Below are 72,089 nucleotides of genomic sequence, written 5' to 3' on the forward strand. Positions count from 1 at the left end.
GATTGATAGGTCCTTGATTTGTGAAGGGTTTAAGGGTTACAGGGAGAAGACGGGAGAATGGGGTTGAGAAAAAATCTCAGCCATAAATGAATGGTGGAGCAGAATTGATAGGCCAAATGACCTAATTCTGCTCCTACGTCTTATGGTCTTATGGTCTTAAACAAAGTTGGAAAACTGCAGGTACAATTCAACATGTGGAATTACAAGGTTATAGCAATAACAGGGCCTTTGCTGCAAAAAAAAGGCAGGAATGGGTTCTAAACAAGGTGTTTAGGACAGATAGAAAATGTGGGAGTGGCAGTATTGATTAAATGACAGTATTGATCATTGCAATGCTTCAGAGAGAAGATGTCCTGAAATAATCAAGGGCAGAATCTATCTGTTCAGAGTTAAGAAACAATAAAGGCATGATTACACCACTCAGACTATTCTACAGGCTGCCAAATAGTGACCAGGATATGGAAGTGCAAATTTGCAGGAAATTTGCAGAGAGTAGCAAAAGCCATAGAGCAGTGATAATGGACTTCAACAGATCAAGTATATACAAGTATGAGAATAAGGGGCAAAGAGGGATAGGGGTTTCTGAAATGGGTTCAGGAAAACTTTCCTGATCAGGACATTTCTGATCCAATGAGGAAGGCAACATTGCTGGACTGAGCGATGCCAGGTGGAGCAATTTTGTGGGAGAACATATAGGAAACAGTTATCATAATGAGCTATGGGAAAGGTTATAGATCACTCTAAAGCAAAAACATTCCATTGGAGAAAAGCCACTTTTAATGGGATGAGATCAGTGCTGGTCAGGGTAACTTGAACTCAAAGCTTAGCGGATAAAACTGTAATTGAACAATGGAAGCTTTTAAGTGAATGTGGTTCAGTTGCCATCTAGATACATTCCAGGGATGGAGATGGGTAAAGGCCACATCCAAAAAGACAGTGAGCAACATAAAATGTGGTAGGCATTGTGGTGCAGCAGTTAATGTTTCAGGGACCTGGTTCAATCCTGACCTTGGGTGCTCTCTGTATGGAGTTTACATGTTCTCCCCATGACTGCATGGGTTTTTGCATAGTGCTGTACTTTCCTCCCACATCCCAAAGATTGGCAAACATAAATTACCCCTTGAGCAAAAAGGATCACAGGGAAGTCGATGGGCATGTGAGACAGGATAAGTTGCAGAGGTTGAGTAGAAAGCGAATAGGGCTGATGGGATTGTTCTGTGGGAGGTGGCATGGATCTGATGAGCTGGATGGTTTTCTTCTATGCCAGAGCAAGTAAATAAAGCAGACAGATGTAGCATATGGCAACCCAAGGTTGTTAAAATAAATGAGAACCAAGTTGATTGCTTGAGGTTTAGAGAGGAAATGAAAGAAGGAATAAGAGAGGCAAAAAGAGTATGAGGAAAGATTGGCAGCTGATATAAAAGTGAACCCAAAAAATTCCATTTGCACTTAAATAGGAAAAGGTTCAAAGAAGAGAATTTGGCCAATCAGAGACCAAGAAGGACAACATGGAGGTAGGTGGCATAACTGAAGTACCTAATGAGTGCTTTACATCAGCCTTTACTAAGGAAGAGTATCTGCAAAAGATGATGTGGTTTAGATCCTGGATGGGCTAAAACTGATAAAGACTACATTCAAAAAAAGGTACAGTGATAAATCCAGGTTAAAGCCAGTGATGGGGAAAGTTCCAAGTATAATAGAGGCAGAAGTGACCATCACCTGAACAAGGATGAATTGATCAAAGAAAGTCAACATAGATTTGTTAAAGGCAAATTATGTCTAACTAACTTAATAAAGTTCTTTGGAGTCCAGATGAAGGATCTGAATCCGAAACGTCAACTATCCATTTCCCTCCACAGATGCTGCCTGACCAGCTGAGTTCCTCCAGCAGTTTCTTTTTGCCAAGAGAGTTTTTTGATGAACTAACAGAGGAAGTTGATGAGAAAATATTGTTGATGTGGTATATATGGACTGTCAAAAGGTATTTGATAAGGTGCCACAAAATAAGTATCACAAAGGTTGAAGACCATGGTTGAAGTCCTGCAATGGAGGCCTATGTAACGTTTGCCTCCTTAATTGCTTGTTGCATTGGCATGCTTGCTTCAGAGACTGGTGTCCAATGACACCCATTTCCCTTTAAATATCAATATTTCCCAACCAATCCTCTGCCTTCTGGTTTTTCCTTCTGAAGTGGATAACTTGGCAGTTATCCATGTTATATCGCAACTGCCATGTATTTGCCCACTCAATTAATTTGTCTAAATTGCCTTGAAACTTCTTTGCCACCTCCTCACAACTCATAATCACATCAGTTTCATATTGTCAGTAAACTTAGAAATATTACATTTGGTTCCCTTATCCAAATCATTGATGGATACTGTGAATAGCACTGATCCTTGCAATGCCCCATTAATCCCCACCCACCACCTTGAGAGAGTCCCAATTATTCCTACTCTGCTTCCTGCCAATCAATGACAAAGGCAGCAATTGCAAGGGAACACCACCACCTGCAGCTTCCCCTTGAAGTCACACATTATCCTAATCTGGATATATGTTGTTGGTCCTTCACTGCTGCTGGGTCTACACAACAGCATGTGAGAATGCCTTCAGCAGATGGGCTGCAATGGTTCAGAATGGTGCCTCACCACCATCCTCTCAATGCAGTTAGGAAGGGTTTCACTAGTGATATGCAGATCCCAAATAAATTAATAAATCAAGGAAGGCACGATTATATTAAATAACGAAGCAGGCTAAAGGAGGTCAAGTAGCCTACTTCTGCTCCTATTTCACATTGTATGTTAGGATGCAGCCACAAGGGCTACAAAATAAGGATGAAAATTTTTGAATTGAGTCATTGCTTGATCTAAAGAGAAGGAACAGGAGTGATGGAAGAATGGGAAATGATGTTAGTTAGGATACAGGCAGCAGAATCCTGGAAATTAAATTAATTAAGTTAAATGAAATGGGAACTATTTGACATGTTTATGGAGAGCAGAATAAGACATACTAATAGGAAAAGTTTTCCATTGTTAATAATTTTTGTGAATTTATGAACCAATTTAGGAAGGATTGGGTTTACAAATCTGTTAAGATAGAGAGAAGACCCTTGTATTTCTCTAAATACAGTAGGTACAAGGGAAGAAATTGGACAGAGCTTTGAAATGGGCATGACACTCACAATGTGCAATAAACCCATGTCTGCATAACTGGGTGCTGGGTAAATCTGTGCTTGAATCTCACCACTGTGATTGAAGTAACCAGTCAGTATCTCTTGTGCCTTAGCACCAGTCAGAACTAGCAAGCAATAATTGGATCTTGGCCTAAAAGGGGAAGTGCTTTGTGGTCACATGTGGTGATGGAGTCATTTCAGAATTGGAGTGTGTGGCAGCAAACACTGTCAGTCACAGAGGGGAAGGAGATTTCTCTGGCATCACTCTAGATGTACTGGTGGGTGTGATGGGGAGGATGAGAGATGTCCTCTATTCACAAACAGCAGGAAGCCTACAAAGCTTACCATCAGGCACCAATGAGAGGAGGTCACATTGGAAGTCCTGGAACCAATACGAGAAGACGGTTAATGATCTCACCCATGTGGTGAAGGCTGAGTGAACAGACCTTAGACTCCCTTATCTTCAGATGCACTGTGAGCCTAACAGACTGGTTCTTGCAAAACACTCTCAATCTCAACAATCAAAGACCATTCATTGAGCAGAATCGTCTCAGTTGATGGAGATGTCAGGGTTCCAGTGAGGCACCCTCAAAGAAATGCAACTGTAATCAATAGCTCTCTGGACAACTGGTAAAGTTCGCAAGTTCTCTGCTTCGAAGGCAGAAGCAGAAGAAGTCAGCTGTCCTGATGAACAAAGTCTCAGTGATGCCCCTGACAGATGGTTGGGTTGGAACTTGTGAAAACCAACATATCAACAGTTGTGGTCTTAAAAATCTCTATGGTGAAGAAATTCAGGACCCCTGAAACCAGTTCTTCAATGCACAGGGCAACTGGTCTGGGTGTATGTGTCAAATCTCTTTGACCTCCTCCTTAATAAATCAATGCTCCTCATTCACACAATGTGGTCACAGAATACCCTTAACTGTTAGACACTCCAGTCAAGGGCTCTTCTGCTCCTTCTCCCTCTTGTTGTAGCTTGCCCTAGGAGTTAGCTGGGTCCTCTGTCCATTCTCCCAGTCAGGAGCTGCTCCAGGTTCTACAGACAACCACCCTCATCATTGACCAAGACTAAGAATAAATGGTCCAAAAATAAAAACAGATTCCAACCTCTCCACAAGTAGCACAACCCAATCCCCAATAAAAGTACAACCTTCAAATAGCGTGATAGTTGTGGATCTGGAGAGATGATGCCTCCTGCTGCTGATCTCTGTGTAAGCTGTGTGTTTACTTTTGGGGTTCAGTTTAGCAAGGTTGGTATTAATGCAGCATAACATCATCACCTACATCATCAACTGATTGCTTTAGATATGTCCCATTTGTGAATAGCATGTGCCCTATCGCACCACTCATTGTAATTAGTGCTGGAATGTACACTGCCGATTAGCACTTTCAACTGGGTCCTTCCACCACATGGAATTCCAGAATAAAGCTGTAAACAGTTTCATGTTTCCCTTAAACATTGACAACCCATCACTCATTTTGAAACTGTATTGGATGATCATTGGATTGAGCTCAAAGCTCCTAAAAATGACAGTCATTGAACAGTTTCAGGAAAACAAAAAGGACAATGGGTACACAAAGGGAAAGAATGAATGAAGTCTCAGCAAATTAATCACATTTAAACCTGTTTGCACCAATTAAATGTGACCACGGTAGTGTCTGCTCAAGGAATCACTTCTGACTAAAACTATCTCACCTGTTTATGTAGCTGTTAATCCCAGACATAAATAAAGGCTCCAAGAGAATGAGCAGTATTGAGTATATGTTTCATTTAACAATGCAACCTCACTCAGATCCTTCAGCTTGCCATTACTAGTTTCTCCTTCAAATTGTATTATTGTATTTGAAGTGCAGACCAACAAGGAAAGAATCCCAAGTTAAGAAGTGATCTTAGATCAGAAATCATATTCATTTATCATCTGATTACAAGGCAGCTCATGACATTAGTTGTATTTATTTCACCCTCATGTGCTCTGCTGCAGTGAGGTGATCCTTTTTATTTGATAAGCATCCTTCACTGATGTGTAGCAATCACGTATAATCTCACACCAGTTGCCCTGAAGTGCAAGCCATTAGCATCCTCACTAATGAAGTATCACCAGATAAGCAGGAGCTGCCAGGTCACCACGGCTCTGTGGTTTCTCTCAGCTCTGAAAGGTGTTGTGCCCTCTAAATGAAAATGCATTTGAACATTACTTCTGCAACAAATATCATTTATAGCAAGGTTAAATCAAAAAGTACAGTAACAGCTAGGTCACAGTGCCACTTCTGAGGTTGTGCTCCGCTGACTATAAGGCTACTCCCTTTCCCTTCAAAGTCCACACAGTTATCTTTGATGACTCATAAAATATCCCTCCCATGGATGGGCTAGCTTCAGACTCCGACAACCACAGCCACCTGCCTTCCTGTGAAGTATGACTCCCTCCTCTCTGGGCCCATTGAATTCAGTTTTAGCGTGAAACTTTGGTGCCACACTCAGTCAAATGCTGCCTTACCATCAAGGGCAATCATTCTGACCTGACCTCTGGAAATCAGCTCTTTGATCCATGTCTGGACCCAATCTGTGATGAGGTCTGCAGCTGAGTGGTCCTGGGGAAACCTGGACTGGTTATCAATGAGTCTCTATCTCTTGACAGCACTGACAGCTGATGTCACTTTGCTAATGATTCAGAGTAGACCGGAGGGGCAGTAATTAGCTGGATTGGATTTGTCCTGCTTTTAGTGAACAGGACTTTGTGAACAATTTTCCACATTATCTGATGTTATAAGTTCACTGGAACAGCATGGCTAGAGCTAGAGCTGGTTCTGGAGCACAGATCTTCAGTATCATAGTTGTCATGGGGGACCTTAACTTCCACATAGATTGGACAAATCAAGTTGGTTGAGGCAGTCTTGAGGAGGACTTCTTAGAATGCATCCGTGGTAGCTTTCTTGAACAACATGTTACTGAACCCACAAGGGAAAATGTTATCTTAGATCTGGTCCTGTGCAATGAGACTGGTAAAATTAACGATCTTGTAGTTAGGGATCCTCTTGGAAAGAGTGATCATAGTATGAGTGAATTTCTCATATAAGCGGTGCAATAGTTCGATCTAAAACCAGTGTATTATGTCTAAACAAGGGAGACTATAACGGAATGAGGGAGGAGTTGGCTAGCGTAGACTGGGAACACAAACTATATGGTGGGACAGTTGAGGAACAGTGGAAGACTTTCAAAGAGATTTTTCACGGTGCTCAACAAAAGTATATTTCAGTCAAAAGCAAGGACAGTAAGGGTGGGGAGAGCCAGCCTTGGATAATTAAGGAAATAAAATAAGGCATCAAGCTAAAAGCTCATGCGTGCAAAGTCCCCAGCAGTAGTGGGAAACTGGAAGATTGGGAAAACTTAAAAAAGCAACAAAGAACCACTAAGCAAGACATAAGAAAGGGGAGGATAGATTATGAAAGTAAACTAGCACAAAATATAAAAATAGATAGTAAAAGCTTTTATAATTATATAAAGCAGAAAAGGGTGGCTAAAGTGAATGTAGGTCCCTTGGAAGATGAGAATAGGGAATTAATATTGGGCAATGTCGAAATGGCTGAGGCCCTGAACAACTATTTTGTGTCGGTCTTCGTGGTGGAGGACACATCTAATATGCCTAAGAGAGATGTTATGGCTACGATGGGAGGTGAGGACCTTGACACAATCACTGTCACTAAAGAGGTAGTGATGAGCAAAATAGTGGGCCTAAAAGTAGACAAGTCCCCTGGTCCTGATGGAATGCATCCCAGGGTACTGAAAGAAATGGCAGAAGAGGCGGTTGTGATAATTTATCAAAATTCTCTGGACCCAGGCCAGGTTCCAGTGGAATGGAAGACAGCGACTGTCACGCCAATGTTTAAAAAAGGATGTAGGCAAAAGGCAGATAACTATAGGCCAGTTAGCTTAATGTCTGTAGTCGGGAAAATGCTTGAAGCTATCATTAAGGAAGAAATAGCAAGACATCTGGATAGAAGTGGTACCATCAGGTAGACACAGCATGGATTTAGGAAGGGCAGGTCCTGTTTGACAAACTTACTGGAGTTCTTTGAGGATCTAATGAGTGCAGTGGATAGAGGGGATCAGGTGGATGTTGTATACTTGGATTTCCAGAAGACGTTCGATAAGGTGCCGCATAAAAAACTTATCCATAAGATAAGGATGCATGGAGTTGGAGTAATGTATTAGCCTGGATAGAGGATTGGTTAAGCAATAGAAGGCAGAGAGTTGGGATAAATGGGTGTTTCTCTGGTTGGCAATCAGTGGTGAGCGGGGTGCCGCTGGGGTCGGTGCTGGGCCTGCAACTGTTCATGATATACATTAACAGTTTGGAAGAGGGGACAGATTGAAGCTTATCTAAGTTTGCTGATGACACTAAATTGAATGGAAAAGCAATTATGCAGAGAGGTACAGATAGGTTAAGTGAATGGGCAAGGGTCTGGCAGATGGAATACAATGTTGGTAAGTGCAAGGTCATCCACTTTGGAAGGAAAAATAGAAGATCAGATTATTATTTAAATGGTGAAAGATTGCAGCATGCTGTTGTGCGGAGGGACTTGGGAGTGCTTGTGCATGAATCACAAAAGGTTAGTTTGCAGATGCAACAGGTTATCAAGAAGGCAAATGGAATGTTGGCCTTCATTGCTGGAGGGATTAAATTTAAGAGCAGGGAGGTTATGCTGCAACTGTGCAGGGTACTGGTGAGGCCACACCTGGAGTACTGCGTGCAGTTCTGGTCTCCTTATTTGAGGAAGGGTATATCGGCTTTGGAGGCAGTGCAGAGGAGGTTCACCAGGTTGATTCTGGAGATGAGGGGGTTAGCAAATGAGGAGAGATTGAGTCGCCCGGGACTATACTCACTGGAATTCAGAAGAATGAGAGGGGATCTTATAGAAACATATAAAATTATGAAAGGGATAGGTAAGATAGAGGCAGGAAGTTTGTTTCCACTGGTAGGTGAGACTAGAACTAGGGGACATAGCCTCAAGATTCAGGGGAATAGATTTAGGGCAGAGATGAGGAGAAGCTGCTTTTCCCAGAGCATAGTGAATCTGTGGAATTCTCTGCCTGGGGGAGCAGTGGAGACTACCTCATTAAGTACATTTAAGACAGAGTTAGACAGATTTTTGCATAGTAGGGGAATTAATGGTTATGGGGAAGAAGCAGGTAGGTAGATCTGAGTCCACGGCCAGGTGTGGCCTCACCAGTACCATGATCTTATTGAATGGCGGAGCAGGCTCGACAGGCCAGATTGCCTACTCCTGCTCCTATCTTTTATGTTCTTATGAAATGTCTGGCCCCATACTTTGCTCTATCCACTGTTCTCAGCCATTTTACAATATCACCTGGAGTGAATCAAATTAACAGGAGACTGGCTTCTGTGATGTAGAGACCTGAGGAGGAAGCTGAAGTGGAGCAACCATTTTGCACTTCTGGCTGAACGTGGTTGCAAATGCCTCAGCTTTGTTAATGACTGGTCCCCTCCATCGTTGAGGGTGGGGATTCTCCTTTTTCCTGTTAGTTGTTTAATTGCCCATCACCATAATGACTAAATGTGATAAGTCTGCAGAACTTCAATATGATCTGTTGGTTGTGAGGTTGTTTGTCTCTGTCTATTGCACATTGCAGTTGCTGGTAAGGAGTCAAGTAGCCCTGTGTTGCCTCTGATGTGCCCTTTTACACACTTCAGTGACCCAGGGTTGATTCCCTGCTTGATAGTAATGGAAATCTTTTTCCCAGAGTAGAAATGTCAAATACTAGAGGGCATAGCTTTAAGGTGAGAGCTTTAAGGTGTGGGCAGCCATCCTCTATGACCAGTTTTATAACAGGTGGTGAAACTGAACAGATTCCAAAGGGCTGGCAACACTTATGGCACACATAACAAATGAGGTTATTCATCAGATGGCCCACCACTAGTTCTTGCCAGTTCTATTTTATTTTTCTGCTGAAGCAGAACAGGATGACTTTCTTTGCCGACATTATATTAGACAATTGCAGCATAAGAGTATAATGCAGTGCAATCCCAGAGACAAAGCCTGTTCCAGTGAGACAAGCAGGCATGTCTACCAATCGTAAAGGAAACGCTGGCGTTAGAGTTGTCTTTAGTTATTAGTTTTTCATGAGCCTGATGTCAGAAACCACAACATCTGGTGCCTTCCAATTCCTTTCATTCCCACCCTCAGCTGGTTGTGGAACTTTCAACCTCACCAGTGTTTCATTTGATCCAAGTGATCTAACTCCACTTCTATAAACTTTAAGGAGGATTTAAAGGTTTTGAGCAAAGTTTTACTTTACTTCAGCTAAGGTAGTTTTGCACCATCTGGACAATCATCCATTTTGTTCCTTTGATAATATTTTGAGAACCAATTGTTTTTTTAATCATTTCCTCCACATCTTCTCTATTTTCTATTCAACCATTATTTGTAAACAAAAACTTATAATAATACTATCTGTCTGCCATATGTTAATCTGTCACAAGTAGGTACCCTCTCCCATCGTGAAGTGTTGTTCTCTTCCCTTTCCCTTTGGGAAGAGAAATGGAGGATGGAGTTTAACCCGGATAAATGTGAAGTGTTGCACCTTGGTAGGACTAACGTCAAGAGGCAGTACACTCTTAAGAGCAAGAGCCTTAACAGTGTTGAAGAGCAGAGAGACCTTGGGGTGCAAGTCCATGGCTCATTGAAAGTAGCTACACAGGTAGATAGGCCGGTAAAGAAGGCTTATGGACTGCTTGCATTCATTAATCGAGGTATTGAGTATAGGAGTCAAGAAGTTATGACGCATTTCTGCAGAACTCTGGTTAGGCTGCACTTAGAGTACTGTGTGCAATTTTGGTCACCTCACTATAGGAAGGATGTCGAGGCTTTAGAGAGGGTGCAGAGGAGGTTTACTCGGATGATGCCTGGATTACAGGCCATGTGCTATCAGGAGAGGCTGGACAAACTTGGGCTCTTTTCTCTAGAGCTGTGGAGGCTGAGGGGTGATCTGTTGGAAGTGTATAAAATTATGAGGGGCACAGATAGGGTGAACAAGCAATATCTTTTTCCCATTATTGAGTGATCCAAAACCAGAGGGCATGCATTTCAGGTGAGAGGGGGTAGATTCAGAACAGACGTGAGGGGTAAGTTTTTTACTGAGAGAGTGGTGGATGCCTGGAATGCGTTGCCTGATAGGGTGGTGGAGGCAAATTCATTGGGGGCTTTTAAGAGGGGCTTGGATGGGCACATGAATGAGAGTAAAATGGAGGGATGTGGGCATTCTGTAGGTAGGAGGGATTAGCTATGTCAGTATAACATTATGGGCCGAAGGGCCTGTTCTGTGCTGTACTGTTCTATGTTCTATGTTAACCATTCTTTTACTTTTCATTGCTCAATGGATGGAGAGTCATAATGTTAGAGTTGTACAGCAGAGAAACAGGTCCTTTGGTCCATCATGTCCATGCTGTCCATTGTACCTATCTACACTAATCCCATCTACCTGGATTAAGCCCAAAACCTTTATGTCATGGAAAACAAAAACCAATTCTATATCTTTTTTTTGTTCCATTAACCTTCTTCATGATCTCTTTTAGTCCTTATTATACCTTTCCAGCTCTTCACATTTTCTAACTCCCAGGATTATCCTTAGTACTGTTCAACTAAGTTTTATCATCAGCCCCATTTGTAATTTTGCTTTAGTTACCATTTCATTGTTTATCAATGGAAGTTATGGTTTGATGCATCCCCTCCTGCTCCTTTGTAAGAATACTTCAATTCATTATATTTCATATTGGATAACTTCTTAATGCTGATCTAGTGAGTATTTCCCTAACTCTGATTAACATGGTCCTTCCCAACTTCGCTAATGTAGAAACTTGTGACAAACCTAAAATGAGACAGAAAATGCTGTAAATGCTCAGCATCTGCGGAGAGAGAAAGAGCTCTCTTTTTAGGTCATTGAGGTATCATCAGAATGGAGAAAACTTAATGATAATGAAAGCTTATGATTCGCGAGAAAGGGAGAGGGGGGCAGGGGGACCCAAGGGGAAGCTCTCTGATAGCAGGAGGGCAGTGAGACTGGAAGACAATAATGGTGGTGGAACCAACAAAGAGGGCGGGAAAGGCTGCTGAATAACAAAAAGCAGGGTCTGGGAGAGGTGCCATTCGAAGGAAATGAATGTTTCCAGATGCGACAAAACTTATAACACGTCAGAGCGCGGCTGGCAGTTCCACTCAACCTAAGTAAGAATAACCCACTTGTGGGAATGCAGCATGCCAATACACATTGGGTGGAGGGTAGGTGGGAGGTGGTGGGGGCGTTGTGGGTGGGGGGGGGAGGGGGAAGAAAGAGAACACCTTTCATTTTCCAGCAATAAGACCACTGTGATTTGGCTCATTATTTTAGGCCATAGCAACACACTCACAGAACAGCTAAACCAATGAGCATGGGACAGGCATTGGAAGTTCAGTCACGGTCCCTGAAATATCCCAAGCCACAATAATTTATGAAAGTTTTCAAACGCTATATCCGAGAAGATATAAATCATCAGGGGAGCACTACAGATGTCAAACTCTACAGAGACAGCTAATGAATCAAGATATTCTCTACCGCAGTGAATTATATCTCCTCTGGTATAAAGAAGTTGTTTCAATTAGTGTATCCATTTGACTAATGCAAGTGACCTCTTCTTAGTCATTCAGTAGAATTCTCTCCTGCTTAAAGAAAATATTCGGATTCCCTCTTAGGAAATTGATCCGTTGAGTAGACAGCCCTGAAAGTTCCCAGACAGTGACTCAGTCTGTCAAACTGATCCCACGCTCCAATGATCTCCTACAAGGTCCATCAGTAAACAAGGAAATAATGAGAGATTCCGTCATGCAATTAGGCAAGGCAAAGGTGCAACAGTTAGTACTGCTGCCTCACAGCTCCAGAGACCTGGGTTCGATCCTGACCCCGGGTGTTAACTTTGAGTTTGCACATTTGCCCTGTGACACTGTGGGTTTCCAATGTATGCTCCAACCTTCTCCCACATCCTAAAGACATGCTGGTAAATTAATTGGCTACTGTAAGTTACCCCTTAATGTAGGTAAGTGGCAAAAAATCAGAGGAAAGTTGGTGGACATGTGAGAGAGAATAAGTTGCAGGACTCATGGGAAATGAGTGGGGAAGGGAACTGAAGGGATTGCACTGATGGGCTGAATGGTCTTGACGATGTAGTAAGTTTACAAATATCATTGGGGTACCTGAACCATGAGAGATATCTCTTAGAATCCTTCCTGTTCACATAGGCTAAAAAGTCTTGGACCTGCTACCATCCAGGTGATAGTCTAATCCCTCCAGATTAAAGAATTTGGTTAAAACTCAGATCTTGACGGTTGTTACCCACATTTCAGAACAGAAAACTAATGTTAAGCCCTTAAAATTGCTGCAATACCCAGATTCTCTGCCTGTACTCTCAGGTGTGGAATGATCAATCTGCCACTACACACCATAATTCAAATGGAAAGAAAATCAGATTTCCCTTGATCCTGGAAAAAAAGTATCTTTTTTGCTTTCTGTTTATGCATTGGCCATTTTATTGCAGGGAGACTTTGAAGAATTTCAATATGAATTCAATATGAATTCAATATGTTCAATGATTCTATCAGTACAAATAAAAGGCAGGAATCTAAATAAATGTGTTTGAGCATCACTAAAGTAAAATACTACATGCTGGAAATCTGAAGTGAAAATGAAAATGCTGGAAATAACAAGTCAATCACCAGAGAAAAAATAAAGTTAATGTTTCAGATAAATAACCGTTCAGTCAAACTTCTGCTGATAGGTCATTAACCTGAAATTTTATGTTTCTCCACCCTCACAGATACTGTCTGACCTGCTGAGCATTTCAAACATTTTGTTATTTTATTTTAGTGCATTGCAAGCTGTTGTGTGGGCGTTTAAATCTATTGAACAATATAACATACATCATATTATGTTAACAGATATTTAGCCTCATCTTCATAAGGGTTCTCCCAATTGTTCACAAAAATCTGATAAAGAACTACATAACCCTGAAAAATAGTATTCATGCTGTATACATCATTCATCCAGGATATCCACAGATCTTCCATAAATTACATTGATTAAAGGCCCCTGTGTAAAGACAACCACTTAATCTGAACACAACTCATTGTTGTGTAGCTGGACCCTGCTTTTTTCACTCATTTTACTACCTTAGCAAACTCCAGATTAATTTTCTGATTTCATACTTCTGGTTCTGGGTTGAACGAATCAACTACCACCATTCCTGGGAAAATGTATCATTACCTAATATTTGCTGATAAATTCACTATTATATGGTTGGTGTTTGTCAGGTACAAATATCCTGTAAATTGGTTTGCCTATTAAGTTATCAATAAATTAAAGACAGATTACATTGAAAATAACATTGGTACAGATCAAATAATCAGCCAGAGTTATACATCCAAATAAACAAAATCACATGTCTTACCTTTATGGTTAAAAAAATGCAATGGACTGTTTAAGCTTGAATCCACTCAGCCAAAGGAAATACCAACAACAAATCTACATAGATTATGGTAAGAAAGACCTGCATTTACGTAGTGACTTTCACTGAACCTCAAAGATTGCCAGCCAGTGAATTGCTTTCTCCTTAGGTTTTCCTCTGCAATGTACAAAATATGATGTGACAGCCAGTTCAAGAACAGCCTTGTCTCATAGACAGCCAGGTGATAATGACCAGATAATCTGTGTTTTTTCTTACTGTGGATAATTGTTATGGACTAGGTTACTATTGGTGTATGTCCCTTTAAGATAGAGCATAGTGGTGTGTGTGTGTGTGTGTGTGTGTGTGTGTGTGTGTGTGTGTGTGTGTGTGTGTGTGTGTGTGTGTGTGTGTGTGTGTGTGTGTGTGTGTGTGTGTGGCGTGATGACGACAACAGAAGATAAGGACATAATGATGTTTCTGGAGGACAGAGAGAGGAGAGAGAGAGAGGAGAGAGAGAGAGACCTGCTAGTCTCTATCGATGGATGAAAAACAATAACGGTGCCTGTCACTACAATCCACGTCTGGATTTTTGGGATAATCCAGTGGAGATCACTTTGTTGTTAACCTGTAGTGGGAAACAGGTATTTGTGTGGACAGCCACGATTCGAGTGACTTTCGGGGTGGCAGATGCTTTGGAACAAAGCGGTGGAGTGGTCACTGCTGAGTAGACACTGAGGTGTCGTATGGGTTCCATCGTGGAACACTTGGATTTCATAATTACTCTCTATTTTCTCTCTACGTTTTGTCTTCAGTGAACGGTGGTTTTGCAGAAGCCTTTGCTCACATTTCACCTTACGGCTTGCTGAACTGAACTTTGAGAACTATTCCTGGACTTGGAGTTTGGGAATTTGCCACACACACTTTGAGTTTAGTTTTTGGGGTTAATGTTTAAGATCTAACATTTTTACTTCTAACATTCTAACATTTTTACTTTTATTTTTCTTATTATCATAAGTACTTATTAATAAAATAGTTTTTAACACTTATACATGACTTGTAGTGTGTTTCTTTTGTTGCTGGTTCGTAACAATAATTGAGGAATAAAAGGAATAAACGCTGGCCAGAACTCAGGGAATAACATTCTTCAAATTAATACCATGGGGTCCATTACTTGAGAGAGCAGTATGGACCTTAGTTTAATTTATCTGATTCATTTATCAGAATCTCCAACAGGGCAGCACCACAATAGTGTTATCAACATAATTTTTACTGCGGTGTTTCTAAAGTGAGATTTGAACCCACAACCATCTGAATCAGAAATGAGAGTACATCCAACTGAGCCACAACACAATGTACCTTGAACCTTTGATCTGATGTTTGATACATCATTGTATTTGATTTAAATAAGAATTGACTGATATTGCTCTGTGACTTCGCTATGAATTTAAGAGTCTATCACAACAGCAGTAAAATAGGGTGTGACATTCCACAATAACTGCAAATCGTAGCATCAGAGGAAGACATGGCTGTTGAGAGATATCAAACACCATCTGCTGGGGCACCAAGGTACTACAGAAGATGGTCTGACAATTACTGCAAAAAGGTGATGTGGATTACAGAGTTATGTTAATTCTGCAGTACAGAAACAGGCTATTTATCACAAGTGGTTTTCAGCAGCCATTTATTTTCAATGGGAGCCTCCTTCCACACATCTAACAGCATCAGCATAGCCTTCCATTCCTTTCTCCTTAAACTCGTCTGGCAACTCCTCCACTTCACCAATGCATTACATAGAAGGTTACAGGAAACTGTGTGTTTCACGAGTGCATTTTATATTTCCCACCCTTGGGATTTGAGATTAATTGAGGCGTGAGATTGCAGCGGTAAAGGATGATAAGCTTCTTTTGCAGTGGTGCATGGGCTGGGCAGGAATTTGGGACAGAAACTGGATCTGCAATAGACAGCTCTTTCTGTTTCTGCTAGAAATTGTGGAACCTTTAAGGCAATCTTTAGTGCACCCACCAGTTTGTAGGTGGGCATATTCTAATCCGATGTAAATGAGACAAATACATCATGCAATTTATTTCCGTTATTTAGTCGCAGTGGGTGAAGGACATGAGGACCTCTGAATGTAACAGGTCTGTTGTGCAGGGTAATTAACTACTATATCCACACTGGCAGAAAAACTTCAGTTTATGAGACTAACATTGTGAGAGACAGTATCCTCCACCCTACTGAATACCCCAGCATCAGTATTGTTGGTATTTCCTTTGGCTGAGTGATTTCAATGTAACTTGAGGACCCAGTTGGGAAGCCTGCCCAAGAAGGAGAGGTGGGGAATTGGGGGGAGTGGGTTGGAGCAATTTTTGCTGCAATACTTTCCGTCAGTAACAGCTGGAGGTATAAAGAAACAGGGACAAACCCTTAGATTAAAGATGGGTTCAAGGTAATCACATTTTTAAAAAATATTCTAATTCAAGAGGCTCACTGGTTTGGCTTTCATTATTATTATATAATTGGGAGATGTAAATTGGTTTACTATTGTCATAAGTACCGAGGTACAGTGAAAGACTTGTCTTGCATACTGTTCACACAGATCAATTCATTACAGCAGTGTATTGAGCTAGTACAAGGTAAAAACAATAATTAGAGTGCAGAATATAGTGTTACAGTACAGAGAAAGTGCAGCGCAGGTAGACAGTAGGGCGCAAAGTCACAACGAGGTAGATTTTGAGATCAAAAGTCCATCTTATCATACGAGGGAACCATTCAATAGTCTTATAATAGTGGGATAGAAACTGTCCTTGAGCCTGGTGGTGCATGCTTTCAGACTTTTGTATCTTCTGCCCGATGGGAGGGGGGAGAAGAGAGAATGTCCCGGATGGGTGGGGTCTTTGATTATGCTGACTACTTTACCAAGGCAGCAAGAAGTGTAGGCAGAGTCCATAGAGGGAAGGCTGGTTTCCATGATGTGCTGAGCTGTGTCCACAACTCCCTGCAGTTTCTTGTGATTACGGGCAGAGCAGTTGCCATACCAAACCGTGATGCATCCAGATAGGATGCTTTCTATGGTGCATCAATAAAAGTTGATGAGGGTCAAAGGGGACATGCCAAATTTCTTTAGCCTTGCAGGGAAGTAGAGGCTCTGGTGAGCTTTCTTGGCCATGGTGTCAATGTGGTTGGACCAGGACAGGCTATTGGTGGTGTTCACTCCTAGGAACTTGAAGCTCTCAACCCTCTCGACTCCAGCACCACTGATGTAGACAGGAGCATGTGCACCGCCCCTCTTCCTGAAGTCAATGACCAGCTCTCTTGTTTTGCTGACATTGAGGGAAAAGTTGTTGTCATGACGGCATGTTACTAGGCTCTCTATCTTCTTCCTGTACTCCAACTTAGCATTATTTAAGATATGGATGTCATTGGTAAACGTTGTTACATGAACTAAGTGAACAAATCTGACTGGGTTCCAGCATGAAGCTAAGTAAAAATCTCTAATCTAAAGGATATTATTCCCACTTACTGTGGAGACGTGTTGAGTTCCAACTTCAGATTTACACAAGAATTGTAACACTGATTAAAAAGCACATTATTGCCATTCTTTTAGAAGAAAAAACATTGTTCATATACGAAGTGATATTGTGCTCCTTTCTACATTGAACATAGCTATACACCCATTAGGGAAATCTTGACAGCAAGGAAAGAATAGCTACTCTAAAAATAAGTGATTGTGAGAGGGGGAAAAGTTCAAAGGAGATGTACGGGGCAAGTTTTTTACACAGAGAGTGTTGGGATGCGCTGCCTGGGGTAGTGGTGGAGGCAAATACGATAGGGGCATTCAAGAAGCTCTTAGATAGGCACATGAATGTGAGGGAAATGGTAGGATATGGACATTTTGTAGGCAGAAGGGATTAGTATAGTTGGGCATTTTATTACTAATGTAATTCGACGCAACATTGTGGGCCAAAGGGCCTGTTCCTGTGCTGTACTGTTCTATGTTCTAAAACACTAATCTTTAACGACTAAGTGTGAACGACTCTACTTTTCTGCCAATTCATTTTTAGTTACACATTAATTTTTTGAAGGCCTACTTGTGGTTGGACCATTTCAGCAGAATCCCTAATTTCTCCTGTAAGAACATCACTTTCCCTAATGAATCTTGTTAAAGGAAGTCAAGTTAAGGTTCAGTGAGCCTAAATTGATGATTAGTCTCACCTGAGTATATTCTGGATTCACCACAGTTGTTACTGATCAGAAGCCAATTAAGCCACAGCTAGCAAAGGAAAAGGAACTTGTGACTCTGACATTCCAGTAAATTTCTTTGTAAACTTACATCAAGAGAAGGCTTTAATCCAAGATAAATTGGAGTTGTTCTGTCAATAGAAAGCCAGACTAGTCATAATTCCTCCGTTTTCTTAACTGGACACTAAAAAATGAAGAATTATAACTAACCTGATGATATAATTATATCCATAGAATGCCTCATGTCTCATGTAAGGTTATCTTACAAGACCACCAGCTCGTTCTCAAGCAATAACATTCTTTCAGCCACATTTTTAATGGGCATCATCTTTGTGGAAATTGCCCTGCCAAGTTTCACTGTATTTCTTTTACCATATAATTTATGCTTCAATTTCCAGAATGTTTAATGATGATCAGTTTTCAAGCATCCAGAAATTAGCTGAGTTTGCATTTCTAATTAATGCATGTGCTGCATAACTACTGTTGTATTGTCTAACACTTTGCATTCAATTTCCCACAGAAACAAACTTCTATACAAACAAATGGTCTGTTTAATGCAAATCCAACTTCAGAACCCAACTTATTTTTTTACAAATAGTGTTTCTGCAACAAATGGTTTAATTAAGCCTGCAATGCACAATATCTGTATTGTCTTAGCTTTTGACTCAATATAGATTTACAAAACTTTAGAATTATCTCAATTGTTGATTCAACAACTTTTTTAAAACATGGTGAAGACTACAGATGGAAAATATAAGTTTACTATACTCATCCTAGCAGAAGGAAGGCTCAAAGGAAAGAACTCCAGTACCTTACTGGTTGGCCACCTTGTCCAGGCCCAAACCATCAGAGTCAGATCTAGTGACAAGCAGATGACCTTCTCAGGCTTATGCAAAGGGCTCTGGAATGGTTACTTGAATTTGAATAAAACTTGAAGCAAATTGAATTTGAACTTGAACTGAAACAAACTTGGATTAAAAATGGACTGTGTACCAACAAGATAAGACCTCTGGCAAAGTTACAGTCATCTCGTATATAAAAGACAATCTGCTGGAGAAACCCAGCAAGCTGAGCAGCATCTGTGGGGTGAGAGGAACTGTCGACATTACAGGTCAAAACCCTACATCAGTCCTGATGCAGGGTTTTGACCCCAAAGCATCAACAATTCCTTTCCTCTCACAGATGCTGCTTGACCCATTGAGTTACTCCAGAAGATTGTTTGTTGCTTTAGATTCCAGCATCTGCATCTCTTGTGTCTCCTTATATGCAATATGTATAGTCTATAGCAGAAAATACTGGAAATACTCAGCAGATCAGGCAGCATCTGTGGAGAGAGAAGTAGAGTTAATGTTTCAGGGTGAGCAATGTTCTGGTGACGTTAATTCTTTCCATCTCTCCACAAATGCTATCTGACCAGCTGTATATTTCAAGCATTTTCTGTTTTATCTCAGATTCCCATCATCTGCCATATTTTGATTTTGGCTTTTTTTTTCATTTATGGGATATGGGTGTCACCTGAAGGGTCATCATTTATTGCCGATCCCAACTTGCTTTATAGTATGTGTCCTAACACAGGAATAGTGCAGAGGGGTTTGCACAACAAATGTACACCTCTCTATTGGCAGAAGATCTCCAAAAACCCCGGAGAAGCAATGGAAATTACACTCGCGTCAGTCCTCCAATGCTCTGGTAAATACTCCGACCAAGATACAATGGACAAGTAGTGAACCCCTGTTTTCTAATTGGTGAGAAACATTCCAAATTCTTTTCCAGCCTACCAGAGATTAGATTTTAGAAATGCAGTATTTACAGTTCATGACATTTAGTAAAGGCACTGATAAAACTGTCTATTTAGAATCTAAAATAAGTTCCCTAGATCAGATGGCCATAAAGTTGCTGTAAAGCATGCCAAGGGCAGTTTTATCTAAATAATCAAAATGTTAAAATCTGAAACAGTGCCAAGTAAAAGCTGCTCCTCAAAGTATTATGCCAACAGGATAAAAATGTCAAAATATTTTGTTTCAAAGCTACATCTTTTACGAGTTAAGTAACGTTTGACCTCAAGTGACCTCTGTGGTGTGTTAGGCTCATAGTTTGCTCAAAGGCAAATGATAGTTTTAGCGGGTTGTGCTTTGTGTTCCATCTGCACTAATGAACTGGAAATGGTGTGAATCTAAAACTTCTTCAGAAAGGTGGCCAAAGTTCTGAGACCTTTCCTGCACCTGGAGGGAAATAAGGTCAAAGTCGAATTAATTGTCAGATGCACAAGTACAAGTATGCATGGGTGCAATGAAAAACTGACCTGCAGCAGCATCACAGACACATAGCATCAGGTAAGCAGCATTCACAAGGAAAACATGAATTAAACATAAGTTTTATACAATTTTTACAAGAAAGAACACAATTAGAACAAAATAAGTCCATCGTATTTCAAAGTGATCAAAATGGTCATAGTGTTGCTGTAGTGAGGTAGTGATTAGGGTTGTGCAGGTTGCTTTAAGAACAGAATGGTTGAAGGGAAGTAGCTGTTCTTCAATCTGGTGGTGTGGGTCTTCAGGCTTCTGTACCTCCTGCCTGATGGTACATGCGAGAAGATGGCATGGCCCGGATGGCGGAGATCTTTGATGATAGATGTTGACCTGAGTGCACCCAAGGTCTTGACAACCAATCCAGCCCCACCTACTCCCCCTTGCATTAACCTAATACAAACTACAGGGGTAGGATCACATAAGTGGTCTGATTTGCCCCATAAAAACAGGGATCATTGGATTAAAGGTTGTCCAAGCCCATTGGGAAACAACAAACTTCCCACACTAAATTTCTGGGACTTTTTCAAAAGCTTCTGTCAAATTTATTTGGTAGGAGGTCTACTGAGATTTGTAATGTATTCACCCAGGAGGAAGGCAGAGAGGGAGGGTGAGGCGCACGAAGATCTGTTCATGGTGATTCCATTGGAAAGTGGCTGCATTAAGTGAATGAGTAGAATTATGGCCAAATTATGTTCAAAATTCCAGCTTTCCCACCATGATCAACTTGCTCTCTGCCTTTGATTTTGGCCAACGCTTTGGTCTATGTTTTTACTTCTTTGAATAGCACCATTTTCTTTCAAAAGAGGTCCAAAATAGAAAAACAAAAGGTTTAGGAATAACCACATTATCCAAACTACATGGAATGTATTCTCAAGGTGCAGAGTACCAACCATTTCTAGAATCCATGCAATTTTTGTTGTATTCATTTCAAGTGATTAGAGAAACAACTTGCACTACCCACATCAGCTGCTACTGTCTACTGTGTTTAACACTGCTTAGCAAGTATGAATTTCTAGGCAAGACTTCCATCTCACTGCAAATCCAATGGGAAAATTAAAGTGAGGGGCTAAGAAGGTGGCAATTGTTTTGAACTGTTTCTGTGCAGGCTGTGTCAAAATCACCCTAGTAATTCCTTAAAAATATTGTGCAACAATTCTTAAGTGGTGCAGGCATGACTGAAACACAATTTGGGTCAACCAAATATATTCCCAGTGATTGACCATGCAATGAATATAATCGCAACAAGTTTCAGTAATAAGGTTCTAACATTTTTTAATGCCACATCTACAGTAACTGTGCATTTAATGAGTCAGAACTTTGGAAAAAGTTGCTGTGTCATGTGTATTAATTTCCACATGGATAAGTATGGCCAATTGATGTATGCATGCCAGGACCTATACAGATTGTTGTTGACTGTCTGAATAATTTAGAAAGCTATCCCTTTTATGCTATATAATAGTCTATTACATCAATATGCACCACAACTTGATACACTTTCGAATGCATTTTAGGAGTGTGCGCATCACCACCAAGGGTTGCATTTATTGTCAACTCATCCTGAAACTGAAGTCTATCTGGTTACCCTTATCAGGCTTCAATACAACAAAGTGACTTGTTGCACAGTTAAGAGTCCACTCTTTGATGTAGCGCTGGATTAACATATAGAATGGACCAGGTTAAACTTTGGTTTTCTTCTCTTATTCGTCATCAGTGAATCATTTGAATTTATAGAGCAATCCTGTAATATCAAGGACATTTTTACAGATAACACCTTTTGTTTTAGATTTTTTGATCTTTATTCCTGGATTCAAATTCTGAAATGGCCTTGATGGGATTGGAACTTATGTTTAGTACTGGACTAATCTAGTAACAAAACCAATGCACAAATGGCAGAGGCATTCGTAGAGTTTGAAGAAACTCAAATCTTTCTCTGTAGCAATGTTGATCCCTTCAGACAGCAAATAGATGAAAAGATCTCAAGGAATCATTAAGCTGGATATACTATCACATGGTGTTCATTTTGTGTGTTACATCACAGATTTTTATCAAAAAGCTGATGACTGGACTCCATCAGGTATATGGACCACCAGTAATGCACTTCCAGACTTTTGTTCTGCATGAGAACCTTCCACCTTCTGAGCATGTACAGTGACATAATTATGACATAATCTGCACAAAATTGTTTGGGACACATGACGCTATGGATGGTGCTGCCCTTCCACACTGAAGAAGGCCTTATCTAGGGGATTGAAGCTTACTTTGATTTTAAAGGGAGCCCAACCTTGCCTGGGTTGCTGCTGGGAAGTCTAGGGTAAGCACCTTTTACAGTGCATAATGATCACTTCCAACTTGCCCATTCATCCTGCCCCCAGTCCCCTTGAAACTAAGCCCTCTCTGGTATCTTCCTAATCTCCCTAGCCATCCCTAATCAGAATCAGAATCAGGTTTATTATCACTGACATATGTCGTGAAATTTGTTGTTTTGCAGCAGCATTACAGTGCAGTACAGTACAGTAATCACCTTCCCTCCCCCACCCCCCCCCCCCCCAACCTCAACAATATCCCCAATCTTAAATAGTAATTCTGTTATACAGGGCCTTTGATGTAGGAAACTCAAGGTGTTTCAGAAAGCCATAATCAAAAATAAATTAAGCAAAGCCAAAGGTAATAAAATCTTCATGTCCCTCAGTTATGAATCCACAGTGCAGGACTCCTGAACTTGAGTGTGACTCATGTCTTTGCCTTCCTGAACTTCTGATATTTGTTCCTGACTGGAGTTTTAGCACCCTCTAGCGGGCATACACTTGCCTTTGTTTTCTGGTGCTCTGCTATTACAAGGAAGATTTATACAAGTGGATTCAGGAGCACAGAAAAAGAGTATCACCCATCTGTATGCAACAAAGCCTCTAGTAGATGGTTTGCATTTATGGGGCTAGAAATTGATCCACATATGTTTTCACACATTGAACAGATGCTGGAGGGGTTCACGCTTCCAATTGTCAATGTTCTACTGCACGAGGCCCAAAGCCTCATTCACAGTAGTCCAGCCTCATGCACACAACCCACCTCTGTTCCCTCAGACTGTTCCCCGAGAACCTCTCAACATTGTGGAGGGTGGAGCTCACAGAGAGAGCCAGCAGTGGCAGATTGCTTGGCAGGGTATGGGCCTGTAGGGGTCTGTGGGGAGATTGGTGTAGATGATGGATAGAGGAGACTGAGGAAAGTGAAGAGACGAGCATAGGAGTATCATATTGGGTGAGAAAATGGGGAGAGAATTGCATGAGGGAAGAATTGAGTGAGAATTCCAGAGATATGGGTGGAAAGAGAGGATAGACTAGGGGAGCTTGGAGGAATTTCAGGAATGGATGAGCAGTAGTTCATGAGGGAAACATGCTTATGCCAAGAGACTTGGAAAATGGACGATCAATTGCAGAGAACATTACGTTGACTGAGAAATGTCACAGGGGAGTGGGGGGGAATGGGGAGAAGATTAGTACCATGGAAATAATTGGAGAGTAGACAAGAGATCAAGAGAGAACCGGGGAGAGACTTTTGAGGTGTGGTTGATCAAAGGAGCAAGGACTGGAGATTGGAGACACAGAAATGGGAAGGCAGGGTGGAGAAGGTCCATAAGGGAGTGGAGACAGGTCAAAGGGGAGGGGTTGTCTACAAATGAACAGATGAAACAGGAACGTACCTTAAAGTTGACTTATTCATAGAAATTCTCAGCAGCAGCCCAGGTAGAGTTAGGCCCAGGTAGAGTTAACTAACATTGAGCAGGCTCCAAGCCTCCTCTTGCCACCTGAGTTTTGCCCCGATCTTGCCCTTGGATTTCTCATTTTTGACTACTCTCATAAAGGACCTGTTGGTGGCTAATAGCCAAGTAATTCTAATTCATCTGTGATTCAAGCAGAAAAGATATGTCAGTCTATCTTATATCCTCAGGCGACCTTGGTTGACTTCTGAAAGCAGAAGAATAAACAATCTATTAAAATGTTGCTTAGCCTGCAAATTGCCAAACAGATTTATTGAACATTAAAGGAATACGTGATTAGCAGCAGCAAACTGTTATTGCCTCAACAATGCTTCCTCAGATTTGATGGGCAAATATTGGTGATACTGACAGCATTAAAGCTGTACTGGATAATCCTTTTGGGATTGTTTTAGATATATTTCCACACAAAGGAATCATGAGAAAGATAAAAGTTTGCCATTATAGCTACAATTTTTTTACAAGCATGGTGTTTTCAGAAGCGTTTTAAAATGTTTTATCTGGTAGTGACATCATGTGTAATATTTATGATTCATTTGTTGAATTCTTCCTTAATCTTTGTTATGATTTGTACAACAGGTCATTTTTGACACTTTCTGATGTACATAACATCAGCAAACACATTCCATAGGAAATCCTCTGATGTGTTAGATTATCCAAAAGATGTGAAAATCGGGATGTAACTAACAGAATGTCGTTCTCTCTGGTAACTTTAAGTCAGCACTGCTTATAATGAATTGGCCACAAGGTGGTGATATAAAACAAGTTTAGTGATTTGCTGATTTCTTTTCCACCATATTTTCCTCTAGATTCTTCTAATTCTGATTCTTACATTAAGTTTCCATGTAAGCAACGATTCTCCATGTTGAGAGTTATTGCATAAATGTGAAATTCCTGGAATTTGCTTCGAACAATGAAATAAAAGTCTTGTTCTGGTCCAATATTTGTTTAAAAAAAAACACACATACCATATAAAGATTGATAGATATAAAAATACAGACATATACAGTGATATGTGAATGTATATATTTCTCTTAGATATAATATGTTGTACTGTCTCCTTGAAAGAAAAATGACAAACACTGTCAATTCTGAATGCACAGCCCTCAGCTTTATGTACTGTCAAAGCTAACTAAGGCTGTCTGATTTTTTTATGACAATCTCCAGCTGCTCAATTCACCTCCCCTCAGAGAACCCTCTGCAGTTTGTTCCCATTTATAACCCTTGATAAATTGTCAAGGCTCATTAGAAATTCATGACTGCTCATTCAGAGAATAAAAGGTTGACATGTTCATAACTAGACTAATCACAAAATCTGCATTAATTTGAAAACCGTGTGTTAAGGTACCTCTTCAGCTTGTTGCCAGGGAGACCATGGCAACAATCTTCACAACATGTACAACAAAGTAGCTCAGAGGCGGCTGATGGCATTTTAAAGTCCTGTGCACACTGCCTCATTTAAAAAAATAATTGCTAGACTAAAGAAAGGCAGAATTGCATTATATTTTGTAAAATTGCAAATACTTTGTTACCTTAATTTTATTGCATTGAATTTCATTAAAATATAAATAATGGACTGCATTACAGCATGTTGTCAGACATATAATGCCTACATATTTTATCGAGTTAGTATTTGCATATTCCACAGCATATTTATTACTAAAATCAAATGTTAGTCTTGACTTGCGGAGAGCGCCATTGCTGACAAATACTTCTTTAATATCTAAACGCATCAATTTCTTTATTAAAGTATCAGAAATCAAGCTTGGAATGCTATTATTTCAAATTGCTTTACACCAGTAAATCAGTATAGATTTGTTCTGAATCTTTTGTAAATGTAGTGGAAGCAGAGAGAGAAAATCAAGATGATTTTGATTATAACTTAAACAAGAAAGCAACTGTATGGCATTCAAATGAAATAAAATCTGGCAAATGGATATTTGTTGCAGAATAAAAACATGTTACCTCCAAATTCACAATAAATATATGAATTCTTACATTTTGGAAATACATTTCTTCCAGAAAAGGAGTTACAACAATAGTGTCACTACAACAAGAGATAAGCAGTTGAATGCAACTTGTATCTATGAATTCTCACAGTCCAATAATAACATGAACAATTATTGGCGTCAAAGAACTGTGAACAACTTAATGCATTGATGGAAAACATAATAGAAGTTCACTACTAAAATTTGATCAAGTTAATAAAGTATATTTGCGAAGTATGCAAATACCAGCTGGGTTAAATATTAATAAGCACTATATGCCCATGAGACACACCATTTTTAACAGTTTCATTATAATATAATGAAATAAAATGTTATGGGATTACCAGTTTGTCTAGTAAAATGGTTTACAGGGCAATTAAAGTTAAATAAATGTTGTGACACCAGTATCATATACAATATTGCTTGTTTACTATCGTTGCTTTCTCAAGACTATGCTCCTGTATCACGTAACCCACTTCTTTCAGTGCTGTTGCAATGTTTACTCTAGGATGTTCAGGAGACTCCATATGCCATCTCTAGTGGAAGTCATGGTGAGAGATGTTGCCCGATACTGCAAGCTTTTCTCTTTCTCTTAATAAAGCATCCTTGTTGCTCTTATGAATCAGGAACTATTTATGAGTATCTTAGGAAGAGATACTGAGACAAAACATCAATGTTATGACAGAATTTAAGAATAGAATACAATTTGAGTGTTGTCAACAACTCTATGGTGAGTGACTTAGTACAGCATAGATATGGGCCCTTTGGCCCATGATGTCCATGCTGACATTTTTGCCCTTCTACGCTAATCCCACTTGCCTGCATCAGGACTATCAAGGCATAGGAGTGTCTGTCTAAATGCCTCTTAAATGTAGTGATTGCATCTGCCTCCACCACCTCCTCTGGCAGCACGCTCCAGATATCAGGAATCAAATTTACTCCTCAAAAATCCCCTCCAAAACTCCCACCTCGCACCTTAAAATTATGCTCTCTAGAACCCTCACTTTCCACTACCTACAAGGAACAGATGAGGAGTGGAATACTCTCCACTTGCCCAGATCAGTGTCACTCCAATGACACCAGAGGAGCTCAACACTGCCTGGGAGAAAACAGTCCACTCATTTAGCACCCATTCCCCACCCTCTACATTTGCCCTTTCACCACAAATTTGCTGCAGCAATTTTTCTATTATTTATAAGACAGCACTTTCCGAACATACAATAGAGGGAGTTTCTATAAGAGGATTAAATAATGCAGTCATTAAGAAGCATTTAAGCTCCTTTGTCTCTGTAATGTTGTAAAGTCTCAGTAATGTTGTATTGGCTAGCAGGTCAGAATATATAAATGAAAGAAAAGGAAGAGATGGGTGGCAGGTAAGGATGGGCAGAATGAGTTATCTAAGGCTGAAGGGAGTTCTGAAGGCTGCAGTGTGAGATGAGGTGAAGTTTTCATTGGGCTTCACTGTAATAGTGCAGGAGGCCGGCACCAGAGATGTCAGGATGGGAGTTGGATGGGGAATTGTAGTGGCAGCTCATGGTCACTCCAGAGGACTGAACACAGGTGTTCCACAAAGTGCTTGTCATCATCCAAGCTGTTTGTGGTTTCTTCAATGTAGAGGCCACCAAACAACAAACACATTGTGAACACTGAATGTGATACTGGAAGAATTTGATGTTGATTCCCTTGTATTAATGATTAACATAAAGCAAAAACAGGTTGAAGATCTGTAAATTTCCCATGAAGCAGTGCATAAGAATGGGTAAATGATTTATTACTCGGCAGTTTAAAATGTCTATGGTTATGAAATAGCACAAAAGATTTCACAGACTCTAGTGAACCGTCAAGGACATCACTGGCTGGGACATATCATGATCGACTGCAGAAGGTTGTTCACAATGGCGACCTCAAGAACTGTCTGTGAGGTAGAGGAAGACAGAGCAACAAGGCCAAGCAAGGTCCAAATAAACTCCCATGGACAGCTGGGAAGACCAGCCCACCACTGTTCAGCATGGAGAAGCAGGGAGAGCTCAGGCTGAGCCTAGGCACAAAGTCTGCTCCCAGCTCCCCCAGCAAGCGAGCCTGTGCTCAGGATGGGAAGGTTTGCCCCCACACTCCAGGTCCTTCTCCGATAATACCATCATGCTCCATCAACTGACTTTGTCGTGCCTCCTTTCATTTGTTGTGCTGGACACCTTGGCCTCCTGCGGAGCTTCCACCCTCCCCTTCCTCACTCTGAACATTTTAACTGCAGCAAAATATCCACATTGAACTAAAATTGATTCAACAGTGGGGTAATTAATTTAGCAAATGTATTGTTGAATTCACTTTAGAAGATAAAGCAAACAATGCTGAGCAGGTTTAATTTCCCTCAACTAAAAGCACCTTTCTTTGACAGCCTTATGTTGGATCAACGTGCAAGTGCTGTTTCAATGAGTTTCAGCTTTTGCTCCACACTGCCCCTTTTCCACATTATCGAAATTTTGCCTTCCACTGGCTCTCACCTGATTCAGCTCTGTGATGTTGCATACAGCCCTTGCTTCCCATGGCACTTGCTTCAAATAATGAGACCCTTTGGTAATGTAGTGGTCAGCGTAACGTTATTACAGCGCCAGCGACCCGGGTTCAATTCCAGCCACTGTCTGTAAGGAGTTTGTACGTTCTCCCCGTGACTGCATGGGTTTCCTTCGGGTGCTCCGGTTTCCTCCCACATTCCAAAGACATACGGATTAGGAAGTTGTGGGCGTGCTATGTTGGCGCCAGAAGCATGGCGACACTTGCGGACTGCCCCCACAACACTCTATGCAAAAGGTGCATTTCACTGTGTGTTTCAATGTACATGTGACTAATAAAGATATCTTATCTTTGTATATCCATAAGTGTTCTGTTCGGTGCTGCATTCATCTCCAAAGTGAAGGGTAAAATAGAGGGGTGGAAATTTGGGCAGTGCATTTACTGAACCCAGGTATCTATCTTTCATAAGGCCATCGCTGTGAGTACAGATGTATCGAACCTAATGTAAAATGTTTTCTTGGAAACCCCATTAATTTTGTCAATGAGAAGCAAAGCTCCTTCCTACAGAATTGGAACATGAAGAGGATAGAAGAAAGTTTTGGGAGGCCTTATAACACTGGTATAACACTGAACAGTGCAGACCCATGTTACAACTGTTCAAACCAACCTTTACATGGAGATTTCAAACACTCTGAAAAATTACCCTGTGGCATCAAAAAGGTTCACCCTTTTCCTTCCTGCAAAACCTCCCCAGGGGTCTTTGATATGTCTCATCAATTGGGCAAATGATTCAAAGGTATAGGCAAAATCTGCCTCGAAATTCTCTCCTCCCCTTTAAAGTGCTGCTGCAGATCTTTAAATCTCTGCCACAGAATATCTTCCCAATTACCCCCAGAATAAAAAAAGCACTTAAAGATAATTGGAGTGTACAGGGGAGCTGCTCTGTATGTTGAATTAGAACTGACCCCTGAATTTCAGTTTGATGAAGAGTTTATTTAGTTCCTGTTTATTTTATGAAGCCTGTGTGCCTTCAATCCAGCAAACTGGTTGAATATATTTGTTTTGGAAGTCCAGCAACATTACTGTTACCAGTAGGTGGCAGGCATTCATCAGTGCAAGAAATGAGTGCCCAGTTTAGTTTTATGGTTGAAAGTTTGCTGACTACAGTTACTTACTTTCAAAGCCACCACTGTGGAGAATTTCAGATATGGAAAATGCTATAATCAATTCTTTTTGTTCCCGTAACAGAACTTGACAGCAATGTGAACAAAAATTGATTCTGCTGGAAAAAAATGCCTGTGATATGGCTATTCACAAAATTATATGTCATATTAAAAATGTAAAACTTCAGAATGAATTTTTATTGTCCAAACAGTAATAAAACTCTATTATTAACTTTGCAACCTTTAGACCAAGTAACATTTAAGTTATAAACAGCCAGCAGTTTATATAAGTACTGTGCATGCAGAGAACGTCATTATCCAGTGTTACCCCTCATCTCAGTATTCGTTGTCAACTATTCTTCAATACTGCTTTCAATATATAATTTTTAAAATATGAAATAATGGTGCACTGTATTCTGTATTAATGAAGAAGAATGACTCAGGGTAAGCTGTTAAAGTGCAAAGAATACCCTTGAGGTTACTGAGCAGTGCAGTGCCAAAGATGAGCTGCACTGTTGAAGGTGATGTCTTTTGGGTGAGACAAGCTGATACCATATCTGCTCTCTCAGACGGAAGCAAAAATCCCATGGTGCTATTTCAAAGGACAGCAGGATAGTTATCCCTGGTGTGCGGCCAACATTTATCACAAAACAAATTATGTGGTCCTTATCATTGTTAATGGGATCTTGCTGTGTATAAATTAGCCTTTGCTACTCCTCTGTCACAACAGCAACAACACTTCAGAAGTATTTAATTGGCTGTAAATCACTCTTGGACATCTTTAAATGAACATGCAAGACAATAGACAAATTCAAAATGAAAACAGAAGATCAGACAGCATCTATGGAGAGAAAAACAGAGTTAACCCTTAAACTCTATAGCCCATCATCAGATTCTGGTGGAGGCCTGTTGACCTGAAACATTAACCATTTCTCCATCCATAAGTGCCGCCTGACTTGCTGAGTGTTTCCAGACTTTCCTGTTTTTATTTCAGATTTCCAGTTCCTTGCTCTTTAATTACTATGCCAATACAATGTTTTTTAATTTTTAAAGAATTTGGGCATGTCCCCTTTGACACTCACCAATTTTTATCGATGCACCATAGAAAGCATCCTATCTGGATGCATGATGGATTGGTACGGACACTGCTCTGCCCATGACTGCAAGAAACTGCAGAGAGTTGTGGACACAGCTCAGCACATCATGGAAACCAACTTCCATGGACTCTGTCCATACTTCTCGCCGCCTCAGTAAAGCAGCCAACATAATCAGAGACTTCACCCACCCCGGACATTCACTCTTCTCCCCTCTCCCATTGGGCAGAAGATATAAAAGCCTGAAAGAACATACCGCCAGGCTCAAGGACAGCTTCTATCCCACTGTTATAAGACTATTGAACAGTTGCCTAGTACAATAAGGTGGTCTCTTGACCTCACAATCTACCTCGTTATGACCTTGCACTTTATTCTCTACCTGCACTGCACTTTCTCTGTAGATGTGACACTTTATTCTGCATTCTGCAATGTTTTACCTTGTGCTACCTCAATGCACTGTGTAATGAATTAATCTGTATGAACAGTATGCAAGGCAAGTTTTTCAGTGTACCTCGGTACAAGTGACAATATTCTACGATTCTAATTTTTTATTCTTAAGGCTGCAGAAAATGTACCATTTACTTGCAGATAAAGAAATATAAATGTTAACTCTGTAGTTTGGTTTGAGTGGGAGAGGATCCAAATACATTTGCAAATAGAACAAAACAAGGATATAAAATGTAAAAAAGTGAGGATGAGGAGGGAGAAACTGTAAATGGTGGTGATTTAAAAGGAAAAGAGAGAATGTTTGTAAAAGTTGGCCACTTTTTGGCTTGTCCATTCTATACAGTGGCTTATGATATAGTAATGAAGAAAACTGTGCAGTAGAGAATGGAAGGATGCTTAATATTCCCCGCTAAGGGCCACACTTTGGGTAGACATTCCAGCTAACAATTAAAATTTGCATTTATATAGCTTATCCCTAGGCACTGTACAGAAGCAAATTGGATAAAAGCTAACACTGAGCTAAGGAAGGACAACCTGGAGAGATAGGCTTGAAGGGAGATCCTAAGAGAGAAACAAAAATAAGGGGCAAAGAAAGCTTAGATCTTACACAACTAAAACTAATATTTGACAGATGTACTGTTGAAAGTATTCTGACTGGTTGTATCATGGTCTGGTGCGGCAATTTAAAAGCACAAGAACGTAAGAAGCTGCAAAGAGTAGTGGACTCTGCCCGATACATCACGGGCATATCCCTCCCCACCATCAGTAGTATTTACAGGAGGCAATATCTATCATCAAAAATCCCCAACATCAGGGCAATGCCATCTTCTTGCTGCTACCATCGGGCAGGAGGTACAGAAGCCTGAAGTCCCACACCACCAGGTTCAAGAACAGCTACTTCCCTTCAACCTTTTGGTTCCTGAACCAACCAGCAAAACCCTAATCACTACAGTTTAGCAACACTATGATCATTTTGCATTAAAATGGACTTTGTTTCATTTTGTTCTAATTGTGCTTACTTGTAAAAATTGTGTATAATTTATGTTTAATTTATGTTTTTCTTGAGAAATGCTGCTCATATAATGCTATGTTCCTGTGATTGTGTTTTAAGTTTCTCATTACACCTGTGCATACATGTACATATGCAGATGACAATAAACTCGACTTTGACTTTGACTTTATTGGGTAAAGGGAAAAGGGTGCAAAAGTCCAGATTCTACCACTCACCTGCACACTAGGGCCAACCAACCTATTCATGCAGTCACAGAGAGAATGTACAAACTCCACACAGACTATACCAGAGGTCAGGATTGAACTCATATCACTGGAGCTGTGGAAAGAGTGATCTCTACCGGCTGTGCCACGATAACACCCACAATTGCAGTGCCACCACAATTTGCATAATTTTGCCTGTTTGGATCACTGCCCACATGGAGGAGCCCAACATTTGAGGATAGTGAGATGACCACAGCAAGCCCTGCATGCCTGCAGGATGAATGAAAGGAATCTTAATGTGCCTGGAGGGGCTAATTTTAAAACAGTTGAAAATGTTCTCAACCCCCACTTGACTTAACAACAGCAAAGGCTCCTGTTCACATCCAGGTTTAGTGTTTAAGTAATGGTGGCATTCAGTGCTTTTCCATCATGGTTGTGCCTCTTCAGTGTGGCCAGCTCTCACTCAGCAGCTGCAGTCACCTCCAGTGGGAGATGGCACAGAGTGGTGAAGCCAGCAGGTGGCTTTCCAACTGATACAGTGCAGAAAGGTAATGGAAATTTTTTTCTTCCATTTTAATGCAATAGAACAACTTGTCTCTCCGTTCCACTGAAGTGCAGGTGATAAAATGGACTCTTGACCTCACAATCTACCTTATTATGACCTTGCACCTTGCTGTCTACGTGCACTGCACTTTCTCTGTAGCTGCGACACTTTCCTGTTCATTCTGTATTGTTTTACCTTGTACCACATCAATGCACTGTGCAATGAATTGACCTATATGAACGGCATGCAAGACAAGTTTTTCACTCTACCTCAGTACAAAGTGATAAGATAAGATAAGATAAGATAAGATAAGATAAGATAAGATAAGATAAGATAAGATAAGATAAGGTCTCTTCATTAGTCACATGTACATCGAAACACACAGTGAAATAGATCTTTTGCATAGAGTGTTCTGGGGGCAGCCCACAAGTGTTACCACGCTTCTGGCGCCAACATAGCACGCCCACAACTTCCTAACCCGTACATCTTTAGAAGATGGGAGGAAACCAGAGCACCCAGAGGAAACTCACACAGACATGGGGAGAACATAAAAACTCCTAACAGACAGTGGCTGGAATTGAACCCAGGTCGCTGGCACTGTAATAGCCTTATGCTAACCGCTGCATTACCGTGCCTGCCCCTTGTCTTCGTTGTCCTTTGTTGCTTCTGTCTTGGTGACAGTGGTGACAATAATAACCCAATTCCAATCCCATTCCACCAGGTTACAGCAACAGCAAGGATGGGCAGAAGGGTCAGCATGGATGTGATGGGCCAAAGGGCCCGTTTCTGTGCTGTACAACCCTACGTCTCTATGCAAACACCCTCCTGATGCAAATCTACTGGAGATTGTTCAGTAACATTAAAGATGTTTCTCAACTCCATGGCAGATCTAATAGAACACCTGAGCACTTTTTAAATCAACCTTGTCACTGAGTTGTATTTGATTTGCCCTGGTCTGAACTTCAAGTGAAGTGAGGTGGCCTTCAGGAGAAGTGGTCTCGGTCCCAGGGGTCACTGGAGTGAAGAGCCAGATAAGCAAATTATTCCCAATTTATCCTTCCACTTGTGCACCAGAAGAAACCTGAAAGCATTTTCTGTAAGTTTGGTGTCACAAAAGGACACAATATCACAATAGTCATGACTGCAGCAGACTTTCAATGCTGTCAGATAATTATATTTCTTTCCTGTGGGACTTCAACTGCTCTGGTTGTGTGATTCAGGAGCATGGAAGCTCATTAGATATTCCTTTGGTACATAATTTAGATAGAGCTGCAATAATATAAGTATTTGTTTTTATCAGTTTACTAAGACTAAATAAAGACATCAAATGAGTTAGTTTTGCAAGGTATTTTTTATATTTCCGTTTCCAAGCAAATAAAATAGAATCAGAATTCCAGACAGCACAGTCACATAGCTTAAGACGTTACTTCTATCACACTCTTCTAGATGTAGTTCCGGGATAATTTGGGGATGGTCAATTCTGAGTCATCACTGCTCCCTGCTACTAACTAATACTTGCAGTGGTGACCACGAATCTGCTGAATTGTTGCAAACACCCAAGTGGTTCACCAGTGCCCTTCAGGGAATTAAATCTGCTTCCCATGCCTAACATGTGATCCAGACCTGCAAAACTATGGGTGATTCTTAACTGCCTTTCAAAATGGTCCAGCGGACAGTACAGGGTAATTTGCGATGTTCACTGACACCCACATCCCATGAATAAGTAAGCAAAAATCATAACCTGATAGCAGAGCCTAACAGATCCACAGAACCCCAGAGGACAATTCCCTGGTTCATGGTACAATATGGAAAGATAGGCATCACTGTATCTGGGATTCACCCTTCCTGGCTGCAGAAAGTGTTGCAGGTCATAGCTTTAGTGGAGACACAAGAGATTGCAGATATAAGATAAGATAATATCTTTATTAGTCACATCAAAACACACAGGGAGATGCATCTTTTGCATGGTGTGTTCTGGGGGGCAGCCCGCAAGTGTCGCCACGCTTCCAGCGCCAACATAGCACGCCCACAGCTTCCTAACCCGTACGTCTTTGCAATGTGGGAGGAAACCAGAGCACCAGGAGAAAACCCATGCAGACCCGGGGAGGATGTACAAACTCCTCACAGACAGCGGTGGGAATTGAACCCAGATCGCTGGCACTGTAAAACGTTACGCTAACCGCTACAATACCATATCTGTCCTCTGGAGGAAAGAAACAAACTGCTAGAAAAACTCATCATTGTTATAGTGGCCATGTTATTGGACAAACAATCCAAAGAATGTGTCCAAAACCACCATGTTCATTTGACAAACTGCTGGCGGAACTCAGTGGGTCAGGCAGCATCTGTGTAGGCAAATGGATGGTTGGCCTAGCATCGGGCCTGAGAGTGTCCCTCCTGTCTCCATCCCCCTCCTCATCTGGTTCCACCTATCGCCTGCCAGCCCTTTGCCTCACCCCTCCCCCTCACCTCTTTATACTGCCTATCTCCCTTCTACACTCTCGGTCCTGATGCAGGGTCTCAACCCAAAACACTGATAATTCCTCTGCCTCCACAGACCTGCTGAGTTCCTCCAGTGGTTTGTTTTTTGCTCATAGCTTTAGTGAGTTGAGTTGTCCTGACTGGACGAGCTGTAGAAAGCTTCCCAGTGTTCTGCCAGCTTAGTGGAATGGTGTCATGACAATAACCTTCCCCACAATGTCAACAAAAGAGCTGGTCATTGACTTCAGGAAAGGAGGCGGTGTACATGCACCTGCCTACACCAATGGTGCTGAGGTCGAGAGGGTTGAGAGCTTCAAATTCCTGGGAGTGAACATCACCAACAGCCTGTCCTGGTCAAATCACATAGATGCCATGGCCAAGAAAGCTCACCAGTGCCTCTACTTCCTCAGGAGGCTAAAGAAATTTGTTATGTCCCCTTTGACACTCAGCAACTTTTATCAATGCACCATAGAAAGCATCCTATCTGGATGTATCACGGCTTGGTACGGCAACTGCTCTGCCCAAGACCGCAAGAAACTGCAGAGAGTTGGGGACACAGCCCAGCGCATCATGGACACCAGCCTCCCCTCCTTGGACTCTGTCTTTACCTCTCACTGTCTTGGTGAAGCAGCCAGCATAGTCAAAGACCCCACCCACCTGGGTCATTCTTTCTTCTCTCCTCTTCCATCAGGTAGAAGATATAGGAGCCTGAGGGCACGTACCACCAGACTTAAGGACAGCTTCTACCCCACTGTGATAAGACTATTGAACGGTTCCCTTATACGATGAGATGGTCTCTGACCTCACAATCTACCTTGTTGTGACCTTGCACCTTATTGCACTGCACATTCTCTGTAGCTGTGACACTTTACTCTGTACTGTTATTGTTTTTACCTGCACTACATCAATGCCCTCTGTACTAACTCAATGCAACTGCACTGTGTAATGAATTGACCTGTACGATCGGTATGCAAGACAAGTTTTTCACTATCTCGGTACATGTGACAATAATAAACTAATACCAATACTATGATTGGTTGTGTGGCTTTAGTTGGTTAAACTGCATCAGTTTACAATGGGCAGTCGACAGCTAGGTAGAAGTGTCCCTAAGGTAATTATTTTCTTCACTCCTGGCTGCACTGGGGAGTGAAGAAACAACAATAAAGCCAGTGAAGTGTTATTTTTGACTGGTCAAGGGACACCCAGGTTTTCCTCCCAGATATACCTATCCAACATTTATTACAGCACCAGGAGTTGGCAAGCTCCAGTGAGGCATCTTATTGCTGCCTCAGGTTCACAGGTAACTTCACATTGAACAGGAGAATATAAGCCTCCTCTGCTGTTTCATAACATCATGACTGATTTGATTTTGATCTCACCTCCACTTTCCTGCCTTTATTTCTCTATATGGCAATATAAATAAAATTTGTTTTCCACATTGTATATTTAGAATTGTAGATCACATTTCGAATTTTTGGCAGATGACAATGTTTATATTGCCATACCAGTATGCGCAAAGATTCAGGGAGATTATAATTACAATATTATATAATTACAATATTAATAGCTTTTACAATATAGCAAATAAATGCTCTTCATTTTCTTTGCAGCAGGATGATTCACTTAGAATTTTAAACCATTAAAACCTTATACTATGATATTAGTTCCATATTTCAAGTCAATTGCAAATGGCTACATCAAGTCTCTGAGCACGGTACTTGGTGGATTTGGATTGATGAGTGTTCCTCTACAGAGGCAAACATCCATGGTGGTGTATCTCCACAATGCCAGTTCCCATTATCCTGTCAGTTGCGGGAAGATATGTGTAGCTGATCCTGTATGAGACCGGAATTTCATTCTCCATAACATCTATGGCAATACAGCTCTACTGCTGTTAGTACACATTTCCATAAGAAAGAAAAGTAATGCACACATTTGGTCAGCATTTTATTGAGACTTGCAAATAAATTTTGTGTATAAAGTCTCTTGACCACCTCAGGGACATTTCATTGTTCCACGCTACCTTTCTCAGCTCTGTGTAAAACTGAAATCGCAGCATTCCACTTCCTCTTCTGTCCATCTGATATTCATTGGTCCATCACTCTCGATTGTACTCCCAGCTGCCAAAGCCCTAAGCTCTGAAGTACCCTTTGCTAAAGCTCTCCCACTCTCTATCCTTTCTTCCATCTTTAAAACACTTCTTGAAACCTGTCTCCTTGACCAAGGCTTTGACTATCTTTTTACGTCATCATATTAGATTTTGTTTAAATATGTTCCTGTGAAATGCCTTGAGATACTTAACTATGTTGAAGGCTCTGTATAAATCCATGTTATCATTATACATAGGTGAGTTTTGAGTGCACTGACCAAAATAAAACTTATGAAAATCACAGCAAAGTTCTTCGGTTTTGTTAACCATGATAACAAAAGCAGATACCCACAACATGTTCAAGTGGACTGTCTTGACTTTAACAGGCGATAATTTGTTCTATGTTTGTGATAATGTTTGTACATAGCAATCAATAATACAGGATTTTGTCTATAAAATCCCATCCCAAAGGTCCGTCTTTTCACATTAGTTCAGGCTGTAAGTTATAGTTTATTTGAGGTCACCACTTGAAAGACCAGATACCTGGAACTGTAGTTCACCTTTTACGGTGCACTAAATAGGCATTACACGTAGCACTGGCACCCAATCAGATCACCTGCAAAACTGTGCAAATTGATGAAAAACCTCGTTAATGTGGTTTCTCACCCTGAATCATGTGGTAACATTTTACCTGCATGGTTCCCAGTAGCAGTTCCTTGCAGAGTCACAGTTCCTACTGTTACAGATTAGGTTACTATTGGTGAATGTCCCTTTAAGACATAGCACGGTAGTGTGTGTGTGTGTGTGTGTGTGTGTGTGTGTCTGTCTGTCTGTCTGTCTGTCTGTGTTTGTGTGTGTCTGTGTGTGTGTGTGTGTGTGGTGTGCTTAGGACTACGGGAGATAAGGACGTGCTGACGTTTGGGTTCAGTCAGAGTCAGAGAAGAGAGAGTGAGAGAGACACTGCCTGCTGGTCTCTGTATCGATGGATGAAAAACGATAACTGTGTCTGTCTCTACAATCCACGTATGGATTTTTGGAATATAGGAGGTCCCCAACTTATGAACACCCCACTTACGAACGCCCGTACTTACGAACCAACCTTCATGGTTGGTTCATAAGGGGGCCCAGCCCGATCCTACCATGGCGGCGGTACACCTTCTTTGGCCCAACCCCGGGCCAAGTGCGTATGTGCGGCTGGGGCCATGTGCAGCCACGATCCCCAACTCAAGTGCGCATGCACGACCGCGATCCCCAGCCCAAGTGCACAAGCATGGCCTCGATCCCCGGCCCAAGTGCGTATGCGCAGACACTGTTCCAAGTTACATACAAAATCAGGTTACGAACAGTCTCAAAGACGGAACTCGTTCGTAACCCAGGGACTTCTGTAATTCAGTGGAGTCTACTTTGTCGTTAACCTGTAGAAGGAAACAGGTATTTGTGTGGACAGCCACATCTAGAATGCCTTTCGGGGTGGCAGGTACTTCAGAACAAAGGAATGGAGATCATCAGTGACTGAGGTGTCATATGGGTTTCATCCTGGAACATTTGGATTTCGTAATTTCTCTCTATTCTCTCTCTACATTTCCTCTTCAGTCAATGGTGGTTTTGCAGAAGCCTTTGCTCACGTTTCACCTTATGGCTTGCTGAACTGAACTTTGAGAACTATTCCTGGACTTGGAGTTTGGGAATTCACCACACACACACTTCGAGTTTAGTTTTTGGGTTTAATGTTTAAGATCTAACATTTTTACTTTTATTTTTCTTATTATCATAAGTACTTATTAATAAAATAGTTTCTAACACTTATACCTGACTTGGTGTGTTTCTTTTGTTGCTGGTATGTAACACTACATCATTGTCACACTGGCCCCTGGGAAGTGAGTCAACTCTTAAAGAGCCGCCTCCATGGTACCTTGCCATTGGAGTGAGGGAAAACAGGGAAGTAGGGGGAGTAGGAAATGTTGGGGAGGAGGGGAAAAACAGACTTCTCTTCAATATCTGGGCAACGATGACGTGGCCAAGTCTAGCACCCTCCCCCATATAGGAATGGCCACAATGCATCACAAGATACTGACCCATCAAGGGACCAGTGCCACCGGGGTGAATAATAAACAAATCACTCTCTGTGAAGCTTGTGGTCAGGACTGGAGCACATAAAATTGAGTCTGGTAGACATTTTGGGCAAACCTTCAACATTCCAGTGGAAATCTTTGAATTTGTGTCCCTTCACAGAGCAGATACCAGCACAGAAGGCAGCATTCAGCCATTGACTCCATACTGGCTCGACACAAGAACAATCCCACTCTCCTACCCTCTCCTCGTTCTCCTGAAAATTACTTCCTTCCAGATACTTGTCCACCTTCTTTTTAACAATTTAGGTGAATCCACCTCCACTATTTCTCCTGATGATGCATTCCAGATTGTAACCACTTCTTAGCTTTGATTCTTTTGCCAATCACCTTCATTTTATTTCCCCCAGCCAGATTCTTCAATCCTCCACTCCTCAGAAATTTCTCCCTTTCTATCCATATATACATTTCATGACTTTAAATATCTCTGTCAGATCCCATTACAACCTCCTCTGTCCAAAGGAAAGCTTCTCCATTCTATCCTCATAACAAAAGTCCCTCATCCCTGGAACTACTTGAGTAAATTTCCACTGCACCATCTCTAAAATGTTTACATCTCTCTGAAAATGTGGCACCCAGAACTGGAAACAATAATCCAGTTGTGGCTGAACCATTTTCTTTGCCGAGTTTGCTCCTTGTTTTCGTGTGAATGAAAAACGCACGTTGTAGGTTGCACTTTACCAACCAATTTCTCTCAGTGAATCTGGATATGGCCAATGCATGGAGTCTAAATTTCATTGGCTTTTTTGTGGCTTTATTTACTTTACCCATCATTCACTGTTCTTTTTGAACTAATGGTACACTGCCATCTCAAACAATGCTCTTTCATTGCATCCTCTCGGATATCTTCTTCCAAGGCTTTCAGTATACTGAGTTCTTAACTGTGTATCAGACATCACACACCAGGCAAATTTCAGACATGTTAAGATGGATCATGCCGTTAGTGCACAGGCCAATTTTCAATTAGTCATTAATCAATCTGGAAATTATAACCAGCACAATCTAATATCTGTAAAATGGCTTTTATGTGAAAACTGCATGTAAAAAACACTTTTTTTTCCCCAGGAAATAGAACAATACCTTGATAAGGGTTCACAGCAGAGAGGATGCCTTTCGGCATAGAGGAACTTAAAACACGTTGTGTTGGTTGATCACAGCTTCGTGTTCAAAGTACTTACCAGTCAACAACTCATCCTTATCCCACATTGTTCTACCACAGTTAAGAAAGGGAGTTAGTGGAGTGTGAAATGGTGAATGTAAAGCTTTAATTTCAAATAGAATCCTTTCTGTTTATAGAACAAAGCAATATATCCAACTGGTGAGAGTTCTATGGAGGCCTTGGTTAGTGGTGTGGTGAGCAGTGTGGGCATAAGTATTGTGTTTAAAAATATGAGAAAAGTATACTGAAAGCCTTGGAAGAAGTTATCTGAGAGGATGCAATGAAAGAGCATTGTTTGAGGTGGCAGTGTACAACTAGTTCAAAAAGAACAGTCGATGATGGATAAAGTAAATGAAGCCACAAAAATGCCAATGTAATTTAGACTTTTAAAATTAGGAGCATGGACTTCAAGAACAAATATTAACATTTTCATTGGCAATGGTCAGGCCACAGAGCACTTAGTGCAGTTTTGATCATTGTTATAGGAAGAACATTCATTGGTACAGAGAACGTACAATGTATACACACCAGAATGATGTGCTCGCAGCACAGAAACATACCCTTCATCCCAACTCATCCATGCCAACCAAGATGTCTATCTGAGCTAGTCCCATTTACCTGTGTTTGGCCCATGTCCCGCTGGGCCTAAAAAAAGTATAATTATGTTGTCAGTCTACAGAAACAGAAAAGGTTGATAGAAGATTTAATACAATTTAATCCTTTCAACTCTAAACTGATTAATCCAAGTATCTAATAAGTTTCTGCACTGAAGATACTGTTGGATTCGACTGTTTTAAGTAGTTTTTTTTAAACATGTATAGTATTTAATACAGCTCAAGTGGCTGAACAAGGAATGGCTGCTTGCTAGCTTATTGGTTCGTCCATCAGGTGAATATGTGTTTTCCCAATGGTTGGTTTTGCCACAGGTATCTAATAGGTTTCCAGATTGGACTATTGTTAGCTAAAGAGTATCTCTTATCTCAGGTGTAAAAGGTGTCATTTTTTGTTAATCTCTCTCTTGCTCTCTCCCCCCCGCACCCCCCCCAACCCCCCCAAACCCCCCACCCCCACCCCCCCGCCCGGCCCTAGCTCACCTTTAGTTCCTTTTGTCTCGGTTCATCTCCCAGTAGTAAAGCTTGTGCCATGTTCTCTGTGACTGTTTCTTTGTTTTAAACTTTTCCAATAAAACTTTGTGAAGCACCAAGTTGCCTTCAACTCATTCCTGGACTCCTGAAAGAATATACAGATTCGAAAATAACAGAATACTTAGTTATCAGGAGGTTCTTCAAATTTTACCAAGCAGTTTAACCTGGTTTTAAATGTGATAATTAGCATGTGTGAACTGGTTTTCCAACACCCTGTGAATGTTTCCACTTTTAACCCTCCACCTGTGCCCTGAATATTAACATTTCCCCACATTTTCACTGTTGGCTTCACCTGTTCCAATGAGAAATAAAATAAGAGATTTTGTCGAAGGAAGCAAAGGAAATTTCCACAGAATATGTCTCAGGCCCCTGACTTTGCAGATGTTTTAGGATTTGTAACTTATTCCTGAATTTGTCTGTAGGACTGTGTGCAAACTATACACTTAAAGCATCCTAGACATGTTAGCAGGAGCCTAATTCAATGTTTGTGCAGCTATTTTGAAGCAGCAATTCATCACTCTTCAAATGGTGCAGTAAACCTCACGGTCTGCTTTTTGGATTCCAGATCAAACTCCCAATCCACTGCTTTTAACAATAACGTTGCAAACTGCAACATGAAATGACAGCACCAGGAACTCAATCACAATGTGTGAATAATGAAACAGAAAGGCTGGTAAAAGAGCAATTCTGCTGACTGCATGTTCACCTAGTGCAATCTGTACTTGAAGCTCAAGCATTTGTGTGATTGGCAGAAAGAATTTCCGATATATGCAGTACAAAAAACAATTTGAAATACTGCAGTAGTGACAGAAATGGTGGTCTGAGGCATGGTGCAAGCTGGTCAGGACAGCTTTTGTGCTAGGTCAGAGTGAAAAACTTGGAAGAAAAAGGATGCAGAATCAGTGCTAACAGCACCAGTAGAAAAGAGGCAGCCTAAATAACATGTTGAATATTTACAACAGGTGAGACATATTAGTGGGAATGGGTGGACAAGAAGGAGATCTGTCGTTTCAGATGCAGATGATGATGTGCTGTGGATCACAAAGTATTCCTGCAGAAGGGGGAGATTACCAGCCCCCAAAATGGGGATGTTTATTCGACTGGTTATTGTGTAGAGAGTAGGTGATGTGGGGGGAGCTTGAGGAAAAGGTAGAGTGATACTGGAGGAGATCGTCCCTGATTCTTCTGATCCACAACAGTGCTGTAAGTTCAATTACCTTGTCCCCAAAGCTTCCCATCAGCTGCCGAATTTCCAGAGAGCTGGGAAGACTATTGGAAAAATTACATAGCAGGATAAATCAGAGGTTCCTAGTCTCACTGATATAATTCACATGCCAACCCACCTCCTGGGAGAAGACAGCTGTCTAAGGCATGTAAGATAAGATAAGATGTCTTTATTTGTCATGTGTATATTGAAACACACAGTGAAATGCATCTTTTGCGTAGTGTTCTGGGGGCAGCCCACAAGTGTCGCCACGCTTCCGGCGCCAACATAGCATGCCCACAACTTCCTAACCTGTACGTCTTTCAAATGTGGGAGGAAACCCACGCAGACACAGGGAGAACGTACAAATTCCTTACAGACAGTGGCCGGAATTGAACCCGGGTTGCTGGCGCTGTAATAGCATTACACTAACCACTTAGAAACAGGTTGGATCTTGTTTGAGATTTTTACAATCCTAACATCTGGTTCAAGCACAACTCACTTGTTTTTGAATGCTGCATTTGGTTGTACTTTGTGAGGTTCACTCTTTAACACTGAAGAGCCAAGGACTTGCTCCTTCACAATACATTTTAGTTTGAGGTGACACAATAACTATGGAGGATCAACAGCATTGTAAAATGGGCACCTTACCATCAGTTCCCCAGCCATTTTCTTGATCCACACTGTGAGGAAAGCTTTGCAAGGAACTACCTTAACATCCAATTCAACGTGGCTCAGAAAAAGATACAGAAATTTAGTGGAACACGATACATTGTAGGTATTTGAAAGGGTAGATCAAAACTCAGTTTAAAACCAGCTCATTTCGGTAATGAGAAGGAAGCGGGACTGGTAATCCAGGAGGCTGAGATCAGATCAGCAGTTTACTCTGTACTGTTATTGTTTTTACCTGTATTACATCAATGCACTCTGTACTAATTCAATGTAACTGCACTGTGTAGTGAACTGACCTGTACGGTCAGTATGCAAGACAAGTTTTTCATTGTACCTCGGTACAAGTGACAATAATAAGCCAATACCAATACCAATCTCAGGCAAGTTAGCTCTATTTGTGTTCTAATTATTACCTTAGGATTTATCGCATTGCTGTTTTGTGGGATGAGAGAGTTGTTCTTACCTTTATTGGTGGAAAATTCCTGCAGTAAAGAATATGTCAGTGTTAGTAACATGGGATCTATGAATCATGCACTTGAACGTTATGGCTTAGTTGTTTCTGAGTATCAGTCAGCAGGGAAAGAGTTCCTGAGTACCTGCTGTATGCTGGGGACACACAGGTGGATATCCATCAATTTTCTGATGCCCATTGATCCCTGAACCAGGGGCTTATACTCAATAAATTGCTTTCTATACATAAACTTGAGGTTCAACCTCAAGCAGATTATAAAGAAAGAAACTCAGCTGTGGCCCACCTAATGTAAGTGCTTGATTGCCAGAAGTCAGAGGGTGATCATTCAGTCATGTAATGGAATGGAGATGGAAAATTGTTTTCTTTGTGATCTATTTCAAAATAAAAATCCTATCTACCTGGCAATATCCATTTGATTTAAGAGGAATGCACTATGATTATAGCTTGTGTGGACATACATGCTCAATTTTCTGTTCAGTCATTATACTGTAACTATAAAGACATTTATTGGAAGAGCAAATGTCATTGTAATTACCCAAGAGCCTCAGAAAGAAAATGTCACCAGCAAATCCACCCTTCTAGAGGCTCTTAAAGCAGAGCTTTTAATTAACATACACTGAAAAGCAGCACTTACAACACACTTGCAAATCTTTAGATCCAGGTTTTAATTGACTATGATATTATGTCAATGTACACAAGATTATTATCCATGCCTATTGTGCCTGTGAATCTGAAGCAAGAGATGCCGAATTTTTGTTTGGCTTTTTGATGGCATTCACACAGTGCTGAAAACCGTTAAAATATGGTCTTCCCTGCAGACTGGAAGATCAAAGCATGGAGTTACCATAGTAACTGCTTGTCGGAACATTCATCAAAATGTGTACAACGTTGGGGAAAAGAATCAGCCTCAAAATTTCAATGAATTACCTATGTTTTAATATCCAGTGAATTATGATTGTTAAAATTTAAATGCTGTAAAGACTTAAAAACATCCAATCTTTTTATATATAGCCCACATCATTGGCACTTTGATAATTAATCTAATATACTGAATAAATCAAATGTCATTCTGTGTTAGCCCTGTTGTATTGCTTAAAGGGGCACCGTTATAAAGAAAAAAATTGAACAGAATCCTCCAAAATGTTTAACCATGATGAAGTGAGTGAGAGAACTGCTGGTTGAAACCCATCCTTGACCAAAACATCCAGGGTGACACCTGCAGATCACCAAGGAAATAATGCGCTCGTGGAAATGCAGTCTTCCAAGTGAATGAAAAACCAACATCTGCCATCTTGGACAAACCTAAAAGATCCCATGGCACTGCTGGGAAGGAGAGGAGTGGAATCTTCGCTGCTGCCTAACATTTATTCCTCATCCAACAAAACAAGTGCAGTGACCTACTGATTCCATGTACAGCAGGATGGTAATGAGAGAGGATCTGTTTTTTAAGGAGTATCAAATATTGGACACCAGGGAAAATTCTCCTGCTCTTGTTCCTAACAGTGTGCTGAGATCATCTATGCTCTGATGAAAGATTATCAACTCAAAAAATGTCAAGCCTGCAGTTTGTACCACACTTACCCAAAGTTGTTGTGGAAGGCTGATGTTACTGACAGTCAGCACCCAGGGAGTATTGCAATGAGTTGGCCTCAGGCTACACAGTCTTTGGCTCCACCTTCAGAATGCCCTGGCAGGATTAGACAGAAGACAAATCTGGGGCAAACTATAACTTGTGTCAGAGCTATCAAGGATGTGTAAGTTATTTATGTCTCAGATATTCAAAGACATTTAAGAAACAATTAGAAGTAATGTACATCATTTTTTTTAAATGAAGTAAATTAGAAAAAGTTAAAACAGTTACAAAATAGAGAAGTATTAAACTAAAGTAAGAATTTTTTAAGAGAAACACCTTCCCCAGAGGAACAGAATTGAACTAAATGGGGTTGGCAGTCTGACTCCAGACCTGACCTGGCAAAGGATCAGAAAGGCAGATTCTGGAAAGACAAATCTCCCTGGTTGCACTCCGCTTGGAATTCAGTGACTCAGCAAGTGACAGATGTGGCGGCAGCTGTCTCTCATGCTTATCCCTCCACAGATGCTACCTGACCTGTTTTGACATTTCCAATATTTTCAATCTTTATTCCTTTCCGATAGTCTGGTTACTTTCCACTTTCCAGACAATAAGTGCAAGGATATTGTAAAGCCAGACTGGAATGATCACTTAAGACTAGCAATGTATGTTCAGTCTTCGAGGTAAGAATTATTCATTTTTTTTCAGATTGCTATGACATACAAGCTACATTTTCATCACCAAAGTCAACAAAGCTGAGTGCAATGGATAACAACTAAGATTCATTTCACTAGAAGAGAAAGTAATCAATATGCTTGTTAAGAAGGAAGACATGAAACGCGAATGGAAAGGAAGAATTAAAAGAAGAAAAAAGTCTTGGATTTATTTATTGTCAGCTCTGTAGCCAGTGAAATGTTTACTGATGTTTAGTTATAGTACGGGTATATGCATCAACCAATTTGCACAAACAAGGCCTTACAAATAGCAATACTGAATAATCGGTGAGATTAGGACACAAGGGGAACTCTACTGCCCACAGTGGAAAAGTGCCTCCTGAGCAGAAGTCTCAGAAGTGTGTCTTGAACCCACGACCTTCCGACCCCTAGCCAACCAAGAGACAATAGAGTTTCAAATCCCACAAAGATGCAATGCAAGATTTTTTTCATACGGGAACATGTAAGGATGAATTCCGCTCCATAGCTGTAGTTTTAGGAAATCATTATTACCACTTTATTCCCAAAATGAGCATGTCATTAGCAGAGCAAGCAGACCACCCACCCAAAGGTAGTAACTAGAGACCCAAAGTATGTTAATTTAAAAATTGTGAGTAGTGTGTCCTGAAACTAAATAGGTTGCATTATAGCAACCAAATCATAAGTAAGGAATCTCAAACATACAATGTGCTTACCCATGACCCCCTTTCCCCCTCCCCCTCACCATGATTTCCACTGCTCCAAAGTCAATGGAGAGGACAAGATGCCCTCCTGATTTCAGTTGCTCGAAGTCTGCTTTCCAAGTTGGAAATAAGAGACATCCAGTTGAAAACTCACTCTCGGTGTGTCTGATTACAATTGAACATGGCTTCTACCTAAATAGAGACCCAACACCTCTAATTGAATAGACCAGGCGTAATGCTGATTTATTGCTCAATATGTTGGTAACTTGTGGTTGTCATTGAATATTACAACTTTATCAAAAATTATTTCAGTAGTTCAAAATTAATTATGTTCTACCAGCTGCTGCATGATTTGTTCAAACCTAAATGGCATTTCATCCGACAGCTAATTCCCAAGAAACTGATCATCAAAATCAATGATTTATAATGGATAAAGGATTATTGCCCAAAATGTTAACTAGATTCTGTGTAAATCTGCAGTGATGCTCTGAATGCTCCCTGAGGCAGCCAACATATGTTGTTTTGTACTGAAATGGAGCTGGCAAAAACATTCCTACTAATATGACCCTGACATCTAAACTAAATCCTATGTCAGTGCATTCATAGACCTTCTCAAGAGGATAGATTCTTCCCCTGAAGAAACTCATGCCTTTGATGTATTTCTGACAGCTCTGAAGGCAAGAAGCAGCTGTTTTGCATCATTCGCCATGATATTGAACAAAAAATTTGCATATCCATTTATTTAAATGGTACCCATAAAAGTTACCTCAGGGTATAATATGAAGGTCACATTTTTTTTCCTTCTGCTACTTCGGACAACCGGGTACATCACATGATGCTACCATACTGTACATTTAAATGAATTAACCTGCCTATGTTTACACCAGCAAATATTGCAGTTTGCCATGTTCATTAGATCTACACCTGCAATGTTTTGAGGGAAATAAAGTCCTTCTTGATTTCATTAAAAATTACCCATCATGAAATTGTCTGTAATGAGATTACCTGAAGCACAGAAGCACTGTGCATGGAACTGACATTTGACAGCATTGATACAGAAAGCATATTGATAAGCTACATTTATCACTGTCATTTGGAGAAGAACTTTAGACCCAGGCTTAGTGAAAAACAAAGGCTTTCTATCAATTTCAACCAATAGTCATTTGAGCCCTTAGCACTGAATTTGATATCACCAAGAAACAAGCAAACGTGACCTGTGATTTCCTTGCTTCTATTTCATTCAACATCCACAAGACAAAGGTCCCCTACCAACCTGACCCTGCTGCACCACTCTGCCCTCTGACAATAAAGGTTCACAATGACCCCAATATCTCAGGAGACATTGATCAGTGAAGGTAGACTTCTGTGATGAAATTTACCACTGCCTTCAATGTGCTAGAACAGCTCTTGGTCCACTGAGGAAAAGAGTATTTGAAGATCAAGATTTCAGGCTACCATAAAACTCATCATCTACTAAACAGAAGTGACCACTGCTCTCCTATGTGCTTCTGAGTCCTGGATTGCATTCAGCAGGCATATCAAGGCTCTAGAAAGACATCACTATGTCTGCAAAATCCTCCAAATTCACTGGCAGGATAAGCCAACCAATATCAGTGAACTCTCCTAGGCCAACATCCTCAGCATTTAGCCCCCGGTTACGCTCAACTGGCTACACTGGGTGGCCTTATCATCCACGTGAAACAAGCAGAAAAACAGAAAATGCTGGAAATACTCAGCAGGTCAGACCACATCTGTGGGAAGAGAACAGAGTTAACATTTCCATACAAAGACCCTCTACTAGACAATCTGCTGTGTATTTCCAGCATTGTTTTTATTTCAGATTTGCAGCACCTGCAGTTATTTTTTATTTCCCCTAACTTCCTGAAACAAATATTCCATTCTAAACTTTGTCATGGGAAAAGGTTATCAGGACAGAGGAAAAGATCCAAAGATGCTTAAAACCTCCTTGACATCAAAGAAGAAGATTTGACCAGCTGCAAAGATGAAGTGAATCTTGTGCTTCCTGCTTATGGTCCTAAAGTTCAGCCACCAGCAATCATTCTGAGCAGGGAGATGAATTTTGTGAGTATTTAGCATCAGTTGTAGCTAGCGCCTACTGAACTAGTGGAGCAGAGGCGGACCAGATAGGGAGAAGGGAGGGTGTTGCACATGCGGACCTGAAGCGGACTTGAAAGGGAGAAGGCAGGGCGGAGTACCTGCGGACCTGAAAGGGTGAGCGGCCCAGCGGACCGTGTAGGGTGAAGCAGGAGCTGAAATGGACGGACCGAACTAACTCAGGAGTGCGGAGCCGGCTGGGAAGGCAGAGGGAAGTGAGCGCGGATCATGGGCGGGGAAGCGGGCGGCAGGGATAAGCGCAGGGGCAGCAGGATCATCTTGACTGGGTCTGGCGAACTGGGTGCGGACCCGGCAGGGTGGAGCTCAGGCGGACCTGAAAGGGAAGAGGCAGCGTGTAGCTCATGCGGACCTGAGAGGGAGACGGTAGTGTGAAACTCAAGCAGACCCAGCGGGGTGAACCAGGAGCGGGGATGGACAGAGCGAGGAGGGGGGAGGGGAGAGGAGGGGGGAGGGAAAGGAGGAGGGGAGGGAGAGGAGAGGGGTGGAGGTAGAGGAGAGGGGTGGAGGGAGAGGAGGGGAGGGAGAGGAGAGGGGGGAGGGAGAGGAGGGGGAGAGGAGAGGAGGGGAGGGAGAGGAGAGGGGGGAGGGAGAGGAGGGGAGGGAGAGGAGAGGGGGGAGGGAGAGGAGAGGGGAGGAGGAGGAGGGAGAGGGAGGAGGAGGAGGGAGAGGGAGGAGGAGGAGGGAGGGGGGAGAGGGACACTCACCTTTGAGTGCGCACCAGTAATCAGCCGCAGGGTGAAGCGGGGAGAGCAGGGTGATTGGAAGTGAGCCGGGCTATGTGAAGATGGTGCAGATACGGCAAGGTGAAGCAGAAAGCGACTTGGGTGGAAGGGCAGTATAGAGATGGTGGGCCAAAGGGCTATTTCTGTGCTGTATGACACCATGACTCTGACCAAACCCGATCAACAACTCATAAAGGGGTCTTCCAGAACTAGTGGGCGTGAATGTAGCAGTGAATGTAAGCTGGCGGAACAAGTATGGCTCAATATAGCAAGGAGTGAGCTTTGAGAGTTACCAACACAACAGTGGAGGCTTCCTGGGAGAAGGTGGAAAGGGAGAGAGGTACAGACTATTTACAAGGAGCCAAACACCCTCAAAGTCTGTATGGTGAAGGGGAGATAGTGCAGGGGTGGATGGCCAGGGGCGAGCATCAACGACATGGGTAATGTCCCATGGCCTCACCACTGCCTGGATACCAGGTGTTGACCAGTATGATGTCTTATGTAACGTTGCACACCAGCTGCACATTTCAGAAGATGGAGTCTTGTCAGTTGCAGTACAGTTCTGCATTGATATGGGTGTCTTAAATCGACTGCCTGCCGCCAATGGCACCCTACCTCACTGAGGTGCCTGCAATTCCGGTAAAAGTTAGCGATGTTGTTGGTGAAGGTAGCTGCATTTTGCTCATGTGGACAGAGCCGTTAATTCATCAGCCGGTTATGGTAGTAAGCTGGAGGTCTTGAAGATTATACCATTTAGCTTTTGCTGCATGCACCAGGACCTTGGTGAGGATATCTTTTGGTTCTTTTTCTCTGAGCCTGCTTGCTTTGGAATTGTTCCTCCCAAGTGTGCTCCAGGTCGCGGCAGGGCAGAGCTGTACGCCATGGACAGACTTGCCCTCCGATGTTCTTGGTGAGGTCGGATTCCAACACCCAGCTTCAATCTTTCCCAGCATTAAAAACACTACAATAAAATTCCTTTTGTACATCTGTCTTTGGCTACATCTGCAATCACCAAGCAACAGCATCACACCAGAAGCAGAATTTCTCCTTAATTATGAAAGAGAAAGAGTGATTCATTCATTCAATTTTAGGCAATGGTGCAGTCTAGATTACACTTTCCCAAATAAGAATAGCAAATAACATAATTCCTAAGTTATTTCTTTCAGTCTGCAGCACTCCCAGAATGCTCTGGTGTCTGGTACCAGCAGCATCCAAACTCCGGTGAAGGATCTAATTTTTATAGCTCTTATGTCATAGGGTCATACAGCATGGAAACAGGCCCTTCAGCCCAACTTGTCCATGCTGACTGTGTTGCCGAGCGAGTTCGTCCCATCAGCCCACGTTTGGCTCATAGCCCTCCAAACTTCTCCTATCCATGTACTTATCTGGATGTCTTTTAAATGTTGCTATTGTGCTCACCTCAACCACTATTTCTGGCGGCTCATTCCAAATACGTACCACCCTTTGTGTGAAGAAGCTGCCCCTGATGTCCCTTTTAAATCTCTCTCCTCTGATCTTAAACCCATGCCCTCTTGTTTTTAGCACCTCCTCCCTGGGAAAAAGACTATGTACTTTCACCCTGTCTATGCCTCTCATGATCGTATATACCTCTATCAAGTCACCTCTCAATCTCCTACGTTGCAAGGAATGAAGTCCTAGTCTATGTAACCTCTCCTTATAACTCACATCCCCAAGTCCAGGCAACATCCTGGTACATCTTTTCTGCATTCTTTCTAGTTTAATAACATCTTTCCTTTAACAGGGTGACCAAAACTGTACATAATTATCCAAGTGCAGCCTCACCAACATCTTATATAACTTTAACATAACTTCCCAACTCCTATACTCAGTACCCTGACTGATGAAGGCCAACATACTAAACGCCTCTTCACCACCCTGTCTATCCGTGACGCCACCTTCAGCGAACTATACACTTGCACCCTAGGTCCCTCTGTTCCATAACATTCCCCAGGGCCCCACCATTAACTGTACAAGTCCCATCCTAGTTTGATCTCCCAAAATGCAATACCTCACATTTATCTGGATTAAAGCCATTTGCTAGTCCTCAGCCCAAATACCTAGCTGATCAAAATCCCCCTGTAATTTTTCTTAACCTTCAAAACTATCTACAACACCACCTATTTTAATATCATCCACAAACTTACTAACCATGCCTTGTACATTCACATCCAAATCATTTATATAAATTACAAACAACAAAGGTCCCAGCACCAACCCCGTGGCACACCACTAGACACAGGCCTCCAGTCCGAGAAACAACCCCCGACCATCACCCTCTGCTTCCTACCACTGAGCCAATTATAAATTCAATCTGCTATCTCCCCCGGATGCCAGGTGATCTAACCTTCCAGATTAGCCTGCCATGAGGGACCTTGTCGAAGGCCTTGCTAAAATCCATATAGACAACATCCACTTCCACACCCTTATCCACCCTCTTGTTTACCTCCTCAAAGAACTTGAAGAGATTTGGCAGACGTGACTTCCCATGCACAAAGCTATGCTGACTGTCCCAAATCAGACCCTGTCTCTCCAGATGTTGGTAGATTCTGTCCCTCAGAATCCTCTCCACAACTTACCCACCACCGATGTCAGACTCACCAGCCTGTAGTTTCCTGGCTTGCAGTTGGTGCCCTTGTTAAACAATGGTACCACATTATCCACTCTCCAGTCCTCTGGAATCTCACCTGTGGCCAGAGATGAAGCAAAAATCTCTGCAAGGATCTCCACAATCTCTTCTCTAGCTTCCCACAAGGTCCAAGAATGCACCAGGTCAGGCCCTGAGGATTTATCCAACTCAATGCACTTTAAGGTCTCCAATACCTCCTCTCTGCTAATTTGTATGTGTGTATTTGGACAGAATTAAAAGACGTGGAAATAATGGGAAATAAGATTTCACTATTCTTTAAGATATGTACATGTTGCTTCAGAAAAGCATCTGGTGCAAATTGTGGAAATTTTCACAGATAAAAATTGCAGGGAAAGAGTGTGGGTGGGAGAAAGGAGGAAGAGAAAAAGAGAGAGAGAGAGAGAGAGAGTACAAGTGAGAAAGAGAAGGAAGAACAGAGAGAAAGAGAAAGGAAAAAAAGAAAGAGAGAAGAGATAAAGAGAAAGGGCAAAATAAAGATAAAGAGAGAAGAATGTACTTGCATTTATATACCTTTCACTAACTCACAATGTCCCAAAGTGATTTTACAGTTTGTTTGCTACTTCTGATTATTTTTCACTGTTATAGAAAATATAAACAAATCATAAAATCAATTAACCATCTTCAAAATACCAAAACAGCTTTGTTTACCCTGGATTTAAGAGAATCCCAGAAGTGAGGTGAGTGCCAGAAATGGTATTTTATTTAATGGTGTTTGGGTATAATTAAATTCCTTGACTGGGATCAAGATAGATTTATAAACAAAAATACTGAGAATAATGGAAAACTGAAATTAAAATCAGAAAATACTGGAAACGCACAGCAGGTTAGTGTCTGATCAGGAAAAACACAAGTCAGCATTTTGGGTGTAGATTAGAAATGAATTCTATTGGGCTGTTTATATCGCGATTGACAGTGGCTCCAAATGGAAGCTACTTTAGTCCTGTGTATCCATGCATGTGCAGTGCAATGTGGAAGTCGTTCATACAGATAGATTCAGACAAGCATATCTGTCAATCCATTCCACCCTTGGACTCCCCATGGAATCATATCGCAGATCTTGGACCAGTTCAGACCAGCACAAGATCCAAAACCCCATAGATGTCAATCAGAATGATTCAGGCTAAAGGTTTTAGAGGCAAAGGGAAAGATAAGTTAATTCTTATAAATTATTTTGCTTTTTAATTATTATGTGCTTATTTAACATATTTTAAATGTTTATTTTTTTAACTATTTACTTCAATTTTAATCATTTTAAATGTTTCTAAATGTCAGAGACATTCAAAAAGTATTAAAATCAAGACAACTTTTACAACTGGAAAGGACCCATCCCCAGCTTTGCCAGCTGTTAGGGGTTTTCGGGGGCAAGGCCACTGTCACCATTCAGACCAGGTCACTGGAGAAGTGGGGCAGCAAGATAGGCCTCTGCATCCAGAGAAGGAAGTGCGGGCATGGGGGTTCCAAGGCTGGCAATTTCTAGGCAGGGTGAGGATGAGCCAGCACAGTCTGGCCTGTGATTGTTTCAGCAAGGAAGAAAAGTACAAAGGAAAATTAACGGGAAAGAAACAACGGACATTTCAGTGTGTGAGAAGTTGTTAAATGGTTAAACCAGATATGCACAATATTTTCAATTGTTGTTTTACACGTGTTTTACTGAATATTTGTGAACATCAAAGACGTTCATAAACATTCACTTTCCCCGATCACACTGTCAACTGTAACAGGCTGTGAGTCTGGAGGCTGACCCTCACCGGCTGTCACACCCATTCTGTGAGTGCAGCCGGCTGACTGAGCTGAGACCGACCTGAGCCACTGTGAGGTGCTGGGAGCCGAGCTCCAAGTAGAAGACTGTTCCAGGGACCATGCTGGAACAGAGCGGCCCAATAGCAGCCAGTCTAAAGTTTCAGAGCAACATAGAAGCTGCCCATTAATTGGTGAAGCTGGTCATTTTGCGGCAAGTAACTCACCTCCTGACTCCCCAAAGCCTTTCTGTCGTCTACAAGGCAGAGTATGATGGAATACTCTCTACTTGTCTGGATGAATGCAGCTCCAATGATGCAAAGGAAAATCAGCACCATTCAGGACAGATTGGTACTCCATCCCCCACTCTAAATATTCACTCCCTCCGCTGTGGCAGAGTGCAGAGTGTGCTAGTCGCAAAGTACACTGCAGTTACTCACCTAGTTATTTTTCAAACCTACCATCTAGAAGGACAAGGCAGCTGATAATGGGAACACCCCTCCATTTCACATACCATCCTGACTTGGAAATATATAGCTATTCTTTCATCAATAGATCAAAATCATGAAACTTCCTCCTTAACAAGCTTGTGGGAGTACCTTCACCACACAGTCTGCAGTGGTTACAGAAGGCTCACTACCACCTTCTCGACGGCAATTAGGGATGGGATTGTTTGTTCCACCCACCTCTGATGAATGAATTAAACAAAAGCCTCAGGGTGAAGTGATTACAATAATCAATTTGTCAAAAACAAATGGCTGACTGATCACTTAAATTATCTTCTGCCAATTTCAAGGGGGGTAGGGAGGCATGCATGTGTATGTCGTCATTCTGAGTGTGGAAGGAGTTAAAGGAGCAAAGCCATAACAGAGGAATGCATAAGGTGCTGGAGAATTCCGAACAAGGAGGCAGAAGATTGTTCTTCTTCCTGATTTCATTCCGTGTAAACTTCACACTGCCTCTGTGTCACTTCCATCTAAAAAAAACCCTTAAGTGAGCAATAACCTATCATTAGTCATACCAAATAAATACGTAATAATTGGCTCTTTGAAAACTTAAATACAGCTTAGGGCAATGAGCTGAAGTCAGTTAGATTACAGTTACGCCAAGATTTCAAGTGTCTTTTGGCTCAGTAATATTCTGAGTGCCTAAAGATCACATGTACAAAAATATGGCAAATAGCTAATTCAACTCACTGTCATTTTCGAAATAAAAGACTAGAGACAGGAGCAAATGAACTGATTTACGTTTGGAGGGGTTTTTCCATCTCCGATATAAAATAACTGCCATAGCAATACACCTTAATTTCATTTCCAAGCTAAAATATGTTATGCCACTTGAAGCATGTTTCCCTGCAAACCTTGTGAAGTGTGAAATGGGATCATTCCTAAATACCGAGGCGGAAAAAAAATGGAATCCTTACTGCTTTTGATACTTGCAATAAATGGGCATGTGAGGAATAGGAACATTTACAGCAAGTCAAGCTGGCAATTACTTTGTAGTATAATGTAAACAGTCATATCATCAACTATTTCATTTATATATCAAACTATTCTGAGGGAAGTCACAGCAGCAACTTAACGGAGAGGTTTTATTTTGAGCACCAGGTGTGATTAGAATGCTTCCCTTTAAACTTTGGGAGTAGAAATTGGTTATGGCCAATTTTTTGAGTCCCTGTCCAACTGCGCACAGACAATCCCCATCCCAAGCTGGAGGCCTGTGGCTAAATTGAAATTAAGACATGACTTGTGATGCCTCAGGAGGCAATGGCTCTCTGCTAAATCCCAGAGTTTGATGGGAATGGAGGGACAACTCTGGTTTGTAGTGGGTTGGCAGTGGCTCTGAGGACTGTTTGGACCCATCAGGACAGGAATATTAGCACTTGAATTGGTGAGATGAATCATTTTGGCACCTGCTGCAAAAAGTTGATCTATTAAAGCTGATGAGGAGATGGCCACATTGCTGATACTCACGAGGCAGATAGCCACAAATGTAGTCTTCCAGCGTAAGGAGATGTCCGCAAGCGAATGTTGCCGACTGGCGTGTTCCAAGGTGCAGGCCGCAGTCTCTTTCCCAGGGTAAGGAGTCTAAAGCTAGAGGGCATAGGTTTAAGGTGAGAGAGGAAAGATTTAAAGGTGACCTGAGGGGCAAGCTTTCACACAGAGGATGGTGGCCATAAGGAACGAGCCGCCAGAGGAAGTGGTAGAGGCTGCTGCAATTACTACATCTAAAAGGCATTTTACAGGTTCATGGATAAGAAAGTTTTAGAGGAATATGGGCCAAATGCAGGTAAATGGGACTAGCTCAAGCAGGCATATTGGTCAGCATGATGAGTTGGGCTGAAGGGCCTGTTTCCATGCTGTATAACCCTGTGACTCAGTGAGGAGTACATGCTGAGAGAGGCACTGAAACTAGGCGCAGCCACCACAAAAGCTCTGAGGAGATGGACCATAGCCTCGGGTCCTATTACCACAGGATACTAGGCTGGGCCTTGTGTAACAGCCTCTCAAACACTCTACGATGCATTGTTTAAGGTGTAAACATGGGTGGTGTTGACACTTTGTAAGGTAATGTATTGAACTGATTGGACAATGAACATAGCAAAAGACATGTCCTGATTATAGTTACTCAATATATTATGAATAAAGTATATTTCCGGGGCATAAACAAGAACATATGTTGCCAGCTCTGATTTATCAATTTATCAGGAACACATGTATCAGGCTGCTGTTCATTGACTACAGCTCGGCGTACAACACAATCATCCCATCCAAACTCATCATCAAGCTTCCAGACCTGGGCCTCTGTACCTCCCTCTGCAATTGGATCCTTGACTTCCTCATCGGCAGACCTCAATCAGTGAGGATGGGTAGCAACATCTCCTCCTCGCTGACCATCAACGCAGGAGCACCTCAAGGCCACGTGCTTAACTCCCTGCTCTACTCACATCACTGTGTCGCTAAGCACAGCTCCAATGCCATATATAAATTCGTCCACAACACAACTGTTGTTGGAGGAATCACAGGTGGTGATGAGTCAGCGTGCAGGAGTGAGATTGGTTGCCTGGTTGAGCGGTACAGAAACAACAACCTCTTGCTCAGCGTCCGTAAAACTAAAGAGCTGATTGTTAACTTCAGGAAGGGGAAGGAGGGCGAAAATGCCCCAGTCTACATTGGGGGATTGGCAGTGGAGAGGGTTAGCAGTTTTAAATTCCTGGGCGTTAAGATATCAGATGACCCAGCACATAGATGCAATCAAGGAAGGTGTGCCAATGTCTTTACTTTCTTAGAAGGTTAAGGAGGTTCGGCGTGTTACTGAACACTCTTAATAAACTTCTACTGAAAGTATCAAACTGTTGGAAGTATCCTGACTGGTTGTATCATGGTCTGGTATGGCAATTCAAATGCACAGGGACATAAAAAGTTGCTGAGAGTGGTGGACTCAGCCCAATACACCACTGGCACATTCCTCCCCACCATCAGTAGTATCTACATAAGGCGCTGCCTCAGGAAGGCAACGTCTATCACCATCCGGGCCATGCCCTCTTCTCAGAGCTACCATCGGGCAGGAGGTACAGAAGCCTGAAGTCCCACACCACCAGGTTCAAGAATAGTTGAGCCAAAGGGCCTGTTTCCATGCTGTATGAGTCTATAACAGCTACTTCCCTTCAACCATTTGGTTCTTGAATCAACCTACAAAACCATAATCACTACCTCAGAATACCAACACTATGACCACCTTGCACTACAATGGACTTTGCTTTTGAGTTCTAATTGTGTTCTTTCTTATAAAAACAGTGTATAATTTATCTTTATGTTTTTCTTGTGAATGCTGCTTATATGATGCTATGTTCCTGTGATGCTGCTGCAAGTAAGTTTTTCATTGCACCTGTGCATACATGTCCTTGTGCTTATGACAATAAACTCAACTATCAACAATCAGAAACCTTTCAATCAGTGTCCTTTCACTTGCCTGGCTCTGTTGACCAAGGCTGAGACCTGAATGAGATCTGTAGGGCACACCTTGGCCCAAATGTTGCCGATGGTGACCATACATTACAAAAGAACAAACTAGAAAATGGGTTGCTTCAGGCTTATTGGCATCTATTGTTCAATCATTTCCTTCCTTGTTTTCCTCTGCGGGGAAAGTGCTAATTAAGTACTGTATTGCATCTCCAATCTTCCATTGGATTCTTTCAAGTTTAAAGAAAGAACAGCATTTCAATGGGACTTTCACATTTTCACAAAACATGTTAGAGCCAACAGCTTTGAAGTGTACTCACGACTATGAAATAGTAAATGCAACAGCTGATATACTCTCATGGTAAGAGCTCGATAATGACCTGCTTTAGTGGTGTTAATTGAGGATAAGTATTTACCTGGATGGCAGGGATATTTCTCTGTCTTGAAAATAATGCAACAAGGTTTCTTGCATTTTAAGAGTCTTGGAATCATAGAATCTTACAACACAAAAGAACAGGATCACACTGTACTTTGTGCCCGTGACAGCCAAAGATGGGTTCAGCTTAATCCCACTTCCCAGCTCTTGGTCCATTGCTCTCCAGGTTACAGCTTTATAACTGTTTATCCAGATACTTGACAAATGCGATGTTGGTTTCTGCCTCTGTCATCCTTTCCTGCAATGAACTCCAGACCCTCATCACTTGTTGAGTAAAATAATAGGCCAGATCACGATAATTTTTTGTCGGAGGCTCCCTAAGGATCAGCCAGCTGACTGCAGTAAGTGTACCCAGACTTCAGCATCTGTGTGAAGTAGCACAACTGTAAGGAAATCTCATTAGCTCAGCTGAGACCACATTTGACCGATCTCCCTCACCCATCTCGACACAGCAATGAGTCCCAAGGCAGTTCCTGATCATACTGGGCTGAAGTGCCAGATACACGTCATATTCAGTCTCTCATCTTTACTGCAGCCATGCTAGCACATCAAGTAAGGCCCCATTCAGTTGAGTTGTTACCATGCTTCAGTACAATGGAAAAAGAAGCTAAGTAGTTTATACCTTCTTTAAATCAATGTTAATGTTCTAAATTAATATACAGGATAAAATTGTTTCAAAGAAATGTATTTTTTAGTTTTTATTTGTTTGTATGTAACTTTTCATTTTTTAAACTATTTAAATGTATTTCAAGTCATCTCCAAGAAGATGCTTAGGAAACCTGGAAGAGCCCTTCTGACTGCACAAGCGGTGAGGGAATGCAGTCTGAGAACCCACTACCTGAGACCTGCTCACTACCTGTGAATGTTCCACCTTGTGAACAGAGTGGCAGTGTGTCCCCAGAACATAAGGAGCTACGCAACCTCAAAAGGCAAGTCTGGTTCTGGACTTCCTACAGGAGGAAAATGCTTTCATAGAACATAGAACACTACAGCGCAGTACAGGCCCTTCGGCCCACAATGTTGTGCCGACATTTTATCCTGCTCTAAGATCTATCTAACTCTTCCCTCCCACATAGCCCCCTATTTTTCAATCATTCATGTGTCTATCTAAGAGTCTCTTAAATGTCCCTAATGTATCTGCCCCCACAACCTCTGCAGGCAGTGGGTTCCATGCACCCACCACTCTCTGTGTAAAAAACTTACACCTGACATCCCTGTTTTATCTTCTTCCAATCACCTTATTATGTCCCCTCATGTTAGCCATTGTCGTGCTGGGAAAAAGTCTCTGACTGTCCACTCGATCTATGCCTCTTATCATCTTGTACACCTCTATCAAGTCACTTCTCATCCCCCTTCTCTTCAAAGAGAAAAGCCCTAGCTCGCTCAACCTATCCTCATAAGACATGCTCTCCAATCCAGGCAACATCCTGGTAAATCTCCTCTGCACCCTCTATAAAGCTTCTACATCCTTCCTATAATGGCAACCAGAACTGAACACAGTACTCCAAGTGTGGTCTGACCAGACTTCTATATAGCTGCAACATCACCTCATGGCTCTTGAACTTAATACCCCAACTAATGAAGGCCAACATTTTATATGCCTTCTTAACAACTCTATCGACCTGTATGGCAACCTTGAGGGATCTATGGATGGGGACCCCAAGATCCCTCTGTTCCTCCACACTGCTGAGTCCTTCCTTACACTTGTGCTGCTTTACACAGATGCTGAAGTCTGGGTACATTTATTGAAGTCAGCTGGCGGATCCTTAGGGAGACTTTGACTCAAAATTATCATGATCTGTCCTATTATTTCACTCAACAGATCAAACACATTCCAGCCCATTTGTTTCTCAACTACCCTGTAATTCTTCAACCAAGTGACTTAAATCCATGCCTTCCAGCTCCCAACCTCTTCTAAGGAAGGTAGGTCTTCTCCATTTACCTTGTCTATCATAATTTTATACACATGTTTGCAGTTCAGTGTCTCATCAGAAACACAGCACCTACAGTATAGCAGCACTGATATATCAGCCTGACTTTATGTGCTGAAGTTTCTATGGGGCTCTTGAATGCACAATCTTGTGGCTCAGAAGATGTTGCTTTCTGTGCCTCAGCCTGACATGTGCTGTCACCAGTCCCCATCAGATATTGTCTCAGTGTAGAATCAATTCCTCATTGTTTTACATCTTTTGCTTTAAGTTAACCGAAGAAAAGGAGGAGGATTGACTCGTGCTTTCACCTTCATCATGGCTAAAACTTTAATACCTTAATATAACAAGATGTACCATCCACCAAACTTTAGGATTTTTATTTCTAAGAACAACAGCAATTGGAGCAGTTCGAAATAAAAACCCAGTGTGCTGGAAATACGCAGCAGGTCAGGTTGCAGCTGTGGAGAGAGAAACTGAGTAGACTTTTAAGATTGATAAACTTTAATCAGAATGAGTTTAGATACAAGGTCATTGACCCAAATTAATGTAAGGTATCACAGATAGAGGGAGGAGGAGACCATGTTACCCCTTGAGCCTGCTTCACCATTCAACAAGATCCTGATCTTTTACCTCAAACGCTGTCTTCCTGCACTATCCACATATGCGATGATTCCTTCAAAGACCAAAAATGTATCGATTTGCAACCAAAGACAGAGCCTCCAGAGCCCCCCAGGTTGATTTTTTGAGTGAAGAAATATCTCCTCATTTCCATCTCGAATATTTCCCCCTTTGTCTGTGAACCCCCGCCCCCCAGCCCTCAACTCCTTAACCAAGGGACACATCTTCCATTCCAAACATATGTGTGGGTTAGTAGATTAATGGACCACTGTAAATTGCCCTTGGTTTGTCGGTGAGTGGTAGAGTTTTTGGGGAGCTTACAGGAATGTAAGAAGAATAAAATGGGATTAGTGTAGTGTTAGTTTAAATGAATGCTTGATGGTCAAGGAGGACTCAGTTAGCCAAAGGGCCTGTTTCTATCCTGTATGATTCTCTGCCTCTATCTCCATGCATCAATGCTATTAAACCCCCTGAGAACTTTGTCTTTCAATAAGGTCACCTCTCATTCTTTAAACTCTGGAAATAGAGACTTGCCTTAATCAATCTCTCCTCATATAACAAACCTACCTTCCACGAACCATTCAAGTAAATCTTCAGCATCTGCAATTTTATCTTTTGAGCAATTAAGGTCATTGTATATGGTGCTAATAAACTGAACAGAAATTTTCTTTCAGAGGTTCGGCGCAGCAGATGTTTTTCTAGAGATTTCTCAGAAATTGATCATCCAGTGCATTCTGCCGTGACTTCTGCTGCTCAAAATTCTCTCAGCTTTAATCTCTACTACCTTGATTTAAGCACTTTTCCATTCAGTATTACTTCTGTAAACACAGCCATAACTGTCAGGGATTAAGGAGACAGCTGCACAAACCAATCTATTACAGTCAGTGTCCAAGCCTTAGTGCTTTCCCTACTTTAGTTCCTTTAATCTAATCCTCATTTATACTAATATATTTACACAAAGCAATTGATACAGTAATCAGGAGTCAGAACGGGACCCCTCTCCAGCAGAGATTTCCAAGCCTTTCAGGTGCACTGAGCTGGGATCTTGGATTCAAGTGAAAATATAAAGCCAACATTTCATCTTGTCAACTGCCAAATGGGTACTTCCCAACCGTCATGACAGTATGGGGATGAAAAAAACTGATATCCTGCCCCCTTTCCATGGCCGTACTCATGACCGGTGTTCCTGGAGATGGAGAATGTGGTACCCCACACCAACAATCCCCACAGCCCCACATATTGGCATCTCAGAGATTGGAACAGGAACAGAAAGCTCTGGAAACACTCAGCAGGTCAGGCACCATCTGTGGAAAGAAAAAAAAATCAGCATTTCAGATTTTTTTTTCAGATTTCCAACATCCGCAGTTCTTCTTAAATTTTCGCAGGGATTTGAGTTCATCCTGAATGTTGTGGATAATATTATAGTTTAGGCTTAAAGTAATATTAAAGTAATACTAAACTAATATTCTAATTCAGTTGTTGGAGGAAAGAAAGCAGGCTACTCAGACCATTGTGTTTGTACTAGCTCTAGAAAAGACATTAGCTGCATCACCTGCATACTTTTGCACAATTGAGACATGGCAAATATCCAACAGTAGAAGAAAGGCTAAGAAGTCCAAGAGGCTTGCATTTCACTCCTGCCTATTCAGTGAATGCTCCCTCAAACACCCATCGTCTGCCCATGAACTACCCTAATTCTCTGGTTGTTTATCATAGATAATTTTAATCTCTTCAGCAATTAAAAAACTAGTTGCATTTCACTGTGATTGCTAATCCCTAGTTATCTGGTTATCCATCTACATATTCCTTTCTTCCTTTCCATACATAGGTTTTAGGCTTCAAAATATGGCAAGTCAAACTCTGAATCGGAAATACAAAATAATTGAAATGGCCATCCCTGGTGGTCGCAAAATAATTCTTGGCAACTGGATTTGCTTGAAGCACTGGCTGTTGATAGTTAGATGCCAGAGGCCATGTCATTCAATTTTTATTGCATATGCTGCTGAAGAATATTCCTTCAGATGGAGCAGTTTCAATTGTTTGCAAACCTGCCTCTCACCCTTCATCCCCTGTTGGCTGGTTTACACAGGACCTAACATTTGGCCTCAGACTAACATTGTTCCCTGCAGTGCCGTGAGCTTGTCCTTTCAGTAATGAAAATTCAGTGAAAGAAAGCTCAAGCAAATACTGGTGGATTAAAATCAGGAAAGTGAAGAAAGCACACAACATTGGATGGAAAATAAAAATGCTGAATTACAAAGAGAATACTGCTAGGGAATAGAAACAAAACAGAGGTAGACCAGGAATAAAATTTGAGGTAAACAAATAGAGTAGAAATAAGTTGTTTCAGAAAATGTGTAAGTGCAATTAAGCATATTTTGATTATACACATCTGTAGCTTTTATAATGAAAAGAAAGCAAAAGTAAATCACATAAGGAAAACTGTTAGGATTTGGTACAGAGCAATAGGACCACCCAAAGGAAATGTGAGTTTAGATATCAGTGCACCCAATTAACAGCGGAAATTCACACAATTTGCAAATCCAGGCTATTGATTCCTATACATTAACTCATCACAAATGGCTCCATTTCAGTGGCTCTAGTTCAAGACATTTACCCAAAAACAATATATTAATACTTTAAATTAATAAGAAAAGCATTTGAGTCCAGCTAGAACAATCTGAGAAAGCAATATAAAGTATTTATTCTGTTACATGTTAAGACAAAGCTTCATAAGCAATCTTCACTCAACCACAATTGTTGAACAGAAACATTCAACAAGCATTTTATTGCTTTTCTTGTACCAATGTTACAATAATCTTTACAATCTTCCACTTATTTGTTATTGAACAGATCTTTCTTTTATATTTCATTAATTACTGATAGTAACAGTGGCAATCCCAAAGCTTGCCTTTGAACCTTGCAAGACATTTACTTTTTGAACTGCATGTAAAACTAAAGCAAAGCTAAACTTCGCTAAGGACAACATTTTCATTAGACATTTAAGCCTTTATAATGTTTATCAGTAGGAGAATTTATAGCTGAAAGATTACTACCAACAAAAAAAACACAACCTATTGCGGCAGCAAAGTATGGTTTACGAAGCATAGTTTACAAAAACTGTGAAAACCAATTCTCTGAAATTCCACAGGATTTCTCCATGTCCAACCATAGCTTCAGCAGGAAGCTAGAGGAAAGCTAGCACAAGTGACTGAGGTTTCTTGCATTGCCTGTTGTTATAAAGTATATGTCCATGGTTCCAGCAGCCCAGACCATCTCCTCCTTTTCCTGCTATGCATTGTGAAAATGGTCTAGTTTGAATTTGGACTTCACAACGGTTTGACAACAACCCACATTACTGAAGAAACTTCATTTAAACCTTTACAGTGTCAGTGCATTAACTATAAAGCAACAGCTGAAGCAGGTATAGGTTTACCAGACCAGATCAGAGAGTCTGATTCTTTCTGCTGTTATCTCTAAAACATCCTACTTCTTCTGAAAGCTTTAAGCTAAAGCTAGCATCAATCAGTTCTTGTCCTCTGCCTATTCCTCTCAGGTTCCCTGTGAAATTTTTATAGTCACCCACCATATGCTACATGGTGCACCTGCATCCTATTTGTTTACCATCACAGATTTGGAGCCTCTTCCCTTTCCTACAGTTCAGCTCCCTGTCATGACTAACAGGATAACATACACCAGATCTGTCCTGGATGGAATAGGTGTTTATTTGATCTAACTATAGGCCAGTTTTAGTCACTGCTGCTAACTTTGCAGTTTAATTCTTATCATAAAATTCTTGCGAGAAATTCCTACATTTCTGAGAACCATATAATAGGTACCCGACAGTCTAATTCTATGATCACTTTGTTTAGGCAATATATCCTTTATTTGACCCATTTCTCCTTTTCCCCTCATCAGTTCTCTTTCATTTTGATTCCTATGGATGCTATTGACCCTTCCCTTGTCCATTTATAATTACATTACGGTAGAGGAAAAAAGTACCTTCAGTGGGTCTTTAATCTTGTGAATATTGCCTTCCCCAGAATAGAGGCTTCCCATCTATCTGTTCCTGTATGTGTAAATGAATTAGTAGATCTTTAGCAAGCAGGTTTGTCTTACGTAACCACCAGAGCTTTTTATCCCCATTAACTGTTTTAATTCATATTCCTAAATTCATATTCCTATAATTTTTAAACCTGGCTATGCATTTTACTGCAATTTTCCCAACAATGTTTATCATAATTATTCAATTTTTTTGCTATGATGTGGTTATAACATCAACCAAAGTTTTGCTCCAACTTCAAATTAATAATTAGTTTATATGCATCATGTCTGAAGACCAGGATTAGTAAAGCAAATCAAAAAGTTTCACTCCAACAACTGCACAATAGTGTTACCATGAAGCTTCTCATGCTCTGTTGCTAAGAGAACCTTTACATTGGTGTTTTGAAATTTGTTAAGATAAATAATTCAAAATAAGACTTTGTCAGTTCCAATTATCCCTCACATCGGTGTAACTGTGCTGACTTTTGCAGAACTGATCTTTAACATCTTAAGTAGTAAGAGGTGGGCCATTTTCTGAAAATGAAAATTTAAAAAAACTGCAGATGCTGGAAATCCGAAATAAAAGCAAAAATGCTGGAACAACTCACCAAGTCAGGCAGCATCTGTGTGAAGAGCAACAGTTATCAATTCAGGTTAAAGGTCCATCATCAAAACTGGGAAAGAGAAACAAGATAATTTTCAGTAGCAGAGATAATTTTCCATCAATTTGGAGTCAGAAGAATTCTCACTCTAAAGTTAAATAGCCCAAAAATATTCAATTAATTAATTTGTACTCATTTATCAACATTACTGAAGTGAGAAAAGATGGTTTTGGGTTGTTATCACATCATTACCGATTGATTTTTATCCACAGTAATTACCTGCCAACTAATGTGATGCTGTCAACATTATTTATACATTTTGAGTAATTGACAATAAAGAAATTCTGGGGATCATTTCCTGAAAGTCAAATTATTAATGAAATGTTTGTGCTATAATATAAAATTACATGTTCTCTTGGGCCTTTGCATTGATTCATTTCACAGTCAATCTAATGCTTTTAAAGGTGTCCTTTGGTATAGAACAGGTCCAAAGGTGCAGCAATACAACAAAGAAACCAATGCAACCAGTGGTCTTGAGCAGGGCTCAGTTTTCATAGTCTAGTACTGCCAGTGCTGTATTTAATTTCATTTGCATACAACAGATATATCATTGTGAAAATCAATATGTTCAGAAAAAAAATGGAAGGCCCCAATGATTTACAAAACAAAACTATTAACAAAGCATGGTTGATCTCAATAGCAAAGGTGGATTTTTTTGTGGGAATAATGCTCCCAGGTCCAATGTCCATACTATAATATTCCCAATAATGGAAGCGACAGGTGTTTGAGGTGGAGGAAATTTCCTTTCAAAGAAGCAAGCACAGGATGTTTATTAAAAGTCAAAGGCAAAATCAAGTTTATTGTCATATGCTCAAGCGCATGTATGCACAGGTGCAATGCAAAACTTACTTGCAGCAGCATCACAGGCATGTAGCATGAGATAAGCAGCATTCACAAGAAAAGCATAAATTAAACATAAATTATTCAGAATTTTTACATGAAAGAACACAATTAGAACAAAATAAAACAATGTCCATTTCAGTGCAAAGTGATCAGAATGGTCATGGTGTTGCTAAACTGTAGTGGTGATTAGGGTTTTGCCAGCTGGTTCAAGAACCGAATGGTTGAAGGGAAGTAACTCTTCTTGAACCTGGTGGTGTGGGACTTCTGGTTTCTGTACCTCCCACTCATTGGCAGCTGCAAGGAGATGGCATTGGCTGGATGGTGGGGATCTTTGATGATGGATGTTGCCTTCCTGGGGTGGATTGTGCCCGTGATGTATTGGGCAGAGTCCACTATTCACTGCAGCTTCTTACCTTCTTGCACATTCGAATTGCCGTACCAGACCATGATACAACCAGTCAGGATTCTTTCAACAGTACATCTGTAGAAGTTTGTTAGAGTGTTTGGTGACAAGCCAAACCTCCTTAACCTTCTAAGAAAGTAAAGACGCTGGCACGCTTTCCTTATGATTGCATCAATTTGTTGGTCCCAGGACAGGTCATCTGATATGTTAACACCCAGGAACTTAAAGCTGCTGACTCTCTCCACCGCTAATCCCCTGATGTAGACTGGCACATGTTCACTTTCCGTCCCCTTCCTGAAGTCAACAATCTGCTCTTTAGTTTTGCTGATGCTGAGCGAGGCATTGTTGTTGTGGCACCACTCAACCAGGTCTCCTATCTATTGTAATTCTGGGAACGTTCATTCTTTCATGGGAGTGAGAAGTGCACAGAAGTACAAGTTTTCAGAATCTGCTAGAGTGAGTGGAAGAATTAATTGAACTTAATACTCCAACTTAGTGTTTAACAAATTCCTATCATATCCTTCAAAGATCTTGGAAGCTCTTAATTCAAGATCAAATTGCAAATGAATAAGCTTAAAACAGAAAATGTATAATTAATTTCTACCCCATGGTTGTTACAGTTAACATGCATGTGGTAGATGGAAAATTATTGATCAGAATTACAACAGGAATCAAATACAAATACATATGGAGCATGATAGGGAAAGGCTTGGATTGAAATTTTGGTCCTGGTGAGGTCCCAGTAAACTCACTGGAATTCACATGTAATGAGGCAAGGTGATATTTTTCTGGTCAACACTCTTGAAGGACTAATGGGAAACTTACTCTACCATCTGCTACAGTGGGAACCAAATGCAAAACAAAATCTATAAGTTAAATGGCAAAAAAAGGTCAGATAATAAATACAGCCAGTTTGCATATTGTTTGAAAATCGAGCATAAGATCTGCATTCATATCAAGAGCTACAATTCGGGTAGCATTGGAGAAAATGGTAACAGTTACAAGTAGGAAGATCATCTTACTGGATTGTTTTTTTGAAACCATTTCCAAATAGTAGGTTAAATAAATTTGCACAGATGTAAGTATTATTAATCTGGCATAGAATCTTATACTGAGGTTGCTCTTAAACCAAGGTTATGCTTGCAGAGTGATTTATTCACTTCTTATCAAGAGTTTCGGTCTTTTGATTATAAAACAAGGAAGATATCTCTTAGAAATGAATCTTGCAATCTGCCCTGAAATTTCACAAACAATGAACTTGCACATGTGCCAGTTATTCTGTGATTGAAATTCATGGGCTATTCACTGTTGGCTTGGCATAACAGCGGAGAGTGACTAAATAAAACATGATTTTTCTGTGGAAATACAACAGTGAGCATACAAACATTTTATGCATTCAGATTTCTTTTTGTGCTATTTCATTGTAAGTAGGTTAATGTTTCTTTATGAAAAGAAAGACTAAATGAAGGACTAGTGTATAAATTACCAAATGAAAGGCTAGCAGATGAAAATTGTCAATTGTTCTTTTGTAAGATGTGTGGCATCTTGTCACACATTTCCCACATGTGTGGGTAGCACTCTGAAGGTGAGAACCACTTCGTCAGTGGCTAGCCCTTGTCACCTAGTGTCCATTCTTTGGTTCTCATGATACCAAAATTGCAGACATAAACATAGAAATGACACAGCATTAATACTAGGCACTGCTTCCCTTTGGAAAGTAGGAATTCTTTCATTTCTGATGCAGAAAGAGTTTATGTGCAGTGTTCACAAAGTGATATCCCCTGCACTGTGGACAGGTCCACAACCTGAACAAAGTTACATGAGCATTCTGGCTACTTCTCTCTGACTAGAGAAAATGAGATGCAGTTACCTCTCTTTGACCAGAGAGCCATAATGACTTTTCTTGTCCAATACTGAATGGCAAACTGATAAGATAAGATAAAGTATCTTTATTAGTCACATGTACATCAAAACACACAGTGAAATGCATCTTTTGTGTAGATTGTTATGGGGGCAGTCCGCAAGTGTCACCATGGTTCTGGCACCAACATAGCATGCCCACAACTTCCTAACCCGTACGTCTTTAGAATGTGGGAGGAAACTGGAGCACCCGGAGGAAACCCATGCAGACACGGGGAGAACGTACAAACTCCTTACAGACAGCAGCCAGAATTGAACCCAGGTCGCTGGCATTGTAATAGTGTTATACTAACCACTACACTACCATGCCAGATGTTGCAAGTATCTCCAGCAGTGGCCAAAAGGCTCCTATAGTGGTTGTATTCTGGTGCAGAAGATACAATGCTTAAGATAGCCAATGGATCACAGCTGTCCAGATGTTTGAGACCTTGTTCCTAAAGATGAAAAGGGCTTAGAACTACTGGAATGGCAAACTGCTCCTGAAATGGATTGGTGAAATCAGTGAGATATTGAAAGTTGCAGGTTAGTGGCAGTACATCTACACAGTCAGGAGGGCAGTAAGTGACAGGACAGGACCTTATTCACATCTGATTAACAAGAAGTTAATTATGCTCATCCCTTTTTAATTAAGTTTGGCTACTCTGTGTATCTTGGGAATGTGGAAGTGGCTCTGTCAATTCTACTTTAAAGCACTATTCATGAGGAATTTAGGTAATTAATTTTATCAGAATTATTGTGATAGGGAATTCACTACCTTATAGGGAAGTGGCTGCAAATTCAGTAGTAACTTTCAAAGGAGAATTGAAACTATACAGCTTTACTCTTATAACACTTAAGAAGCATGTAGACAAGCATCTGAATCACCAAACCATAGAAGGTTACGGACCTGGTGGGGGTAGATTGGATTAGTATAGTTGGGAGAAACGGTTGATGTGGATGTGGTGGACAAAGGTCTGGTTTTGGCACTGTACAATGACTCTATGGGTTAAGTTTGGGGATGTGGGTCTAATTAGAGATCACTTTTAAAGAGCTAGCACAGGCTTGAAGGACGAAATGTGCTCCTGTATGATTCTGTGAGTCATGCAAGATGACTGGTGACAGAAATAAATACTTCGGCATGCATGGGATGGCATGAAAAGTATAAATAAATACAAAGTGACATTAAATCACTTGAAAAATATTCTTGAAAACTTGCATCATGTTTCCCATATGCAAGAATAAATAGAAACAGAAGCTTTAAGATGAACAATTTCAAAAAATAGATTGAAACTGAAAACACAATAAGTTAAGTGAGTTGTTAAAAAAATGTCAATTAAAAATGAGTTACATTCTTCTGGGAATTCTTCATGTATTTCAGTAATGCAGTTACAAATTGCTTGTGTTACAATTTATATCCTCAAAATCTACTTAGAATTCAACTGTTTTACATTTCATTGATTTTACATTTTCACTGATATTGGATCAAACTTCTGGAGCTCCGGAGCTGACAGCATTGTGAGAGCACCTTCCCCTCACTGACTGTAGCTGTTCAAGGAGAAGCTGAACCACCACTTCTTCAAAACAACTGGGAACTAGCTTGGAATGCTGACCCTGGCATTGTTGAGAATGAACAGGAAAAGGAGATTCTCAATTAAACAGAATTCCTAGCTCTTATAGGCAAAATGGTTTATTGGGTTGCTCTCGCCTGGTGAGTCAGGAATTCAGTTTGACAAAATTATGCTGTGACCGTTTGGAGACAAGCAGGTGATAAATTATTAATCATCATTGCTTCACAAATTTTACTTCTCCACATCAATAGTCCAGGCCTCCAGCTACTGCTGCAGCAACTTAACCACCATGCTGCTATTCTCTTCCTGTTACAGGGAAACAAAGTGGTATCCTGCAGGGATCTAGGTTGGACCTCTGATGACCATTATATCAACACATGCTTTGGACTGAGAAGTTGGAGACATGACTTTAAAATGTGCAGATGTTAATAATGTGGAGAACCATACCAAAATGCAGGAAGAAGTAAGAAGTCTTGCAGAATGAGTGAATGACTGGTAGCTTTAATTCAATGTCAGAGAACATGCATTGTGTTGTAATTGATTTATTATTGTCAGTACATGTGGAACAGTCCTCCACATTATTAGCTGTACCCTTCTTAATTCTCATCATCTACACATTTTAAAGTTATTTCTCCAACTTCTCAGTCCAAGTCAATGGTTGATATGATTGTCAACAGAGGTCCTTCCTAGATCACTGTGGGATACCACTTTATGCCAGTCCAAGAAAAATATCTTCTACCTTGTGTTTTCTGTTTTGTTTTTATCCTTCAATCCATCTTGCCACTCACCCTTAGCACCCTACGTGTCTAGACCTTTGTCAATCGGTACCTTAGCAAACAGCCCAATATGTCACAGGAACATCACTCCCCACCATCGGTAGTATCTACAAGAGACACAGCCCCAGGAAGGCAACATCCATCATCAAAGATCCCCACCATCCAGCCAATGCCATCTACTCGCAGCTGCCATCAGGTGGGAGGTACAGAAACCTGAAGTCCCACACCACCAAGTTCAAGAACAGCTACTTCCCTTCAACCATTCGGTTCTTGAACCAACCGGTAAAACCCTAATCAATACAGTTTAGCAAAACTATGACCACTTTGTTCTAATTGTGTTCTTTTTTGTAAAAAATCTGTTTGATTTATATTTTTCTTGTGAATGTTGCTTATATAATGCTATGTGCCTGTGATGCTGCTGCAAGT

The sequence above is a fragment of the Pristis pectinata genome, chromosome 15 (genome assembly GCF_009764475.1).
Source record: "Pristis pectinata isolate sPriPec2 chromosome 15, sPriPec2.1.pri, whole genome shotgun sequence".
NCBI classification, from domain to species: Eukaryota; Metazoa; Chordata; class Chondrichthyes; order Rhinopristiformes; family Pristidae; genus Pristis; species Pristis pectinata.